At 35.5% G+C, this 71238-nt stretch overlaps 3 protein-coding genes and 1 long non-coding RNA gene across 11 annotated transcripts; 2 read left to right on the top strand and 2 right to left on the bottom strand.

The window, feature by feature from the left end:
• Positions 1 to 15549: 15549 nt before the first annotated feature.
• On the top strand, positions 15550 to 42580 carry LOC141395139 (uncharacterized). 4 transcript variants are annotated; one of them, XM_073970614.1, is made up of 8 exons: positions 15591 to 15610; positions 15693 to 15860; positions 16558 to 16837; positions 19645 to 20127; positions 20203 to 20324; positions 20384 to 20672; positions 35173 to 35888; positions 41657 to 42580. In XM_073970614.1, the coding sequence occupies exons 3-8, from the start codon at positions 16666 to 16668 to the stop codon at positions 42062 to 42064; spliced, it is 2190 nt and encodes a 729-aa protein (XP_073826715.1). In that variant the 5' UTR covers positions 15591 to 15610; positions 15693 to 15860; positions 16558 to 16665; the 3' UTR covers positions 42065 to 42580. The 4 variants fall into 4 exon arrangements, with proteins under 4 accessions (XP_073826716.1, XP_073826715.1, XP_073826718.1 ...); XM_073970615.1 differs by having other exon boundaries at positions 15550 to 15797; XM_073970617.1 differs by lacking the exon at positions 15591 to 15610 and having other exon boundaries at positions 15822 to 15916.
• A 5524-nt stretch (positions 42581 to 48104) lies between these two features.
• On the bottom strand, positions 48105 to 62120 carry Ubc2 (ubiquitin conjugating enzyme 2). 5 transcript variants are annotated; one of them, XM_073970606.1, is made up of 4 exons: positions 61686 to 62120; positions 56210 to 56970; positions 56047 to 56131; positions 48105 to 48645 (listed from the first exon to the last, which is right to left on the bottom strand). In XM_073970606.1, the coding sequence occupies exons 2-4, from the start codon at positions 56901 to 56903 to the stop codon at positions 48633 to 48635; spliced, it is 792 nt and encodes a 263-aa protein (XP_073826707.1). In that variant the 5' UTR covers positions 56904 to 56970; positions 61686 to 62120; the 3' UTR covers positions 48105 to 48632. The 5 variants fall into 5 exon arrangements, with proteins under 5 accessions (XP_073826707.1, XP_073826706.1, XP_073826705.1 ...); XM_073970605.1 differs by lacking the exon at positions 61686 to 62120 and adding an exon at positions 59785 to 60013 and having other exon boundaries at positions 56210 to 56985; XM_073970604.1 differs by lacking the exon at positions 61686 to 62120 and adding an exon at positions 59785 to 59999.
• Positions 48751 to 50240, top strand: LOC141395136 (uncharacterized). The gene is made up of 4 exons (XR_012410543.1): positions 48751 to 49314; positions 49366 to 49802; positions 49857 to 49992; positions 50052 to 50240. It is a non-coding gene; the product is annotated as an uncharacterized lncRNA (long non-coding RNA).
• A 5051-nt stretch (positions 62121 to 67171) lies between the features above and the next one.
• On the bottom strand, positions 67172 to 68630 carry LOC141393289 (splicing factor C9orf78). The gene is made up of 3 exons (XM_073966277.1): positions 68455 to 68630; positions 67429 to 68048; positions 67172 to 67367 (listed from the first exon to the last, which is right to left on the bottom strand). Exons 1-3 carry the CDS (start codon positions 68565 to 68567, stop codon positions 67201 to 67203), a joined length of 900 nt encoding a protein of 299 aa, XP_073822378.1. The 5' UTR covers positions 68568 to 68630; the 3' UTR covers positions 67172 to 67200.
• Between the last annotated feature and the right edge of the window lie 2608 nt (positions 68631 to 71238).

Raw genomic sequence — 71238 nt, 5'->3', positions numbered from 1 at the left:
GAGAGAGAGTAAATATGTACATATGTATGTATATATTTATGTAGTTATATTTACACTAACTTCTGCATAGTTTTGTCGCAGCTTCCAACTTTCATCCAACCACTTCCCTTGGGTTTTATTTTAGTTCATTTTCTTATTTCCTCTTGACAAACAGTCAGTCGGTACAGAACTGAAAATGAGTGGAACAAGTCGTGCATGATTGCCAAAGTTACTTCATTTTCAGTTTTTACAAGTTCTTCATTTAATTTATTGTTGTTGCTCTCGTAAACTTTATTTAATGACGCGAATGCATACACAGAGGAAAGTATTCACCCTATGTGAAGTTTTTCATAGGAAAAGTCATAAACGGTTACTGGGTGATTATAGCTACAAAGGCCACAATTGGATGAGCATTCTATACGAAGACCTGTTGGCTTTCAATAATAAGACCTTTTTGCCATCAATAAGAATGCCAATCGTTCTTCCACATGAAAACGTATTGGCCTTCTATAAAAAATATTGGTATTCTACAAGAAGATTTATTGAACTTTCATAAGAAGACCTTTTGGTCCTTATAAGATATTGGGTGGTCTTCTATAGGAAGACCTATGGTTTTTATCAGAAGGCCTGTGCTCTAATATAGATAACCTGTGGTCTTATATAGATGAACTGTTGTCTTATAAAGATGACCGGTGGCCTTCTATGGAAAAACCTGTCGTATTCTATAGGAAGACCTGCTTATGAAGATTTGTGAGTCTTTTATTAAATGATCTATTGGTCTTCATGAGGGACATATTGGTATCTATTAGAAAACCTGTTGGTCTACTATAAGAAGACTTGTTTTTCTTATATACCTTTACCTTCTAAAAAAGAGCTGGTGTTCTATATACAACCTGTTTGTCTTCTTTAAGAAGAGCTGTTGGTCTTCTCTAAGATGATCTGTTGGTCTTCTTTAAGAGGACCTGTTGGTCTTCTCTAAGAAGCTCTGTTTGTCTTCTATCGGAAGACGTGTGGTCTTCTTTAAAAAGACCTGTGGTCGTCTATCGGAAGACCTGTGGTCTTCTATAAGAAGACCTATGGTTTTTATCAGAAAACCTGTGATGTATATAGATGACCGGTGGCCTTCTATGGAAGGACCTATCATATTCTATAGGAAGACCTGTGGTCTTCTTTAGGAAGATATGTGTTATTCTATAGAAATACTTGTAGTCTTCTATTATAAGACCTGTGGTCATCTATAAAAAAGACTTCCGGTCTTTGGTCTTCTGCAAGAAATCTTGTATAGGAATACTTGTGATTTCTTAAAAAGATGTATGGATTTCTATAAGAAGGTCTGTGGTCTACCTTAAGACATGCGGTCTTCTATATAAAGAGCTGTGGAGAAGACCTGTGGTCTTCCAAAAGAAGACTTGCGGTCTTTTTCTAAAAATGCCGTTGGTCTTCTATAAAAAGACTTTTGATCCTATATAGGAAGAACTATGGTCCTTTATGGAAAGTCCTGGGGTCTTCTATACAAAGACTAGTGATCTTCTATAGGAAGATCTGCTATCTTCTATAGAAAGATCTATGGTCTTCGATAGGAAGATCTTTGATCATCTATAGGAAGACCTGTGGTCTTCTATAGGAATACCAGTGGTGTTCGATAAGAAAACATGTGGTCATCGATAGGAAGACTTGTGATCTTCTATAGGACGATCTGTGACCTTCTATAGGAAGACCTATAGTCTTCTTTGATAGGAAGACCTGTGGTCTTCGATAGGAAGAGCTGTGGTCTTCGTTAGGTAGACCTAAGGGAAGACCTGTGGTCTTCTATAGGATGACCGGTGATCTTCGATAGGATGGCCTATGATCTTCGATAGGAAGATCTGTGGTCTTCGATAGGAAGAGCTGTGGTCTTCGTTAGGTAGACCTAAAGGAAGACCTGTGGTCTTCGATAGGAAGACCTGTGGTCTTCTATAGGAAGAGCTGTGGTGTTCGATAGGAAAACCTGTGGTCATCGATAGGAAGACTTGTGATCTTCTATAGGACGATCTGTGACCTTCTATAGGAAGACCTGTAGTCCTGTGATTTTCGATAGGAAGACCTGTGGTCTTCGATAGGAAGAGCTGTGGTCTTCGTTAGGTATACCTAAAGGAAGACATGTGGTCTTCTAAAGGAAGTCCTGTGGTCTTCTATAGGATGACCGGTGATCTTCGATAGGATGGGCTATGATATTCGATAGGAAGAGCTGTGGTCTTCGATAGGAAGAGCTGTGGTCTTCGTTAGGTAGACCTAAAGGAAGACCTGTGGTATTCTATAGGAAGGCATGTGGTCTTCTATAGGAAGAACTGTGATCTTCTATAGGAAGATCTGTGGTCTTGTATAGGACGACCTGTGGTCTTCTATAGGAAGACCTGTGGTCTTCTATAGGCAGACCTGTGGTCTTCTATAGGAAGACCTGTGGTTTTCTATAAGAGGACCTGTGGTCAGGAAGGCCTGTGGCCCTCTATGGGAAGACCTGTGGTGTTCTATAGGAAGACCTGTGGTCTTCAATAGCAAGACCTGTGGTCTTCTATATGAAGATTTGTGGTCTTCTGTAGGAAGACCTGTGGTCTTCTATAGGAAGACCTGTGGTCTTCTATAGCAAGATCTGTGGTCTTCTATAGCAAGACCTGTGGTATTCTATAACCAGACCTGTGGTCTTCTATAGGAAGATTTATAGTCTTCTACAGGAAGACCTGTGGTCTTCTATAGGAAGACCTGTGTTCTACTACAGGAAGACCTGTGGCCTTCTATAGGAAGACCTGTGGTCTTCTATAGGCAGTCCTGTGGTCTTCTATAGGAAGACCTGTGGTTTTCTATAAGAGGACCTGTGGTCTTCTATAGGAAGACCTGTGGTCTTCTATAGGAAGACCTGTGGTCTTCTATAGGAAGACCTGTGTTCTACTACAGGAAGGCATGTGGCCTTCTATGGGAAGACCTGTGGTCTTCTATAGAAAGACCTGTTGTCTTCTATAGGAAGACCTGTTGTCTTCTATATGAAGATTTGTGGTCTTCTGCAGGAAGACCTGTGATCTTCTATAGGAAGACCTGTGGTCTTCTATAGCAAGATCTGTGGTATTCTATAGCAAGACCTGTGGTATTCTATAACAAGACCTGTGGTCTTCTATAGGTAGATTTATAGTCTTCTACAGGAAGACCTGTGGTCTTCTATAGGAAGACCTGTGGTCTTCTATAGGAAGACCTGTGTTCTACTACAGGAAGACCTGTGGCCTTCTGCAGGAAGACCTGTGGTCTTCTATAGGAAGACCTGTGGTCTTCTATAGCAAGATCTGTGGTCTTCTATAGCAAGATATGTGGTCTTCTATAGCAAGACCTGTGGTATTCTATAACAAGACCTGTGGTCTTCTATTGGAAGACCTGTGGTCTTCTGTGGTCTTCTACAGGAAGACCTGTGGTCTTCTATAGGAAGACCTGTGGTCTTGTATAGAAAGACCTGTGGTCTTCTATAGCAAAACCTGTGGTCTTCTATAGCAAGACCTGTGGCATTCTATAGGAAGATTTGTGGTCTTCTACAGGAAGATTTGTGGTCTTCTACAGGAAGACCTGTGGTCTTCTATATGAAGACCTGTGATATTCTATAGGAAGACCTGTGGTCTTCTATAGGAAGACCTGTGGTCTTCTATAGCAAGACCTGTGGTATTCTATAACAAGACCTGTGGTCTTCTATAGCAAGACCTGTGGTATTCTATAACAAGACCTGTGGTCTTCTATAGGAAGACTTGTGGTCTTCTATAGGAAGACCTGTGGTCTTCTATAGGAAGACCTGTGGTCTTCTATAGGAAGACCTGTGGTCTTCTATAGGACGACCTGTGGTCTTCTATAGGAAGACATGTGGTCTTCTGCAGGAAGACCTGTGGTCTTCTAAAGGAAGACGTGTGGTCTCCTATAGGATGACATGTGGTCTTCTATAGGAGGACCTGTTCTCTTCTGTAGGAAGACCTGTGGTCTTCTAAAGGAAGACCTGTGGTCTTCTAAAGGAAGACATGTGGTCTTCTATAGGAAGACATGTGGTCTTCTATAGGAAGACATGTGGTCTTCTATAGGAAGACCTGTGGTCTTCTATAGGAATACCTGTGGTCTTCTATAGGAATACCTGTGGTCTTCTATAGGAATACCTGTGGTCTTCTATAGGAATACCTGTGGTCTTCTATAGGAAGACCTGTGGTATTCTATAGCAAGACCTGTGGTATTCTATAACAAGACCTGTGGTCTTCTATAGGTAGATTTATAGTCTTCTACAGGAAGACCTGTGGTCTTCTATAGGAAGACCTGTGGTCTTCTATAGGAAGACCTGTGGTCTTCTATAGGAAGACCTGTGGCCTTCTGCAGGAAGACCTGTGGTCTTCTATAGGAAGACCTGTGGTCTTCTATAGCAAGATCTATGATCTTCTATAGCAAGATCTGTGGTCTTCTATAGCAAGACCTGTGGTATTCTATAACAAGACCTGTGGTCTTCTATAGGAAGACCTGTGGTATTCTATAGCAAGACCTGTGGTATTCTATAGCAAGACCTGTGGTATTCTATAACAAGACCTGTGGTCTTCTATAGGTAGATTTATAGTCTTCTACAGGAAGACCTGTGGTCTTCTATAGGAAGACCTGTGGTCTTCTATAGGAAGACCTGTGTTCTACTACAGGAAGACCTGTGGCCTTCTGCAGGAAGACCTGTGGCCTTCTGCAGGAAGACCTGTGGTCTTCTTTAGGAAGACCTGTGGTCTTCTATAGCAAGATCTGTGGTCTTCTATAGCAAGATCTGTGGTCTTCTATAGCAAGACCTGTGGTATTCTATAACAAGACCTGTGGTCTTCTATAGCAAGATCTGTGGTCTTCTATAGCAAGATCTGTGGTCTTCTATAGCAAGATCTGTGGTCTTCTATAGCAAGACCTGTGGTATTCTATAACAAGACCTGTGGTCTTCTATACGAAGACTTGTGGTCTTCTATAGGAAGACCTGTGGTCTTCTATAGGAAGACTTGTGGTCTTCTATAGGAAGACCTGTGGTCTTCTATAGGAAGACCTGTGGTCTTCTATAGGACGACCTGTGGTCTTCTATAGGAAGACATGTGGTCTTCTGCAGGAAGACCTGTGGTCTTCTAAAGGAAGACGTGTGGTCTCCTATAGGAGGACCTGTTCTCTTCTGTAGGAAGACCTGTGGTCTTCTAAAGGAAGACTTGTGGTCTTCTAAAGGAAGACCTGTGGTCTTCTACAGGAAGATTTGTGGTCTTCTACAGGAAGACCTGTGGTCTTCTATATGAAGACCTGTGGTATTCTATAGGAAGACCTGTGGTCTTCTATAGGAAGACCTGTGGTCTTCTATAGCAAGACCTGTGGTCTTCTATAACAAGACCTGTGGTCTTCTATAGGAAGACTTGTGGTCTTCTATAGGAAGACCTGTGGTCTTCTATAGGAAGACTTGTGGTCTTCTATAGGAAGACCTGTGGTCTTCTATAGGAAGACCTGTGGTCTTCTAAAGGACGACGTGTGGTCTTCTATAGGAAGGCATGTGGTCTTCTGAAGGAAGACCTGTGGTCTTCTAAAGGAAGACGTGTGGTCTCCTATAGGATGACATGTGGTCTTCTATAGGAAGACCTGTGGTCTTCTATAGGAGGACCTGTTCTCTTCTGTAGGAAGACCTGTGGTCTTCTAAAGGAAGACTTGTGGTCTTCTAAAGGAAGACCTGTGGTCTTCTAAAGGAAGACCTGTGGTCTTCTAAAGGAAGACCTGTGGTCTTCTATAGGAAGACATGTGGTCTTCTATAGGAAGACCTGTGGTCTTCTATAGGAATACCTGTGGTCTTCTATAGGAATACCTGTGGTCTTCTATAGGAAGACCTGTGGTCTTCTATAGGAAGACCTGTGGTCATCTATAGGAAGACCTGTGGTCTTCTATAGGAAGACCTGTGGTCTTCTATAGGAGGACCTGTTCTCTTCTGTAGGAAGACCTGCGGTCTTCTATAGGAAGACATGTGGTCTTCTATAGGAAGACATGTGGTCTTCTATAGGTAGACCTGTAGAGCTCTAGGGGAAGATGTGTGATCTTTTATAGGAAGACCTATGGTATTCTATAGAAAGACCTGTCATATTCTGTAAGAGACCTGTGTTCTGCTAAAAAACAGCTGTGGTTTACTACAGGAAGGCATGTTGCCCTCTATACGAAGACATGTGGTCTTCTATAGGAAGATTTGTGGTCTTCTACAGGAAGACCTATGGTCTTCTATAGGAAGACCTGTAGTGTTCTATAGGAAGACGTCTGGTCTTGTATAGGAAGACATGTGCTCGTCTATAGGAAGACCTGTGGTCTTCTATAGGAAGACCTGTGGTATTCTATAGGAAGACCGGTGGTCTTCTATAGGAAGACCTGTGGTCTTCTATAGGAAGACCTGTGGTCTTCTATAGAAAGACCTGTGGTCTTCTATAGGAAGACCTGTGGTCTTCTATAGGAAGATTTGTGGTCTTTTATAGGAAGACCTGTGGTCTTCTATAGGAAGACCGTGGTCTTCTATAGGAAGACCTTTGGTCTTCTATAGGAAGAATTGTAGTCTTCGTTATGTAGACCTGTGATCTTCGATAGGAAGACCTGTGGTCTTCTATAGAAAGACTTGCGGTCTTCTCTAGGATGATCTGTGGTCTACTACAGGAAGACCTGTGGTCTACTATAGGAAGACCTTTGGTCTTCTATAGGAAGAATTGTAGTCTTCGTTATGTAGACCTGTGGTCTTCGATAGGAAGACCTGTGGTCTTTGATAGGAAGACCTGTGGTCTTCGATAGGAAGACCTGTGGCCTTCGATAGGAAGACCTGTGGCCTTCGATAGGAAGACCTGTGGTCTTCGATAGGAAGACCTGTGGTCTTCGATAGGAAGACCTGTGGTCTTTGATAGGAAGACCTGTGGTCTTCAATAGGAAGACATATGATCTTCGATTGGAAGGCCTGTGGTCTTCGATAGGAAGACCTGTGGTCTTCTATAGGAAGACCTGTGGTCTTCTATAGGAAGACCTGTGGTCCTCTATAGGAAGACCTGTGGTCCTCTATAGGAAGACCTGTGGTCTTCTATAGGAAGACCTGTAGTCTTCTATAGGAAGACCTGTGGTCTTCTATAGGAAGACCAGTGGTCTTCTATAGGAAGACCTTTGGTCTTCTATAGGAAGAATTGTAGTCTTCGTTATGTAGACCTGTAGTCTTCGATAGGAAGAACTGTGGTCTTTGATAGGAAGACCTGTGGTCTTCTATAGAAAGACTTGCGGTCTTCTCTAGGATGATCTGTGGTCTACTACAGGAAGACGTGTGGTCTACTATAGGAAGACCTTCTCTAAGAATACATCTGGTAGTATACAACAAAACCTGTGGTCTACTATAAAAAGACCTGTGTTGGCGTGTGGATTTATATTAGAGGACATGTTGTCCTATACAAGAAGACCTGTGACCGCTTGCAAGGAGACCCGTGGTCTTCTATAAAAACACCTTGGTCTTTTTATGTGGGCTTGTGGTCCTCTTCAGGAATACTTGTGGTCGTTTATAAGATGGAGCGCGGTTTTCTGTACGAAAAACTTTTGGTCTTTTATAAAAAGTCCTTTGGCATTCTATAAGAAGACATTTAGTCTTCTATAGGAAGACATACGGTCTTCCATAAGAAGACATACGTTCTTTCGCACGCAGACCTGTGATTTTCTATAAGAAGACCTCTGGTCTTCTGTAAATAGCTCTTTGATCTTCTTATGTGGGTCCTCTATAGGAGGACCTGTGAACTTCTTTAGGAAGATATGTGGTCTCCCTTAAGAGGCGGTGTGCATTTCTATAAGAAACCCATTGGTGTTCCATAAGAAAACCTGTGGTGTTCCATAAGAAGACCTGCGGTCTTCTTTAAAAAACTGCAGTCTTCTATAACAAATACATATTTTATAAGAAGACCTTTGCCCTTCTCTAAGAAGACATATGGTCTTCAATAGGAAAACATGGGGTCTTTTTTAAGAAGACCTCTGGTCTTCTCTACGAAAACCCGTGGTCGCATCTAAGAAGACCTATGGGCTTCCCTAAGAAGACCAATATTCTTCTCTTAAAAGACCTATGGTCTTCTCTAAGAAAACCTATGGTCTTCTCTAAGAAAACCTCTGGACTTCTCTAAGAAAACTTCTGGACTTCTCTAAGGAAACCTGTTGTCTAAGGTCCTTTTAGTCTTCTATATGTAGATTTATTGGTCCTCTAAAAGAATATATTTTAGTCCAAATACCTTTGATCTTCTATAGGATCACCTCTTAGTGTTTTCTAAGAAGACTAATTGATTTTCCGTAAGAAGGCCTTTTATAAGAAGAAGTTTTGGTCTTCCATAAGAAGAAGTGTTGTTCTTCCATAAAAAGACCTATTGGTCTTCTTCAACGTTTATATGACCTTTATTTGTCAACATGTTGCATTTTTTTCAAACCAATGCTCTTGTTATTTTTTTTTACCATTAGGTTTATCTTTCGCCCGTCTATGTTACCGCGTACTTTGTAATTCCGCTGCTATCACCGTAGTTGGTTTTACTCATTTCGCATCGTTAGTAGTTACCAATGTTTTACAAATTGTTGGATACACTTGAAATTGCAATTTCCACCTCAAACATTATTTCGCACACGCTCACACATTAATCTAAACGCTTTCTCACATAAATTTTATGCAACACACTTGTGTCTCTTTAAAAAAAAGTTTTAAATATGCATGAGTTAAATTTGTATATCTATGTATATCCTTTCCTTCTCGTTCATGCATCCGCAGCAGTTTAGAACTGATGCTGGCTTAGTGTACTGCATGAATGTGTGTGTTTACAAACTATGCAATTGAAATGCTTAAGGGTAAGTCGCTATCCTCTTTGGGCCATAACTTTTACTCATTTGGCTTCTCTATTTTGTTTAAGGAGATAACAATACCAACAAAAGAGGAACTAATGATGAACATGCTGCGTTTTCATCATTTATCTCTTTTAAAGCGGTTAGCACGAGTGGCGTTGTTATATGCATTTTAAACTGTTAACCTTACTTATGACAGGCCTTTATCCTTGTTTATGTCTGCCACAAGAAGAAAATATTTTTATTAACATTTTGTGTGACTTGCGTAGATGAACATAGAAGGGGAGTAGGATGTGAGGAAAGGGTTAATATAAATGCAGAAGAGAGGAACATTCAATTTAACAGAAAAGTTCTATAGTCCTTTTACATTGTTATGTTGATAACGTCATTAGAGTTATGTTGTTATAATATGTCATGTTTAAATTACACTAAAAGAGAGTAAATGTTGAAACTCGCCAATTTCTAGAGTCTAGAAGTCTAAAAGCAGTCCACACAGCTTGAAACAAAACCATGTTATCTAAAGGTTTGATTGGATCACATTGTATTGGATCTTTAAAAAATCCATGTTGTGTTGATGCATAAAAATATTCTTTAAAAAATCTACGTTGTGTTGATGCATAAAAAATCTTTAAAAAATTCACGTTGTGTTGGTGTATAAAAAAATATTCTTTAAAAAATCCACGTTGTGTTGGTGTATAAAAAAATATTCTTTAAAAAATCCACGTTGTGTTGGTGTATAAAAAAATATTCTTTAAAAAATTCACGTTGTGTTGGTGTATAAAAAAATATTCTTTAAAAAATCCACGTTGTGTTGGTGTATAAAAAAATATTCTTTAAAAATCCACGTTGTGTTGGTGTATAAAAAAATATTCTTTAAAAAATCCACGTTGTGTTGGTGTATAAAAAATATTCTTTAAAAAATCCACGTTTTGTTGGAGATTAAAAAATCCACGTTGTGTTGGTGTATAAAAAATATTCTTTAAAAAATCCACGTTTTGTTGGAGATTAAAAAATCCACGTTGTGTTGGAGATTAAAAAATATTTTTTAAAAAATCCACGTTGTGTTGGTGTATAAAAAATATTTTTTAAAAAATCCACGTTGTGTTGGTGTATAAAAAATATTTTTTAAAAATTCCACGTTGTGTTGGTGTATAAAAAATATTCTTTAAAAAAGCCACGTTGTGTTGGCGTATAAAAAAATATTCTTTAAAAAATCCACGTTGTGTTGGTGTATAAAAAAATATTCTTTAAAAAATCCACGTTGTGTTGGTGTATAAAAAATATTCTTTAAAAAATCCATGTTGTGTTGGGGTATAAACAAATATTCTTTAAAAAATCCACGTTGTGTTGGTGTATAAAAAAATATTCTTTAAAAAATCCACGTTGTGTTGGTGTATAAAAAAATATTCTTTAAAATATCCACGTTGGTTGGTGTATAAAAAAATATTCTTTGAAAAATCCACGTTGTGTTGGTTTATAAAAAATTTTCTTTAAAAAATCCACGTTGTGTTGGTGTATAAAAAAATATTCTTTGAAAAATCCACGTTGTGTTGGTGTATAAATTAAAAAATCCACGTTGTGTTGTGGTGTAAAAAAATATTCTTTAAAAAATCCACGTTGTGTTGGTGTATAAAAAAATGTTCTTTAAAAAATCCACGTTGTGTTGGTGTATAAAAAAAATATTTTTTAAAAAATCCACGTTGTGTTGGTGTATAAAAAAGAATATTCTTTAAAAAATCCACGTTGTGTTGGTGTATAAAAAAATATTCTTTAAAAAATCCACGTTGTGTTGGTGTATAAAAAAATATTCTTTAAAAAATCCACGTTGTGTTGGTGTATAAAAAATATTCTTTAAAAAATCCACGTTGTGTTGGTGTATAAAAAAATATTCTTAACAAAATCCACGTTGTGTTGGTGAATAAAAAAATATTCTTTAAAAAGTCCACGTTGTGTTGGTGTATAAAAAATATTCTTTAAAAAATCCACGTTGTGTTGGTGTATAAAAAAATATTCTTTAAAAAATCCACGTTGTGTTGGTGTATAAAAAAAATATTCTTTAAAAAATCCACGTTGTGTTGGTGTATAAAAAAATATTCTTTAAAAAATCTACGTTGTGTTGGTGTATAAAAAAATATTCTTTAAAAAATCCACGTTGTGTTGGTGTTTAAAAAAATATTCTTTAAAAAATCCACGTTGTGTTGGTGTTTAAAAAAATATTCTTTAAAAATCCACGTTGTGTTGGTGAATAATAAAATATTCTTTAAAAAATCCACGTTGTGTTGGTGTATAAAAAAATATTCTTTAAAAAATCCACGTTGTGTTGGTGTATAAAAAAATATTCTTTAAAAAATCCACGTTGTGTTGGTGTATAAAAAAAATATTCTTTAAAAAATCCACGTTGTGTTGGTGTATAAATTAAAAAATCCACGTTGTGTTGTGGTGTAAAAAAATATTCTTTAAAAAATCCACGTTGTGTTGGTGTATAAAAAAAATATTTTTTAAAAAATCCACGTTGTGTTGGTGTATAAATTAAAAAATCCACGTTGTGTTGGTGTATAAATTAAAAAATCCACGTTGTGTTGTGGTGTAAAAAAATGTTCTTTAAAAAATCCACGTTGTGTTGGTGTATAAAAAAAATATTTTTTAAAAAATCCACGTTGTGTTGGTGTATAAAAAAGAATATTCTTTAAAAAATCCACGTTGTGTTGGTGTATAAATTAAAAAATCCACGTTGTGTTGTGGTGTAAAAAAATGTTCTTTAAAAAATCCACGTTGTGTTGGTGTATAAAAAAAATATTTTTTAAAAAATCCACGTTGTGTTGGTGTATAAAAAAAAATATTCTTTAAAAAATCCACGTTGTGTTGGTGTATAAATTAAAAAATCCACGTTGTGTTGTGGTGTAAAAAAATGTTCTTTAAAAAATCCACGTTGTGTTGGTGTATAAAAAAAATATTTTTTAAAAAATCCACGTTGTGTTGGTGTATAAAAAAGAATATTCTTTAAAAAATCCACGTTGTGTTGGTGTATAAAAAAATATTCTTTAAAAAATCCACGTTGTGTTGGTGTATAAAAAAATATTCTTTAAAAAATCCACGTTGTGTTGGTGTATAAAAAATATTCTTTAAAAAATCCACGTTGTGTTGGTGTATAAAAAAATATTCTTAACAAAATCCACGTTGTGTTGGTGAATAAAAAAATATTCTTTAAAAAGTCCACGTTGTGTTGGTGTATAAAAAATATTCTTTAAAAAATCCACGTTGTGTTGGTGTATAAAAAAATATTCTTTAAAAAATCCACGTTGTGTTGGTGTATAAAAAAAATATTCTTTAAAAAATCCACGTTGTGTTGGTGTATAAAAAAATATTCTTTAAAAAATCTACGTTGTGTTGATGTATAAAAAAATATTCTTTAAAAAATCCACGTTGTGTTGGTGTTTAAAAAAATATTCTTTAAAAAATCCACGTTGTGTTGGTGTTTAAAAAAATATTCTTTAAAAATCCACGTTGTGTTGGTGAATAATAAAATATTCTTTAAAAAATCCACGTTGTGTTGGTGTATAAAAAAATATTCTTTAAAAAATCCACGTTGTGTTGGTGTATAAAAAAATATTCTTTAAAAAATCCACGTTGTGTTGGTGAATAAAAAAATATTCTTTAAAAAATCCACGTTGTGTTGGTGTTTAAAAAAATATTCTTTAAAAAATCCACGTTGTGTTGGTGTATAAAAAATATTCTTTAAAAAATCCACGTTGTGTTGGTGTATAAAAAAATATTTTTTAAAAAATCCACGTTGTGTTGGTGTATAAAAAATATTCTTTAAAAAATCCACGTTGTGTTGGTGAATAAAAAAATATTCTTTAAAAAATCCACGTTGTGTTGGTGTATAAAAAAATATTCTTTAAAAAATCCACGTAGTGTTGGTGTATAAAACATATTCTTTAAAAAATCCACGTTGTGTCGGTGTATAAAAAATATATTTTTAAAAATCCATGTTGTGTTGCTGTATAAAAAATATTCTTTAAAAATCCACGTTGTGTTGGTGTATAAAAAAATATTTTTTAAAAAATCCACGTTGTGTTGGTGTATAAAAAATATTCTTTAAAAAATCCACGTTGTGTTGGTGAATAAAAAAATATTCTTTAAAAAATCCACGTTGTGTTGGTGTATAAAAAATATTCTTTAAAAAATCCACGTTGTGTTGGTGTATAAAAAAATATTCTTTAAAAAATCCACGTTGTGTTGGTGTTTAAAAAAATATTCTTTAAAAAATCCACGTTGTGTTGGTGAATAAAAAAATATTCTTTAAAAAATCCACGTTGTGTTGGTGTATAAAAAAATATTCTTTAAAAAATCCACGTTGTGTTGGTGTATAAAAAAATATTCTTTAAAAAATCCACGTTGTGTTGGTGTATAAATTAAAAAATCCACGTTGTGTTGTGGTGTAAAAAAATATTCTTTAAAAAATCCACGTTGTGTTGGTGTATAAAAAAAATATTTTTTAAAAAATCCACGTTGTGTTGGTGTATAAATTAAAAAATCCACGTTGTGTTGTGGTGTAAAAAAATGTTCTTTAAAAAATCCACGTTGTGTTGGTGTATAAAAAAAATATTTTTTAAAAAATCCACGTTGTGTTGGTGTATAAAAAAGAATATTCTTTAAAAAATCCACGTTGTGTTGGTGTATAAATTAAAAAATCCACGTTGTGTTGTGGTGTAAAAAAATGTTCTTTAAAAAATCCACGTTGTGTTGGTGTATAAAAAAAATATTTTTTAAAAAATCCACTTTGTGTTGGTGTATAAAAAAAAATATTCTTTAAAAAATCCACGTTGTGTTGGTGTATAAATTAAAAAATCCACGTTGTGTTGTGGTGTAAAAAAATGTTCTTTAAAAAATCCACGTTGTGTTGGTGTATAAAAAAAATATTTTTTAAAAAATCCACGTTGTGTTGGTGTATAAAAAAGAATATTCTTTAAAAAATCCACGTTGTGTTGGTGTATAAAAAAATATTCTTTAAAAAATCCACGTTGTGTTGGTGTATAAAAAAATATTCTTTAAAAAATCCACGTTGTGTTGGTGTATAAAAAATATTCTTTAAAAAATCCACGTTGTGTTGGTGTATAAAAAATATTCTTAACAAAATCCACGTTGTGTTGGTGAATAAAAAAATATTCTTTAAAAAGTCCACGTTGTGTTGGTGTATAAAAAATATTCTTTAAAAAATCCACGTTGTGTTGGTGTATAAAAAAATATTCTTTAAAAAATCCACGTTGTGTTGGTGTATAAAAAAAATATTCTTTAAAAAATCCACGTTGTGTTGGTGTATAAAAAAATATTCTTTAAAAAATCTACGTTGTGTTGGTGTATAAAAAAATATTCTTTAAAAAATCCACGTTGTGTTGGTGTTTAAAAAAATATTCTTTAAAAAATCCACGTTGTGTTGGTGTTTAAAAAAATATTCTTTAAAAATCCACGTTGTGTTGGTGAATAATAAAATATTCTTTAAAAAATCCACGTTGTGTTGGTGTATAAAAAAATATTCTTTAAAAAATCCACGTTGTGTTGGTGTATAAAAAAATATTCTTTAAAAAATCCACGTTGTGTTGGTGAATAAAAAAATATTCTTTAAAAAATCCACGTTGTGTTGGTGTTTAAAAAAATATTCTTTAAAAAATCCACGTTGTGTTGGTGTATAAAAAATATTCTTTAAAAAATCCACGTTGTGTTGGTGTATAAAAAAATATTTTTTAAAAAATCCACGTTGTGTTGGTGTATAAAAAATATTTTTTAAAAAATCCATGTTGTGTTGCTGTATAAAAAATATTCTTTAAAAAATCCACGTTGTGTTGGTGTATAAAAAAAATATTCTTTAAAAAATCCACGTAGTGTTGGTGTATAAAACATATTCTTTAAAAAATCCACGTTGTGTCGGTGTATAAAAAATATATTTTTAAAAATCCATGTTGTGTTGCTGTATAAAAAATATTCTTTAAAAATCCACGTTGTGTTGGTGTATAAAAAAATATTCTTTAAAAAATCCACGTTGTGTTGGTATATTAAAAAATATTCTTTAAAAAATCCACGTTGTGTTGGTGTATAAAAAAAATATTCTTTAAAAAATCCACGTTGTGTTGGTGCATAAAAAAATATTCTTTAAAAAATCCACGTTGTGTTGGTGTATAAAAAAATATTCTTTAAAAAATCCACGTTGTGTTGGTGTATAAAAAATATTCTTTAAAAAATCCACGTTGTGTTGATGTTTAAAAAAATAGTCTTTAAAAAATCCACGTTGTGTTGGTGTATAAAAAAATATTCTTTAAAAAATCCACGTTGTGTTGATGTATAAAAAAAAATATTCTTTAAAACATCCACGTTGTGTTGTCGTATAAAAATATTCTTTAAAAAAATCCTTCGAAAACATTTCGTGTTATTTGTTTGTCATTAAAATATTTAAATACAAAAAAACCGTTATGTCAATATAGTGACCATTCACAATAGTAGAAACTTTGCAACCCTGTGTTGTTGTAATACAACTCTGATTCCAAAAAAACCACCCCTAAACTTCCTCTACTTGAATGGGGTGGATGGATGTTTATCTCAACTTGACACAGTGTCCATATCAGGTGGTTGTTTTTCCCTTTTGTTTTCGTTCTTGTTCTACTCTGTCCCTGTTTCTCTTTCAGGCTGTCAATAGAACCTTTTGTTGTGAATGTTTTGATTATAGTTTTTGCACTGCATGTCATCTTCAGGCCACACCATCAACATCTGTGGGGTGGGTGGTGGTGGTGCAATTACACGAAACACTCACTCTCCCCTCTCGCACATCACACATTTTTCCAATTTGACAATTCTAGTTTGTCCTTCCCTCAACAAATAACAAAGTCAATTGAAAATTGACAGAACCGTTAGTAGAAGCAAAAACAACAGAAGCAGCAGCAGAGTGGCAAGACATTGAAAAAGTAATGAAAAACAAACATCCATCCATACTGGGAAAATCTGTGTAATGACCTTAAAGTGAAATGGTAAAAAAAGAAACCAATTTTTGTATTAAAAAGTGAATAGAAATAGAAGAGAAATGGTAACAATTGTGGAAATACACATTTTAAATGTTGCAAAAGTGCAAAGAAAATTTATCACAATATAGTTATACACAAATGAAAATGGAATGGTGAAAATATATCTAAGACATGGACAAAGTTGTTCGACACAAATTGTGAAAATAGGAAAAAAATAAAAAAATTAGAGCTGTTGAAATGTTTCAAAATCATGGAAAACACTAAAAACACCAATTAATATTTCAAAGATTTATTATTATTATTATTATTTCTTTTTTGTTAGTCTTCAAAAGTCCTTTTGGTTGGAAGTATGTGTGTGTATATGTTTGTATGTTGGTGTTCGTAAAAATTGCGTATTCGTGCGTTTAATTGCCTTGTGCTCCTGCCATGCTGTTGGTGGCATGTACATGTGCGGTGTGTTTGTGTATCTCTGGCCATTTTGTAATAACAATTATTCGCCAATGCGGGGGGTATGGAGTAGAGATTGATAACAAATTGCTCGATTAAAGACGTTCTTTAATAGTTTTCCTTTTACGCTTAACAGTATATTCTGAATTTAGTACATACATATAAATTGGCCCATGTGCCAATTATAGAGCAAAAAACATCTTAATATTTTTGTATAAAACAAAAATAATGAACTTAGCTGTTTTTAATTTTTTAGGTGGTCACCAATGTCAACTTACGCTTAAAACACTAAAGTATACAACAAAAGAAACCAAAAATACATATAACGAAACAGAAACGATAATAAATCATTGATACAAGCAAAATGATAAAATCAACAACAACATCCTTCACTGTTACAATCATATTCCTGAGTCTTATGAGCAATGTTCAACATTGGAGTACCTATGCCACCAAAGAGGTGCTCAATCCTAATACGCTATACGATGATAAAATCCATCATTTGACCAAGAGAATGGATCTGCAAGTTTGTTTGGGTAAGTGAAAAAAAGTATCAGTAGTATTTCATTCGTCTAAGCTGACGAGTGGATAGACCTTAATAGACGACCCGAAGCAAGAGCTGAAGAGATTCTCTATAGAAGAGCTGAAGAGAGTCTCTATAGACTAGCTGAAGGAAGTCTCTATGGACGAGCCGAAGGGAGTCTCTATAGACGAGCTGAAGGAGTCTCTTTAGACGAGCTGAAGGGAGTCTTTATCGACGAGTAGAAAGGTGTCTCTATAGATGAGCTGAAGGAAGTCACTATGGATGAGCTGAAGGGAGCCTCCATAGGCCAGCTGAAGAGAGTCTCTATAGACGAGTTGAAGGGCGTCTATATAGACGAGCTGAAGGGAGTCTCTATAGACGAGCAAAAGGTCGTCTTTATAGACGAGCTGAAGGGAGTCTTTATAGACGAGCTGAAGGGAGTCTTTATAGACGAGCTGAAGGGAGTCTTTATAGACGAGCTGAAGGGAGTCTTTATAGACGAGCTGAAGGGAGCCTTTATAGACAAGCTGAAAGGAGTCTTTATAGACGAGCTGAAGGTAGTCTCTATAGACGAGCTGAAAAGAGTCTTTATAGACGAGCTGAAGGGAGTCTCCATAGACGAGCTGAAGGGAGTCTCTATAGACGAGCTGAAGGGAGTCTTTACACGCAAGCTGGAAGGAGTCTTTATAGACGAGCTGAAGGGAGTCTATAGTCTTTATAGACGAGCTGAAGGTCGTCTTTATAGACGAGCTGAAGGTCGTCTTTATAGACGAGCTGAAGGTCGTCTTTATAGACGAGCTGAAGGTCGTCTTTATAGACGAGCTGATGGTCGACTTTATAGACGAGCTGATATGGTCGTCTCTATAGACGGTCTGATATGGTCGTCTCTACAGACGGGCTGATACGGTCGTCTTTATCGACGAACTGAAGGGAGTCTTTATAGACGAGCTGAAGGGAGTCTTTATAGACGAGCTGAAGGGAGTCTTTATAGACGAGCTGAAGGGAGTCTTTATAGACGAACTGAAGGGAGTCTTTATAGACGAGGTGAAGGGAGTCTTTATAGACGAACTGAAGGGAGTCTTTATAGACGAGTTGAAGGGAGTCTTTATAGACGAACTGAAGGGGGTCTTTATAGACGAGCTGAAGGGAGTCTTTATAGACGAACTGAACTGAATGGAGTCTCTATAGACGAGCTGAAGGGAGTCTCTATAGACGAGCTGAATGGAGTCTCTATAGACGATATGAACGGAGTCTCTATAGACGAGCTGAATGGAGTCTTTATAGACGAGCTGAAGGGAGTCTTTATAGACGAGCTGAATGGAGTCTTTATAGACGAGCTGAAGGGAGTCTTTATAGACGAGCTGAAGGGAGTCTTTATAGACGAGCTGAAGGGAGTCTTTATAGACGAGCTGAAGGGAGTCTTTATAGACGAGCTGAAGGGAGTCTTTATAGACGAGCTGAAGGGAGTCTTTATAGACGAGCAGAAGTTCGTCTTTATAGACGAGCTGAAGCGAGTCTTTATAGACGTGCTGAAGGGAGTCTTTATAGACGTGCTGAAGGGAGTCTCTATAGACGAGCTGAAGGGAGTCTTTATAGACGAGCTGAAGGTCGTCTTCATAGACGAGCTGAAGGTCGTCTTCATAAACGAGCTGAAGGTCGTCTTCATAGACGAGCTGAAGGTCGTCTTCATAGACGAGCTGAAGGTCGTCTTCATAGACGAGCTGAAGGTCGTCTTCATAGACGAGCTGAAGGTCGTTTTCATAGACGAGCTGAAGGTCGTCTTCATAGACGAGCAGAAGGGAGTCTCTATAGACGAGCAGAAGGGAGTCTCTATAGACGAGCGGAAGGTCGTCTCTATAGACGAGCGGAAGGTCGTCTTTATCGACGAGCTAAAGGTCGTCTTCATAGACGAGCTGATGGTCGTCTTTATAGACGAGCTGATGGTCGTCTTTATAGACGAGCTGATGGTCGTCTTTATAGACGAGCTGATGGTCGTCTTTATAGACGAGCTGATGGTCGTCTTTATAGACGAGCTGATGGTCGTCTTTATAGACGAGCTGATGGTCGTCTTAATAGACGAGCTGATGGTCGTCTTAATAGACGAGCTGATGGTCGTCTTTATAGACGAGCTGATGGTCGTCTTTATAGACGAGCTGATGGTCGTCTTTATAGACGAGCTGAAGGTCGTCTTTATAGGCGAGCTGAAGGTAGTCTTTATGCAAGAGCTGATGGTCGTCTTTATAGACGAGCTGAAGGTCGTCTTTATAGGCGAGCTGAAGGTAGTCTTTATGCAAGAGCTGATGGTCGTCTTTATAGACGAGAAATCTATATAGACAAGCTGCAGAAATAAATCTATATATACAAGCTGCAGAGAGTATTTATAGCTGAATGCTTATAGACGAGCTGAAGAGAGTCTTCATCGACGAGCAAAAGGGAGTATTTATCAACGAGCTGAAGGCAGTCTTTGTAGAGGAGCAGAAGGGAGTCTCTATAGACGAACTGAAGGGAGTATTTATATACGAGCTGAAAGGAGTTCCAATAGGCGAGCTAAAGGGAGTCTTTATGGACGAGCTTCAGGGAGTCTTTTTAGACGACACGAAGGTAGGCTATATAGACGACGTGAAAGAGGTTTTTATAGACGACTCGAACTATGTACCTGTAGACGAACCAAAGAAAGTCTCCCTAAAGGGAGTCGTAGTTAAAGCCAAGAAAATAATCTTTATGGACTATCCGAAGCGAGTCGTTACAGTTTTCCGAAATTAAGGATTTACCGACAACCTACAACTAATCCTTCTTCTCCTCAAATTATTTTCTATCCAGGACAATTTGATGTTCACAAAAATACCATTATACGCACCGGTGAGTCGCAGGCCATAGGCGGCAAGTATCTACAAGGTCTTGAATTGGATACCATGGAAGAATGTCAGCGGCTGTGCTGTGAAACCGAATCCTGCGATGTTTATATTTTCGAAAGTAAAAAGGATGGCTATTGTTATCTTTTCGAGTGTGGTACCCCGGAAAATTTCCATTGTAAATTTACACGACACGCAAATTATACAAGTGCTGTGCTAACACCGGTCATACGTTCGAATATTGAAGTAACCACTCAACATCCCATGGTGGCACATAAAACCTCCTCGGCTATATCTCAACAAGAATGGGAGCTATCGAATTTAAAAATAAAACCAGAGGTGAGGACTGGCAAGACAGGTGAAGTAGGCTTGGCAGGCATGAATAACCTGCCGGCCAATACAAATGCCAAGAAATCTTTGGCATCTTCAGATGTGGAATCGAATACAAAAGGTGAGCCCGATCGGAGCATTTTCCTTCGCTCCTTTTACTGGTAATTTATAAATCGTTGATTTTTTCTCCCGCCAGTCAATTCTACGGTCCAATGTGGTCGTTTTCAATTTGCCTGTCATTCTGGAGAATGCATAGCTGTCTACAATGCCTGTGATGGCATACCCCAATGTGAAGATGGTAGTGATGAGGGACCTGAGGTATTTCGAAACAACTTTAACAATTTACTTTCGTTTATTTATGTTTTCATTTGTTGCAGTGTTCCGGTGCAAACAACAATAACAACGTAGCTACAAATACAAAATCATCATCGGATGGAAATTCCAATAAGATCTCCTCCTCACCTCAAATGACTCAATACCAACAATCGCAGTCATTTATGCAGCAATCAGCCCAACAACAATTACAAAATATGCAACAAATCCAGCCATCACATCAAACACAAAATGCCGGAGTTATACCTTCTATACCGGTGGTCAATAATCGTGAAGATCCCACAGTTTGGGAAACAAGGAAGATTGTTTCGGGAACACCAATTAATGTGAATGGTAAGTGAGATATTGAAGTTGAAATAATTATATAAGGCAATCTCAGTAGACGACACGAACAGAAATTTGATTAATGTCTCCTAACCAGACTTAAAAGGGATCTGGAGGCAGTCTTAATAGATGAAATGAAGAAATTCTGAAGAAAGTCTTTTGAGGAGAAATGAATTAAGAATTTTATTTGGAAAGATTGTTTATAGACGACAAGAAAATAGGAAAAAAGGAAAGGAGAAAAGAAGTGATTATAGAAGAGTTGAGAGGAGACTTTATAGAGGAGCTCATGGGTGTATTTATAGAGAACTAGTGGCATCTTTATAGACGAGTTGGAATACGTCTTTATAGACGAGCTGAAAGAAGTGTTTATAGACGAGCTGAAGGAAGTCTTTTTCGACGAGTTGAGGTGAGCCTTTATAGACGAGCTGATGGGAGCCCTTTTTCGACGAGTTGACAAAGTCAGGGGAGTGTTACTAAACGAAATGAAGGGAGTATTTTTAGAATATTATAGATAACCTGAAGAAAGTCTTTATAGCCTGTATAGTCGAGCTAAAGGAAGACTTTATAGACGAGCTAAAAGGGGTCTTTCTAACGACAATCCGCATACATTACGGTCTCGATGCCGTCTGCCGGGTGTAGAATTTCGGAATGATATATGTTAAACCGTTCGGAGATATCACCTAGCCTTGGGGAACCCCCGGTTTCACTCTACGGGTTTTGAGATCTATTCTCGAGCAGCTCGACATGATTGACGGTATTGAAAGCCTTCGATAGGTCAAAAGCCATCATGATTGTTCGGTTGCACGGCCTGCTCTGGTTCAGTCCTCGAGTGATATGTGTGGATATAGCGTGTAATGCAGTACATTTTTGTATGTCCATGTTGATGTAGGGAAACTGGAAAATAGCTTCTCATCATGGGGAGGAATAGTGCCTCTAGAATCTTTGATACTGGTGACAAGATGGAGATCGGCCTACACGATTCAACTCTGCTAGCATGCTTGTCTGGCTTCCGTAGCGGGACCAACCTGCCAACTTTCCAGGCATCTGCTATAATATGGGTGGCTAGCGATAGGTTGAGGACACTTCTTAAATATTCCACTTGGGTTTCCTCCAGTTGTTTAAGCTTTACCATTGATATTCCGTGTGGGCCAAAAGCTTTGCGTTTCAGATGGCATCGCTCATGTAAATTGTGGTGTTACCTCCTCGGCTGGGAGGGCTCTTCTTAAACGCCCTATCACTCTTGGGTGCACTATAAATTGCCGGTTAAAATAACACACGCACCTCTTTGAATCAGTTATTGTCACGCCGTTTAAAGTAACAACCGTTCTGTCATCCTTCTTTCCCAGGTTCGAGAGTGATTTAACCGTTACCCCCAATTTACTTAAAGCAGTACCAATATTGCATTGCTTCAGGTGATCTAGCCACTTTTTCCGATTATGTTCGCCAAACTTGACTTCAAGAGTAAGTTCTATCTCTTGAGTCTTCAGAGTTCGTAGAACGAAATTCATAACGCTCATTTGCTAGCCCCGCCTCTGATGTGGAAATTTGGTCTGATTTCGGGTATTCGACCCGGAAAATTATCATAGCTACACGGTGATGAAACCGTGGTGCAATAGTATGCATTGCACGCTGAATGTCCGGGTTCGATTCCCAACGTTGGCAAAATACCCTTCAGTAATGTTGGCGACATTTCAAGTTTCCCTTGTCCCTTATGGTATGTTTGGGGAATATTGATTATTACCCGGGGATATGAGGGAATTGGCAGCTCGCTAAAGCGGTCATTGGTAAGTTCTCCGAATCCTTTCCAATCAGCTTTTCCATGGTTCAGAAAAGTACGGCGGCCAGTTGTTATGCAGTCGAGTGGTCTGTTTACGGAGATGATGATCGGAAGAGGGTCTGTCACAATGGTGAAGTCTGGTGAGCTGTGGCAATCTTATCCTATCATTGTAGGAACGTCTTTATTCGCCGTGCAAACGGCTGAATGCCCAAACTCGTTATGAGAATTGGGCGTACAGAAATAAGGCCCCATGAAATAACACCCCAAACGGAAATGAAAATGGACCCCAATTTTTGGGATGTTTTTTCAATTTGAAAAATGGCCCCAATACAAAAAGGCCCCAACTAGGAAATTTGGCCCAAAAAAAAAAATATTACATTTATGCCCCAAAATGTCATTGAGGCCAAAATGCATTTTTGAAATTGAGGTACATTTGGCAAATGCAATATCACCCCAAAGAACGAAAATACAATTAGGCCCCAAACTATCCATTTACACCCCAAAAAAATTATTCACTTAAATTTGGGGTGTAAATGAAGCCCTAAATTTTGGGGTATTTTCAAAAACGATTTTTAAAGATATTCATTCAATAGTTTGTAATATGTAACTAATTGATGGTTATACTTTTTTATAATTTTAACATATTGAAACTTCTACTCTCCATTTTTTCTAGTACTGTTTCAATTGATTTTTTTCAAAAATATTTTCACAATTTAAGGAAGTACAAAGTTTTTGTAAACATATGCAAATATTTTTTAAAAACGAAAAGCGCCGCTGGCGAAAATATTAAAAAATCGCGCGATTCTTTACAAAAAATATTGTTACAGTTTTAGAAAATACAATTTTTTTCTAAACAATTGCAAATATCTTTATAAAACCGCAAAGCGCCGCAGACGAAAATATTTTTAAAAAAAAATCGCGAGATTTTTTAAAGAATATTTTCACTATTTTAGAAAAAAAAAAACAAATTGCTAATACTTTTGTAGAAACGAAAAGCGTCGCAACCAAAATATTTTTGAAAAAATCGCGCGGACAAAAGATATGGCGCTTTTATTTCGCTTTTTAAGAAAGAAAATATTATAAAAACGCTAATTATTTTAATGAGCACAATTGTTACAAAAAAGTTCTCTCAAAGTGACTTAAGCGAGTAGATTGCATAATACCTGCAAAATGTTACACAGAATTCGCGGAATGTACATAAAATTGATAAATTATTGAATATAAGTCAATTTTTTTCAAAATTAAGACCCATTTAGTGGTCATAAAATTACATAAACATTTGTTGTGGATCAAAACTTCACGGCGAATCAAATGAGACTACAATCATACAGATTGGTGTTATAGTTCGATGTTACAGCCAAAATAAGCACATATTTTGGTCAAAAAAATAATTTTTTGTTTGAAAAAATATTTTTTCACATGCATTATGTAGTAAAAAATATTGTAAAAATCTATAGGAATACTTCCTTAATTTTGCTTAAATCTCCCAATAAAATAGACGGATTTTGCTTTATTGACATTCATATTAAAGCTTTCCCATTAGGGAAGGTAATTGGGTTGATGAAGATAAATGTCAAAGATTCTGAAATGGAAACAGAGGTCAAATAACCCATTTTAGTTTATATGCATTTTAAAATACGTGTAAATCGCGTAAATATCAAAATCATTTTGTCCGCTTGTGATTTTCATGTAAAGCAAGACTATATCTTTAATTTATATATATTTTTCGAAATTTACGTTGAAGGCTAAGATGTAGCATCGGCTGCATCCTAGCATTAAAAAACCTATAAAATATCGCTAATTTGCGCAAAGTGCATACAATTTTTGTCCGCATCCGATTTCAGTGTTCACCATGAAAATATATACCGATATATATCTATTTCAAGGCGATCAATCAAGAACCGTGGATGTATCATCGCACACTATTTTTTGGGATAAAATAAATCTAGCTCCCTTATCAGTGAAGTTTTCAAATATCTGTTTCCGCTAAAACGAAGATGCTGTACTAGCTGTTTCATTGCAGTGGAAATGAACCGCAGAAAACGCGATAAAATACGCCATATTTCCAAAAACAATTTTAGATGATTTCCTACTTTGGAATTTCTTGTAACTCGAGTTTTAGTAGATGGATGCAGATTTCTATGAAGCTGTGCAGACTACATTCACAATATACGTATCAAATAACTCAGAATCACAAGTACTACAATCCTATATATGGTTTTTATAAAAACCTGTTTGCGGAATGAAATTAGAAGAAAATTTCAAAAAACACTGTAAATCTGGCTTCAAAATGTCAGCATCATTTAATGGTAGAAGCAGACGAAATTTTGAAAAGTAGTACATTAGTGAGATGATCCTTATTTAGTTTGCTTCTGCTTTGTCTTTGACAGGAAACTCGAGAAAAGTGTGGTTTACTCACAAATAGAGAGATAACAAAAAAAGACATGGTGGCTTCAACCCATTTTCACCAATTTTGTAACATAAATATAGCCACAGCTTCCACGCAAATTATCTTTTAAGGCAAATATTTTTTGCCATGTCCAAAAACATTTCATTTTATCCAAAAGTATTTAATTTGTATAATATACAATCACGAGTCGCATGTTCTAAAAGGGTAAACCTTGGCTTCAGCTATGTTAAATTTTCAAAAATATTGGTGATATACACTTTCATATGGGCAAAATGTGTCTCATCAAAATAATGGTTTTAGACCCCAAGTATGTTTGGACGAAATGTGTTTCAGACAATTTGGAGTCGATTGAGCAATGTCCGTCCGTCTGTCTGTCTGTCTGGCTGGCTGGAGCGCACGATAACTCTCGAACGGATCAACAGATTCGGTCCAAAATTTGGCTTTCGTAATATTTCGTCCAAACTTAGTTTAAGTTCGAAGATGGGTTATATCGGTCCACTCGTTCCGGTACCTCCCCCACAAACGTTCGAAAATGTTCGGAAAATTTGTGCGCACGATGACTCTTGAAGGGGTAACCGATTTGGTCCATACTTTGCCCATCGTGAAATGTGTACCAGACATAGATAATGTTTCAGGTCAATCGGCCCACTCTTTCGGGTACCTCACACACAAAATTTTGGAAAAGTTCAGTTTAGGGCCATCTCTCGAATCACTCTGATTTTTGTTTTAGCAACTTGTATTCACTACCCTCCATACGACGGTACAAGTTTCATTAGGGGCAAGTCCATACTTCCTGAGAATATAGCATGAAAGTTGCAAAAAACCCTATGAAACCGTGTGAGGTGGTCGGAGCGCTATATAACTCTAGAACGGATCTGCCGATTCGGTCCACAATATGGCCTTAGTAATATTTTGCCCAAACATAGTTTAAATTTGAAGATAAGCCATATCGGTCCACTCCTTCAGGTACCTCCCCCACAAAAGTTCAAAAATGTTCGGAAAATTTGTTCTTACGGTAACTGTTGAAGAGAGTGGTCCATATTTTACACATCCTAATATATCTACTAGATATAGATAGATCAGGTTCAAATATGGACTATATTTGTTCACTCCATCCGGTACATCCCACACAAAATTTCGAATAAGTTCACTTTAAGACCTGCTATCGAATCACTTTGATTTTTTTGAAGCAACTTGCATTCGCTGCCTCAATTACGATAGTAAACGTTTTTTCAGGGGCAAATCCATACTTCTTGAGCAAACATCACGAAAGGGTGTAAAAACCCCCTATGGTACCATATGTAGTGGCTGGAGATCCACTTCCATAATGGTCAATGTAGATCCATTCCTTTTAGTATCTCCTCCGCAAAACTTTTGATCTCTAATCCTAATGAACATTTTTGTCGGTTCAAATTCCCAAAATTTTTAAAAACCCCTAAATACATACGTTTTTTGGGAACAATTGTTTTAATATATACAGACTGAGGGTATATCTCTGTCGGCAAAGCCGACTGATAGTTTTTTACTTGTTTTTTTTTTTTTTTTTTTTGCAAAGTAAATTTTTCAACACTCTGTAAACAATTCAATCGTCATACGTCTAACTGTTCTGAATACGTTTATGCTAAAAAATCAAATCGGAAAATTTGTTCATACGGTAACTCATGAAGGGAGTGGCCGAATTGGTCTATACTTTACACATCCTAATATATCTACTAGATATAAATCAGGTTCAAATATGGACTACATTTGTCCACTCAATCCGGTACCTCCCACACAAAATTTCGGATAAGTTCACTTTAAGACCTGCTATCGAATCACTTTGATTTTTCTTGAAGCCTCAATTACGATGGTAAACGTTTTTTCAGGGGTAATTTCATATTTCTTGAGCAAATATATACAGGCTGAGGGTATATCTCTGTCGGCAAAGCCGACTCATACTTTTTTACTTGTTAAAGAATATTTCTCAATCAATCATCACAATGCCGTAAACCACTAAATATGTTCATAACATACCGTTTAGCAATAATTGTATCTCTTTAAAAGAAAACAAAGCTTTACCATAGCTTATCATATAATTATTCATTTATGATTCTTAGATGAAAATTTTCCCAAACCATGAATTAATCAGCAACTATAATGAAAGTTTATAAACCTAACGTAAGCAAAGAGCACCACGTATATTGTTTGTAAATGAATTCAATATCAGAGTGTGGGAATTGAGGGAGGCTATCAAATAAATTATGATAATCACGACATATCATGAACATTGTTATGACTTATTAACAAATTATTCCATCACTTGCAATTAAAATTGAAGTTGATGGGCTCAAAACTGTAGCTAATGTGAAAACAAGATAATGTTTAACGTTGCAGGTCGCTATGTTTTGTTCTCCAAATCCCAATAAGAAATTGTTTCTAGAGTTTATTTGGACTTTAAAAAAGAGACTACAAATTCACATTTATGGCGCTAATTGGGACTACAAATAGTCAGAACCTCATTGGACAAAGAAGTCTCTTAAAAATTCACACATGTGGTGATTGTTGTCTCTACTAATCATGCTTTTAATAATCGCTCAATGTAGCCTTTTTCCTTATAACCTATCACCTTCAACGTTTTTAGTTTACTTGTCACCAAAATATTTCTACCCGAAGCCGAACTGTTTGAAGTATTGACAGATCTTCTAAGTACCTTAAGTGTGGTAACGCCTATCTCAAATGCCCATTTTTAATATCCCACAATTATTTCCACTAGATTAAGGTTATCTATGACCGTTATTTCTTTTATTCAAATTAGTCTCGCTCGCAGAACAACAACGACGCCAATATATTTAAATGTCATTGTGGAAGAATGGTGTCACTTGGGCTGAAGATGATGACGATGCTCAGATAAACAAAAAACAAAAACACCGCTTAAATTAAACTAGTTTTAAATGCACCCGTGTGGAAAATGTAAATGTTATGCTTAGGCTTCGTATATGGAAGCACACAACAACAACTAAGAGAAATTCCAACAAAACAAAGAATGGTAATTAGTGAAAACATTTGTAAAGAAAAACGTTTGTGAAAAATGAAAACATTAAAGGGAATGTTGCCGTTATAATTCTTGTAGAAAGAAAGTGATCTTGAGACAAGATTAAAAAACACACAGAAATACAGAGAGAGAGAGAAAGGTGCTCCATTGGTAGAACTTTCCATCTATAGAAGAAATTTTCGGGGTTTCTAAAAGATTTCCCATGAAAATATATTTCTTAAAATCCCTGACGGCTGCTGAGAAGATATTCTTTAAAAATCCTCGCCAATGGCCCACATTTGTGAGACAGATGATATTTAAAAATCCACGTTCTAAGGTTGATGGTCCATGAAAAAAATATTCTTAAAAAATCCACGTTTCTGAGCCTGAAGGAATATTCTTTTAAAATCCACGTTTCTGAGGCTGTGGTCAATGAAAAAAATATTCTTTAAAAATCCGTGTCTGAGGTTGATGGTCCCTGAAAAAAATATTCTTTAAAAATCTACGTTCTGAGGTTGATGGTCCATGAAAAAAATATTCTTTAAAAATCCAAGTTCTGAGGTTGATGGTCCATGAAAAAATATTTTTTTTTAAAATTCACGTTTCTTAGGCTGATGGTACACGAAAAAATATTCTTCAAAAATCTACGTTTCTGAGGCTGATGGTCCATGAAAAAATATTCTTTAAAAATCCACGTTTTTAAGGCTGATGTTCCATGAAAAATATTCTTCAAAAATCCACGTTTCTGAGGCTGATGGTACACGAAAAAATATTCTTTAAAAATCCACGTTTCTGAGGCTGATGGTACACGAAAAAATATTCTTTAAAAATCCACGTTTCTGAGGCTGATGGTACACGAAAAAATATTCTTTAAAAATCCACGTTTCTGAGGCTGATGGTACACGAAAAAATATTCTTTAAAAATCCACGTTTCTGAGGCTGATGGTACACGAAAAAATATTCTTTAAAAATCCACGTTTCTGAGGCTGATGGTACACGAAAAAATATTCTTTAAAAATCCACGTTTCTGAGGCTGATGGTACACGAAAAAATATTCTTTAAAAATCCACGTTTCTGAGGCTGATGGTACACGAAAAAATATTCTTTAAAAATCCACGTTTCTGAGGCTGATGGTACACGAAAAAATATTCTTTAAAAATCCACGTTTCTGAGGCTGATGGTCCGTGAAAAAATTTACCTTAAAAATCCAAGTTTCTGAGGCTGATGGTCCATGAAAAAATATCCTTTAAAAATCCACGTTTCTGAGGCTGATGGTACACGAAAAAATATTCTTTAAAAATCCACGTTTCTGAGGTTGATGGTACACGAAAAAATATTCTTTAAAAATCCACGTTTCTGAGGCTGATGGTACACGAAAAAATATTCTTTAAAAATCCACGTTTCTGAGGCTGATGGTACACGAAAAAATATTCTTTAAAAATCCACGTTTCTGAGGCTGATGGTACACGAAAAAATATTCTTTAAAAATCCACGTTTCTGAGGCTGATGGTCCATAAAAATATATATTTTAAAAATCCACGTTTCTGAGGCTGTGGTCCATGAAAAAAAATCTTTTAAAATCCACGTTTCTGAGGTTGATGGTCCATGAACAAATATTCTTTTAAAATCCACGTTTCTGAGGCTGATGGTCCATGTAAAAATATTCTTTAAAAATCTACGTTTCTGAGGCTGATAGTCCATGCAAAAATATTCTTTAAAAATCCACGTTTCTGAGGCTGATGGTCCATGAAAAATATTCTTTAAAAATTCACGTTTCTGAGGCTGAGGTCCATGAAAAAAAAATCTTTAAAAATCTACGTTTCTGAGGCTGATGGTACACGACAAATATTCTTTAAAAATCTACGTTTCTGAGGCTGATAGTCCATGCAAAAATATTCTTTAAAAATTCACGTTTCTGAGGCTGATGGTCCATGAAAAAATTTACTTTAAAAATCCACGTTTCTGAGGCTGATGGTCCATGAAAAAATTTACTTTAAAAATCCACGTTTCTGAGGCTGATGGTCCATGAAAAAATTTACTTAAAAAATCCACGTTTCTGAGGCTGATGGTCCATGAAAAAATTTACTTAAAAAATCCACGTTTCTGAGGCTGATGGTCCATGAAAAAATTTACTTAAAAAATCCACGTTTCTGAGGCTGATGGTCCATGAAAAAATTTACTTAAAAAATCCACGTTTCTGAGGCTGATGGTCCATGAAAAAATTTACTTTTAAAAATCCACGTTTCTGAGGCTGATGGTCCATGAAAAAATTTACTTTAAAAATCCACGTTTCTGAGGCTGATGGTCCATGAAAAAATTTACTTTAAAAATCCACGTTTCTGAGGCTGATGGTCCATGAAAAAATTTACTTTAAAAATCCACGTTTCTGAGGCTGATGGTCCATGAAAAAATTTACTTTAAAAATCCACGTTTCTGAGGCTGATGGTCCATGAAAAAATTTACTTTAAAAATCCACGTTTCTGAGGCTGATGGTCCATGAAAAAATTTACTTTAAAATCCACGTTTCTGAGGCTGATGGTCCATGAAAAAATTTACTTTAAAAATCCACGTTTCTGAGGCTGATGGTCCATGAAAAAATTTACTTTAAAAATCCACGTTTCTGAGGCTGATGGTCCATGAAAAAATTTACTTTAAAAATCCACGTTTCTGAGGCTGATGGTCCATGAAAAAATTTACTTTAAAAATCCACGTTTCTGAGGCTGATGGTCCATGAAAAAATTTACTTTAAAAATCCACGTTTCTGAGGCTGATGGTCCATGAAAAAATTTACTTTAAAAATCCACGTTTCTGAGGCTGATGGTCCATGAAAAAATTTACTTTAAAAATCCACGTTTCTGAGGCTGATGGTCCATGAAAAAATTTACTTTAAAAATCCACGTTTCTGAGGCTGATGGTCCATGAAAAAATTTACTTTAAAAATCCACGTTTCTGAGGCTGATGGTCCATGAAAAAATTTACTTTAAAAATCCACGTTTCTGAGGCTGATGGTCCATGAAAAAATTTACTTTAAAAATCCACGTTTCTGAGGCTGATGGTCCATGAAAAAATTTACTTTAAAAATCCACGTTTCTGAGGCTGATGGTCCATGAAAAAATTTACTTTAAAAATCCACGTTTCTGAGGCTGATGGTCCATGAAAAAATTTACTTTAAAAATCCACGTTTCTGAGGCTGATGGTCCATGAAAAAATTTACTTTAAAAATCCACGTTTCTGAGGCTGATGGTCCATGAAAAAATTTACTTTAAAAATCCACGTTTCTGAGGCTGATGGTCCATGAAAAAATTTACTTTAAAAATCCACGTTTCTGAGGCTGATGGTCCATGAAAAAATTTACTTTAAAAATCCACGTTTCTGAGGCTGATGGTCCATGAAAAAATTTACTTTAAAAATCCACGTTTCTGAGGCTGATGGTCCATGAAAAAATTTACTTTAAAAATCCACGTTTCTGAGGCTGATGGTCCATGAAAAAATTTACTTTAAAAATCCACGTTTCTGAGGCTGATGGTCCATGAAAAAATTTACTTTAAAAATCCACGTTTCTGAGGCTGATGGTCCATGAAAAAATTTACTTTAAAAATCCACGTTTCTGAGGCTGATGGTCCATGAAAAAATTTACTTTAAAAATCCACGTTTCTGAGGCTGATGGTCCATGAAAAAATTTACTTTAAAAATCCACGTTTCTGAGGCTGATGGTCCATGAAAAAATTTACTTTAAAAATCCACGTTTCTGAGGCTGATGGTCCATGAAAAAATTTTCTTTAAAAATCCACGTTTCTGAGGCTGATGGTCCATGAAAAAATTTACTTTAAAAATCCAAGTTTCTGAGGCTGATGGTCCATGAAAAAATTTACTTTAAAAATCCACGTTTCTGAGGCTGATGGTCCATGAAAAAATTTACTTTAAAAATCCACGTTTCTGAGGCTGATGGTCCATGAAAAAATTTACTTTAAAAATCCACGTTTCTGAGGCTGATGGTCCATGAAAAAATTTACTTTAAAAATCCACGTTTCTGAGGCTGATGGTCCATGAAAAAATTTACTTTAAAAATCCACGTTTCTGAGGCTGATGGTCCATGAAAAAATTTACTTTAAAAATCCACGTTTCTGAGGCTGATGGTCCATGAAAAAATTTACTTTAAAAATCCACGTTTCTGAGGCTGATGGTCGATGAAAAAATATTCTTTAAAAACCCACGTTTCTGAGGCTGATGGTCCATGAAAAAATATTCTTTAAAAAAACCACGTTTCTGAGGCTGATGGTCCATGAAAAAATATTCTTTAAAAAACCACGTTTCTGAGGCTGATGGTCCATGAAAAAATTTACTTTAAAAATCCACGTTTCTGAGGCTGATGGTCCATGAAAAAATTTACTTTAAAAATCCACGTCTCTGAGGCTGATGGTCCATGAAAAAATTTACTTTAAAAATCCACGTTTCTGAGGCTGATGGTCGATGAAAAAATTTACTTTAAAAATCCACGTTTCTGAGGCTGATGGTCGATGAAAAAATATTCTTTAAAAATCCACGTTTCTGAGGCTGATGGTCCATGAAAAAATATTCTTTAAAAATCCACGTTTCTGAGGCTGATGGTCCATGAAAAAATTTACTTTAAAAATCCACGTTTCTGAGGCTGATGGTCCATGAAAAAATTTACTTTAAAAATCCACGTTTCTGAGGCTGATGGTCCATGAAAAAATTTACTTTAAAAATCCACGTTTCTGAGGCTGATGGTCCATGAAAAAATTTACTTTAAAAATCCACGTTTCTCAGGCTAATAGTCCATGAAAAAATATTCTTTAAAAATCCACGTTTCTGAGGCTGATGGTTCATGAAAAAATATTCTTTAAAAATCCACGTTTCTGAGGCTGATGGTCCATGAAAAAATATTCTTTAAAACTCCACGTTTCTGAGGCTAATAGTCCATGAAAAAATATTCTTTAAAAATCCACGTTTCTGAGGCTAATAGTCCATGAAAAAATATTCTTTATAAATCCACGTTTCTGAGGCTGATGGTCGATGAAAAAATATTCTTTAAAAATCCACGTTTCTGAGGCTGATGGTCGATGAAAAAATATTCTTTAAAAATCCACGTTTCTGAGGCTTATAGTCCATGAAAAAATATTCTTTAAAAATCAACATTTCTGAGCCTAATAGTCCATGAAAAAATATTCTTTAAAAATCCACGTTTCTGAGGCTAATAGTCCATGAAAAAATATTCTTTAAAAATCCACGTTTCTCAGGCTAATAGTCAATGAAAAAATATTCTTTAAAAAATCCACGTTTCTGAGGCTAATAGTCCATGAAGAAATATTCTTTAAAAATCCACGTTTCTGAGGCTAATCGTCCATGAAAAAATATTCTTTAAAACTCCACGTTTCTGAGGCTGATGGTCCATGAAAAAATATTCTTTAAAACTCCACGTTTCTGAGGCTGATGGTCGATGAAAAAATATTCTTTAAAAATCCACGTTTCTGAGGCTGATGGTCGATGAAAAAATATTCTTTAAAAATCCACGTTTCTGAGGCTTATAGTCCATGAAAAAATATTCTTTAAAAATCAACGTTTCTGAGCCTAATAGTCCATGAAAAAATATTCTTTAAAAATCCACGTTTCTGAGGCTAATAGTCCATGAAAAAATATTCTTTAAAAATCCACGTTTCTCAGGCTAATAGTCAATGAAAAAATATTCTTTAAAAAATCCACGTTTCTGAGGCTAATAGTCCATGAACAAATATTCTTTAAAAATCCACGTTTCTGAGGCTGATGGTCCATGAAAAAATATTCTTTAAAAATCCACGTTTCTCAGGCTAATAGTCAATGAAAAAATATTCTTTAAAAAATCCACGTTTCTGAGGCTGATGGTCCATGAAAAAATATTCTTTAAAACTCCACGTTTCTGAGGCTAATAGTCCATGAAAAAATATTCTTTAAAAATCCACGTTTCTGAGGCTAATAGTCCATGAAAAAATATTCTTTATAAATCCACGTTTCTGAGGCTGATGGTCGATGAAAAAATATTCTTTAAAAATCCACGTTTCTGAGGCTAATGGTCCATGAAAAAATATTCTTTAAAAATCAACGTTTCTGAGGCTAATGGTCCATGAAAAAATATTCTTTAAAAATCAACGTTTCTGAGCCTAATAGTCCATGAAAAAATATTCTTTAAAAATCCACGTTTCTGAGCCTAATAGTCCATGAAAAAATATTCTTTAAAAATCCACGTTTCTGAGCCTAATAGTCAATGAAAAAATATTCTTTAAAAAATCCACGTTTCTGAGGCTAATCGTCCATGAAAAAATATTCTTTAAAACTCCACGTTTCTGAGGCTGATGGTCCATGAAAAAATTTACTTTAAAAATCCACGTTTCTGAGGCTGATGGTCCATGAAAAAATTGACTTAAAAAATCCACGTTTCTGAGGCTGATGGTCCATGAACAAATATTCTTTAAAAATCCACGTTTCTGAGGCTGATGGTCCATGAAAAATATTCTTTAAAAATCCACGTTTCTGAGGCTGATGGTCCATGAAAAATATTCTTTAAAAATCCACGTTTCTGAGGCTGATGGTCCATGAAAAATATTCTTTAAAAATCCACGTTTCTGAGGCTAATGGTCCATGAAAAATATTCTTTAAAAATCCACGTTTCTGAGGCTAATGGTCCATGAAAAATATTCTTTAAAAATCCACGTTTCTGAGGCTAATGGTCCATGAAAAATATTCTTTAAAAATCCACGTTTCTGAGGCTAACGGTACAGGAAAAAATATTGTTTAAAAATCCACGTTTCTGAGGCTGACGGTACACGAAAAAATATTCTTTAAAAATCTACGTTTCTGAGGCTGACGGTACACGAAAAAATATTCTTTAAAAATCAACGTTTCTGAGTCTGATGGTCCATGAAAAACTATTCTTTAAAAATCCACGTTGCTGAGGCTGATAGTCCATGAAAAACTATTCTTTAAAAATCCACGTTTCTGAGGCTGATGATCCATGAAAAAATATTCTTTAAAAATCCACGTTTCTGAGGCTATTAGTCCATGAACAAATATTCTTTAAAAATCCACGTTTCTGAGGCTGATGATCCATGAAAAAATATTCTTTAAAAATCCACGTTTCTGAGGCTGATTGTCCATGAAAATATATTCTTTAAAAATCCAGGTTTTTGTGTTTGATGGTCCAAAAAAAATTATTCTTTAAAAATCCACGATTACGAAACGGATTTCCCACGAAAAAATATTCTCTAGAAATGTCCCAAATTCACGCTTATAAAATCAAAATCCTCCTTTCCCATTTCAGTTAATGCCGATTTACAAAACATGAGTCCAGTGTCCTCATCGGGTAGTGGTGTGGCTGCAGCTGATGGTTTTACAGCCTACATGAATAGCCGTCAATCTGCTACGCATGGAATTTATGCACCAGCCGCAACATCGGATGTTAACATACCCCTTGGTGGTGGCAACAGTGGGAGTTCTACCATCGAACAAAGTGGTCTTTATGTTCAACAACATGGTTTGACTGGTGGTGTCCAGGATCCCAATGGTTTATATATTCAACAACAGCAGCAACAACAACAACACATCATGTTACCACCTCCTCCACCCCCACCACCAGCACCATTAAATTCTAATTGGCAACAGCAGGCGATATTAAATCAACAAAAGCAACAACAGCAGAATTTAGCAATATCGCAACAACAACAACAAGTTCCACTGCCTCAAGGTTCTCAATATGCAATGCAAAATGATGGAACTGTTGCCCAACAGCAGCAGTCACAACCTGTCGCCAGTATTATGATGAAGCAACCAACCCAGCAGCAGCAACCACAACAACAATCTGCCCAATTATCGGTGCCTTCTTTATCCCAACAACAACTACAACAACTTGCTGAAACAAAATCGTCTGCTGCAGGAAGTCACTCTCCTTCTTCATCACTCACACAAACTGTGGTCAAATCTGATGATTCCGATGAATACGAAGACTCCGAGGAGAAGTCGACCGAGCCCCCAAAGAAGGTAAGAGTAGAATAAGTCAAAAAGATATGGTTCCTTTATAGACGCTTTCCGAAAGAAATGTTGCTTCTATAGACCCTTTCTGAAAGAAAGACTGCATCTTAGACCCTTTCTGAAAGAAAAGCTGCTTATATAGACCCTTTCTTAAAGAAAGGGTGCTTCCATAGACCCTTTCTTAAAGAAAGGGTGCTTCTATAGACCCTTTCTTAAAGAAAGGGTGCTTCTATAGACCCTTTCTTAAAGAAAGGGTGCTTCTATAGACCCTTTCTTAAAGAAAGGGTGCTTCTATAGACCCTTTCTTAAAGAAAGGGTGCTTCTATAGACCCTTTCTTAAAGAAAGGGTGCTTCTATAGACCCTTTCTTAAAGAAAGAGTGCTTCTATAGACCCTTTCTTAAAGAAAGGGCGCTTCTATAGACCCTTTCTTAAAGAAAGTGTGCTTCTATAGACCCTTTCCTAAAAAAAACTGATTCTGTAGACCCTTTCTTAAAGAAAGGGTGCTTCTATAGACCCTTTCCTAAAAAAAAACTGATTCTGTAGACCCTTTCTTAAAGAAAGGGTGCTTCTATATACCCTTTCTTAAAGAAAGGGTGCTTCTATAGACCCTTTCTTAAAGAAAGGGTGCTTCTATAGACCCTTTCTTAAAGAAAGGGTGCTTCTATAGACCCTTTCTTAAAGAAATGGTGCTTCTATAGACCCTTTCTTAAAGAAAGGGTGCTTCTATAGACCCTTTCTTAAAGAAAGGGCGCTTCTATAGACCCTTTCTTAAAGAAAGGGTGCTTCTATAGACCCTTTCTTAAAGAAAGGGTGCTTCTATAGACCCTTTCTTAAAGAAAGGGTGCTTCTATAGACCCTTTCTTAAAGAAAGGGTGCTTCTATAGACCCTTTCTTAAAGAAAGGGTGCTTCTATAGACCCTTTCTTAAAGAAAGGGTGCTTCTATAGACCCTTTCTTAAAGAAAGGGTGCTTCTATAGACCCTTTCTTAAAGAAAGGGTGCTTCTATAGACCCTTTCTTAAAGAAAGGGTGCTTCTATAGACCCTTTCTTAAAGAAAGGGTGCTTCTATAGACCCTTTCTTAAAGAAAGGGTGCTTCTATAGACCCTTTCTTAAAGAAAGGGTGCTTCTATAGACCCTTTCTTAAAGAAAGGGTGCTTCTATAGACCCTTTCTTAAAGAAAGGGTGCTTCTATAGACCCTTTCTTAAAGAAAGGGTGCTTCTATAGACCCTTTCTTAAAGAAAGGGTGCTTCTATAGACCCTTTCTTAAAGAAAGGGTGCTTCTATAGACCCTTTCTTAAAGAAAGGGTGCTTCTATAGACCCTTTCTTAAAGAAAGGGTGCTTCTATAGACCCTTTCTTAAAGAAAGGGTGCTTCTATAGACCCTTTCTTAAAGAAAGGGTGCTTCTATAGACCCTTTCTTAAAGAAAGGGTGCTTCTATAGACCCTTTCTTAAAGAAAGGGTGCTTCTATAGACCCTTTCTTAAAGAAAGGGTGCTTCTATAGACCCTTTCTTAAAGAAAGGGTGCTTCTATAGACCCTTTCTTAAAGAAAGGGTGCTTCTATAGACCCTTTCTTAAAGAAAGGGTGCTTCTATAGACCCTTTCTTAAAAAAAGGGTGCTTCTATAAACCCTTTCTTAAAGAAAGGGTGCTTCTATAGACCCTTTCTTAAAGAAAGGGTGCTTCTATAGACCCTTTCTTAAAGAAAGGGTGCTTCTATAGACCCTTTCTTAAAGAAAGGGTGCTTCTATAGACCCTTTCTTAAAGAAAGGGTGCTTCTATAGACCCTTTCTTAAAGAAAGGGTGCTTCTATAGACCCTTTCTTAAAGAAAGGGTGCTTCTATAGACCCTAGACCCTTTCTTAAAGAAAGGGTGCTTCTATAGACCCTAGACCCTTTCTTAAAGAAAGGGTGCTTCTATAGACCCTTTCTTAAAGAAAGGGTGCTTCTATAGACCCTTTCTTAAAGAAAGGGTGCTTCTATAGACCCTTTCTTAAAGAAAGGGTGCTTCTATAGACCCTTTCTTAAAGAAAGGGTGCTTCTATAGACCCTTTCTTAAAGAAAGGGTGCTTCTATAGACCCTTTCTTAAAGAAAGGGTGCTTCTATAGACCCTTTCTTAAAGAAAGGGTGCTTCTATAGACCCTTTCTTAAAGAAAGGGTGCTTCTATAGACCCTTTCTTAAAGAAAGGGTGCTTCTATAGACCCTTTCTTAAAGAAAGGGTGCTTCTATAGACCCTTTCTTAAAGAAAGGGTGCTTCTATAGACCCTTTCTTAAAGAAAGGGTGCTTCTATAGACCCTTTCTTAAAGAAAGGGTGCTTCTATAGACCCTTTCTTAAAGAAAGGGTGCTTCTATAGACCCTTTCTTAAAGAAAGGGTGCTTCTATAGACCCTTTCTTAAAGAAAGGGTGCTTCTATAGACCCTTTCTTAAAGAAAGGGTGCTTCTATAGACCCTTTCTTAAAGAAAGGGTGCTTCTATAGACCCTTTCTTAAAAAAAGGGTGCTTCTATAAACCCTTTCTTAAAGAAAGGGTGCTTCTATAGACCCTTTCTTAAAGAAAGGGTGCTTCTATAGACCCTTTCTTAAAGAAAGGGTGCTTCTATAGACCCTTTCTTAAAGAAAGGGTGCTTCTATAGACCCTTTCTTAAAGAAAGGGTGCTTCTATAAACCCTTTCTTAAAGAAAGGGTGCTTCTATAGACCCTTTCTTAAAAAAAAGGGTGCTTCTATAAACCCTTTCTTAAAGAAAGGGTGCTTCTATAGACCCTTTCTTAAAAAAAAGGGTGCTTCTATAAACCCTTTCTTAAAGAAAGGGTGCTTCTATAGACCCTTTCTTAAAGAAAGGGTGCTTCTATAGACCCTTTCTTAAAGAAAGGGTGCTTCTATAGACCCTTTCTTAAAGAAAGGGTGCTTCTATAGACCCTTTCTTAAAGAAAGGGTGCTTCTATAGACCCTTTCTTAAAGAAAGGGTGCTTCTATAGACCCTTTCTTAAAGAAAGGGTGCTTCTATAGACCCTTTCTTAAAGAAAGGGTGCTTCTATAGACCCTTTCTTAAAAAAAAGGGTGCTTCTATAAACCCTTTCTTAAAGAAAGGGTGCTTCTATAGACCCTTTCTTAAAGAAAGGGTGCTTCTATAGACCCTTTCTTAAAAAAAGGGTGCTTCTATAGACCCTTTCTTAAAAAAAGGGTGCTTCTATAAACCCTTTCTTAAAGAAAGGGTGCTTCTATAGACCCTTTCTTAAAGAAAGGGTGCTTCTATAGACCCTTTCTTAAAGAAAGGGTGCTTCTATAGACCCTTTCTGAAAGAAAAGTTGATTCTACAGACCCTTTCTTAAAGAAAGGGTGCTTCTATAGACCCTTTCTTAAAGAAAGGGTGCTTCTATAGACCCTTTCTTAAAGAAAGGGTGCTTCTATAGACCCTTTCTTAAAGAAAGGGTGCTTCTATAGACCCTTTCTTAAAGAAAGGGTGCTTCTATAGACCCTTTCTTAAAGAAAGGGTGCTTCTATAGACCCTTTCTTAAAGAAAGGGTGCTTCTATAGACCCTTTCTTAAAGAAAGGGTGCTTCTATAGACCCTTTCTTAAAGAAAGGGTGCTTCTATAGACCCTTTCTTAAAAAAAGGGTGCTTCTATAAACCCTTTCTTAAAGAAAGGGTGCTTCTATAGACCCTTTCTTAAAGAAAGGGTGCTTCTATAGCCCTTTCTTAAAGAAAGGGTGCTTCTATAGACCCTTTCTTAAAGAAAGGGTGCTTCTATAGACCCTTTCTTAAAGAAAGGGTGCTTCTATAGACCCTTTCTTAAAGAAAGGGTGCTTCTATAGACCCTTTCTTAAAGAAAGGGTGCTTCTATAGACCCTTTCTTAAAGAAAGGGTGCTTCTATAGACCCTTTCTTAAAGAAAGGGTGCTTCTATAGACCCTTTCTTAAAGAAAGGGTGCTTCTATAGACCCTTTCTTAAAGAAAGGGTGCTTCTATAGACCCTTTCTTAAAGAAAGGGTGCTTCTATAGACCCTTTCTTAAAGAAAGGGTGCTTCTATAGACCCTTTCTTAAAGAAAGGGTGCTTCTATAGACCCTTTCTTAAAGAAAGGGTGCTTCTATAGACCCTTTCTTAAAGAAAGGGTGCTTCTATAGACCCTTTCTTAAAGAAAGGGTGCTTCTATAGACCCTTTCTTAAAGAAAGGGTGCTTCTATAAACCCTTTCTTAAAGAAAGGGTGCTTCTATAGACCCTTTCTTAAAGAAAGGGTGCTTCTATAGACCCTTTCTTAAAGAAAGGGTGCTTCTATAGACCCTTTCTTAAAGAAAGGGTGCTTTTATAGACCCTTTCTTAAAGAAAGGGTGCTTCTATAGACCCTTTCTTAAAGAAAGGGTGCTTCTATAGACCCTTTCTTAAAGAAAGGGTGCTTCTATAGACCCTTTCTTAAAGAAAGGGTGCTTCTATAGACCCTTTCTTAAAGAAAGGGTGCTTCTATAGACCCTTTCTTAAAGAAAGGGTGCTTCTATAGACCCTTTCTTAAAGAAAGGGTGCTTCTATAGACCCTTTCTTAAAGAAAGGGTGCTTCTATAGACCCTTTCTTAAAGAAAGGGTGCTTCTATAGACCCTTTCTTAAAGAAAGGGTGCTTCTATAGACCCTTTCTTAAAGAAAGGGTGCTTCTATAGACCCTTTCTTAAAGAAAGGGTGCTTCTATAGACCCTTTCTTAAAGAAAGGGTGCTTCTATAGACCCTTTCTTAAAGAAAGGGTGCTTCTATAGACCCTTTCTTAAAGAAAGGGTGCTTCTATAGACCCTTTCTTAAAGAAAGGGTGCTTCTATAGACCCTTTCTTAAAGAAAGGGTGCTTCTATAGACCCTTTCTTAAAGAAAGGGTGCTTCTATAGACCCTTTCTTAAAGAAAGGGTGCTTCTATAGACCCTTTCTTAAAGAAAGGGTGCTTCTATAGACCCTTTCTTAAAGAAAGGGTGCTTCTATAGACCCTTTCTTAAAGAAAGGGTGCTTCTATAGACCCTTTCTTAAAGAAAGGGTGCTTCTATAGACCCTTTCTTAAAGAAAGGGTGCTTCTATAGACCCTTTCTTAAAGAAAGGGTGCTTCTATAGACCCTTTCTTAAAGAAAGGGTGCTTCTATAGACCCTTTCTTAAAGAAAGGGTGCTTCTATAGACCCTTTCTTAAAGAAAGGGTGCTTCTATAGACCCTTTCTTAAAGAAAGGGTGCTTCTATAGACCCTTTCTTAAAGAAAGGGTGCTTCTATAGACCCTTTCTTAAAGAAAGGGTGCTTCTATAGACCCTTTCTTAAAGAAAGGGTGCTTCTATAGACCCTTTCTTAAAGAAAGGGTGCTTCTATAGACCCTTTCTTAAAGAAAGGGTGCTTCTATAGACCCTTTCTTAAAGAAAGGGTGCTTCTATAGACCCTTTCTTAAAGAAAGGGTGCTTCTATAGACCCTTTCTTAAAGAAAGGGTGCTTCTATAGACCCTTTCTTAAAGAAAGGGTGCTTCTATAGACCCTTTCTTAAAGAAAGGGTGCTTCTATAGACCCTTTCTTAAAGAAAGGGTGCTTCTATAGACCCTTTCTTAAAGAAAGGGTGCTTCTATAGACCCTTTCTTAAAGAAAGGGTGCTTCTATAGACCCTTTCTTAAAGAATACATAGAATGACTCCTAAATGTCTATTCTAGATAGGCCTCCTACTGAGCTTCTTTAAATATCGACTTCCGATTTTCATGTCCAAACTCTAATTACCAAATTCTCTCTCCCCTTCTCTCTTTCTCTCTCTCTCTCTCTCTATTTACAGCACAAGCACAGGAAGGGCAAAAGCAAATCCAAAGATTTAGATAAGATGCCAGAACCAAATGAAGACCCCTCAGCTGCTGCTACTGGACAACAACAACAATCACAAACGAGCGCAGCCAAAGCAGCAACGAATTCTCTAAAAACAATAAAAACGGCCGTCTCACCCGTTCACGAACAATACGAAATAATTCATCAAAATATGGCATTGGAATTTCGAGATCATGATGGTCAATCTGAAAGGCCGGGTGGAGCAGTGTTATCCCTGACATTAGGTCTACTCATAACGGCAGCATTGGCCATACTCATTGGCTGTCGTATGCGTACAGTGGGCCGAAGAGCACGACGCATGGGTGGTAAAACACCATATTCACATGAGGCGGATTTCTTGGTTAATGGCATGTATTTGTAAAGGACAGGAATAATGTCCGTTTCAGATTTTGTTTTAAGATTTTTTGTTTTTGTTTTTTATAATGGCTTCAATTATATTTGGAAAAACAAACATACCAACAACAATAACTAATTGGGAGTAATTGAGAAAGTGAAATCTAACAACAAAAAGAGATACTATATTCTAAACTAATTTTTAATGTGAAAATCGTGGGATGATAGAATCATTGTCTTTGTCTTTGTACTTCTAGTTTCTTCTGCGTGTGTTTTATTACCCAAGAAATGACAACAACCACAACAAAAAATGAAACAATTTGAAAAAAATAATATTTTTAAGATTTTGATTTTATTCTAGTCACGAGGGTCGAAGAAATTAAAAATGACAAAAATAATAAAAACCTACAAATAAATAAATAATCGTGTAATCTTTTTAGTGATTAGTTTTTAAACGTCAATATATAAACTTATACATACTTACATAAATACTTTTTGTAAATTATAAACAAATTATATATAAAATATAATTAATTTGTGTTAATAATTTTCATTTGGTGTTTTAATTAAATAACGTTTTTGGAATAACTGGGGATGGTGGAACGGACCATCGGAGTAGCCAGAAATACATGTTGATGCCATTTTGAGATGGACGAAATTTAAACACTTGCGAAAAAAATACTCAAAATTATTAAAAAAATAAAAAAAGTAAAGTAAAAGTAAAAAAAGTGCATATAGAACAATTTTGAAATTTTGTGTGGGTTTTATGCGAAGGAGTGGGGGAGATACCTTAAGAAGTGACCAATATGTTCCATCTTCGAACTTGATCTATGTTTGGACAAAATATTATGGGTGGAAAGTTTGGACCAAATCGGTTGATCCATTCCAACATGCGCAACAGCCAGACTGCTTCTTCTGTGTCCAAATTCAAAAATTCTTAACCTGGATTGGTTGCGTCCATAAACAATCGGAAGACAGATGAGTGGGTTTAGTTGGGTTACCAGGACATATGAAGAGATGTCACGTGATGTATGGTGTATGTCCACATTTAGGGCATACATCTGAGTTGTTAGGATTTAAGAGTGATACCACATCATACAATGGAGTTGTGATAGTACCGATCTGGCATGTCTGGGTAATGTCTTTTCAGTTCACTCAGTTCACCTAAATTTTTCAATAGAAAAGTCTATTTCTGCTGAAAAAGCCAATTTATCCAATTGTATCTATATAAAAAGCCAATTCAGCGAACTTTTTCTTTCAACAATGTCAATTCAACTACTGATATCTACAGAAAAAGACAATTCATCGAAGTTTTTCCATAGAAAAAATAAATTCGCTAACTTTTTTTAAAAAAAGACAATTCAGCTAAGTTTTTCTTAAGAAAAAGTATATTCAGCTATTCTTTTCTACTGAAAAATCCAATTCAGCAAACATTTTCTATAAAACAGACAATTCAGCGAACTTTTTCTATACAAAATCGATTCAGCAAACATTTTCTACTGAAAAATCGAATTTTGCTGACTTTTCTATATAAAAATCGAATTCAGCTAACTTTTCTAAAAAAAAAAAAAAACAAATTCAGTTAACTTTTTCCATACAAAAAGATCATTCGGCAAGCTTTTTATATAGAAAAATTCGATTCAGCAAGATTTTTCAAAAAAAAATCTATTCAACAAACTTTTTCTTTGACAAAATCAATTCAGCTAAGTATCTCTTTAGAAAATTTCTATTCAGCTAACCTTTTCTACTGGAAAAGCCAACACAGCAAACTCTTCTATAGAAAAAATAAATTCAGTAAGCTTTTTCTATTTAAGAAGTCAATTCAGCAAATTTTTCTATAAAAAACCAATTCAGTAAAATTTTTCCATAAAAAAAGACTATGCAATGCAGCAAAGTTTTTCTATAGAAAATGTCAATTCAACTGATTTTTCCTTAAAAAAGTCAATTCAGCAAACTTTTTCCATAGATAAAGGCATTTCAGCTGACTTTTTCTTTAGAAAAATACAATTCAGCAAACTTTTTCTATACAAAAATGCAATTTAGCAAAATTTTTTCTGTTGAAAAATTGAATTCAGCAAACTTTTTTGTATAGAGAAGTCAATTTTCCACTGAAAAATTGAATTCAGCTGACTTTTCTATATAAAAATCGAATTCAGCTAACTTGTCCATATAAAAAGCCAATCTGTAGAACTTTTTCCGTCCAAAAGGCAATTCAGCAAGCTTTTTCCTATAGAAAAATTCAATTCAACAAACATTTTCTACAGAAGAATCAGTTAAATTTTCTTTAGAAAAAGTCTATTCAGCTAACCTCTTCTACTGGAAAAAGCCAATACAGCTAACTTTCCGTACAAAAAGTCAATTCAGCAAGCTTTTTCTATAGAAATCTTCAATTTTGCAAACTTTTTTTTATAGAAAAATTCAATTCAACAAACATTTTCTACAGAAGAATTCAATTCAGTTAAATTTTCTTTAGAAAAATTCTATTCAGCTAACCTTTTATACTGGAAAAGCCAATACAGCTAACTTTTCTATAGAAAAAATTAATTCAGCGAGCTTTTTCTATTCAAGAAGTCAATTCAGCAAAGTTTTCTATTGAAAATGTCATTTCAACTAATTTTTCCTTAAAAAAGTCAATTCAGCATTTTTTTCCATATATAAAGACAACTCAGCTGACATTTTCTTTAGAAAACTGCAATTCAGCAAACTTTTCCTATAGAAAAGTGCAACTCAGAAGTGTTTTCTATACATAAATGCAATTCAGCAAACTTTTTTTTATAGAAAACTGCTACTCAGAATTTTGTTTTATACATAAATGCAATTTAGCAAACTTTTTTCCTTAGGAAAATTTAATTCAGCAAACTTTTTTTATAGAAAAGTCAATTCAGCAAACTTCTTCTATAGAAAAAGCCAATTCAGCTAATATTTTCTACTAAAAAATCAAATTCAGCTGACTTTTCTATATAAAAATCGAATTCAGCTAACTTTTCTATACAAAAAGCTTATTCGTCGAACTTTTTCTGTACTAAAAGTCAATTCAGCAAGCTTTTCTATAGAAACATTCAATTTTCTACTGAAAAATCGAATTTAGCTGACTTTTCTATATAAAAATCAAATTCAGTTAACTTTTTTTATAAAAAGCCACTTCAGTAAACTTTTTCCATGCAAAAAGACAATTCCGCAAGCTTTTCCTATAGAAAAAATCGATAAAACAAGCTTTTTGTAAAGAAAAAATTCAATTCAGCAAACTTTTTCCATAGAAAAATTAATTCAGCTAAATTTTTCTTTAAAAAAAGTCTATTCAGTTAACTTTTCTACTGGAAAAGCCAATACAATTAACTTTTTCTATAGAAAAAATAAAATCAGCAAGCTTCTTCTATTCGATTCAGCAAAGTTTTTCTATAGAAATTGTCAATTCAACTAATTTTTCCTTAAAAAAAGTAAATTCAGCAAACTTTTTCCATAGATAAAGGCATTTCAGCTGACTTTTTCTTTAGAAAAATACAACTTTTCCTATAGAAAGGTGCAACTCAGAAGTTTTTTTCTATACATAAATGCAATTCAGCAAACTTTTTCTATAGAAAAGTGCTACTCAGAAATTTTTTCTATACATAAATGCAATTCAGCAAACTTTTTTCCCTAGGAAAATTCAATTCAGCAAACTTTTTTATAGAAAAGTCAATTTAGCAAACTTTTTCTATAGAAAAAATCTATTCAGCTAATATTTTCTACTAAAAAATCAAATTCAGCTGACTTTTCTATATAAAAATCGAATTTAGCAAACTTTCCTATAAGAAGTCAATTCAGTAAACTTTGTCCATGCAAAAAGACATTTCCGACAGCTTTTTCTATAGAAAAAATCGATTCAACAAGCTTTTTGTGAAGAAATAATTCAATTCAGCAAATATTTTCTACAGAAAAAAATTAATTCAGCTAAATTTTTCTTTAGAAAAAGTCTATTCAGCTAACCTTTTCTACTGGAAAAGCCAATACAGTTAACTTTTTCTATAGAAAAAATAAATTCAGCAAGCTTCTTCTGTTTAAGAAGTCAATTCAGCAAAGTTTTTCTATAGAAATTGTCAATTCAACTAATTTTTCCTTAAAAAAGTCAATTCAGCTAGCTTTTTCTATAGAAACCTTCAATTTTGCAAGCATTTTCCTACAGAAAAAATCAATTCAGCAATCTTTTTCTACAGAAGAATTCAATTCAATTAAATTTTCTTTACAAAAGGTGTATTCAGCTAATCTTTTCTACTGGAAAAGGCCAATAGAGCTAACTTTTTCTATCAAATTGAATTTCTATTGAATTGACTTCAATTCAGCAAGCTTTTTCAGTTCAAAAAAATTTGTTGCTTAGTCAATTCAGCTAACTTTTTCCATTCCAAAAAGTCGATTCAGCAAGACAAAGAAAGGGTGGCTTCTTTGCTGACTCTTTATCACGTGCAGCCTCGTGAGTAAGGTGTAGTGCTCTGTTAAAAAGTATAAAAGTATAGTCATCCCTCCCTTAAGTTACTTAATTTAAAATTTACTTGTTATCATGGCATTATATTGTAGTGTACAGCCTTAAGGTCGAAAGACTGGGCATATGTGAATTGACACAAATAAATAAAAAAAAAATAACAAGGGAGCAAAGGCTATAGTCGGGACGGGGCCGACTATGTGATACCCTATACCACTACCCCTGTGCATAAGCTTTTCAATCGTAAACATTTCTTTTTGGGAGATAATAAAGTTTTCACCTATCTGGCTTTTATACCAAATGACTTAAGGCGAACTGAACCAAGTAAGTAGCGAGGCGTTACAAACTTTTTGGCCAAAACCAACTTATAATACCCTCCCCACATAGTGGTGTAGGGTATAACAAAGTATATACTTAAATTGCTTCTAAAAATCTTAAAGCAATCCACGTTTTGTACCCACCACATTAGTGGCATCTTTGGTTGCTCCTAGAAGCTGTCAAAAAACCCTATAAATCATAATCCATCTAACAAATAAAAAATTCAGTTAAGTTATTTTTTACATTTTTTATTTAAATTTTTAAAAATTTTATCAGTTTGTTTTACTTGTTGTTGGGAAATTTGTTTCTTTTTAAAGTTTTTATATGAGTGTTTCTTGTTTTTTTTTTATTTATTAAATATTTTAAATTGTTGTCCTTTCTTTTTATGTAACCACAGGAAAAAAGAGGAATAAAGCGAGCAAGAAAATTTTGTTTCGGCAAAACATTAATAAAAAATACAACTACAAAATATAATTAAATTAATTTAAAACATTAAATAATTATACATATATAAAAAAAATAATGTGTCATTTACCAAGTTAGTCTTCGATGATGTACATGTATGTATACAAAAAATATGTGTAAAAAAGGAAGATAAGAAGAGATGCATGAAAGATAAAACAAGTTTTAATTTATGTTATTATTTTTTGGAATTTTAAAGTTTTTTTCTTGTTTAATAAATTATGGAAAGATGAATTATTTAGTTTTAAGTAAAAAGATTCCATTTTTAAAAATTAATATTTTTGGGGGGAAAGATCCCAGAGAGTGTGGTTTAAATTTAATTATAATTGCCTCACTTTTTTATACACGAACTAAAACTATTCAATTTGTTGTGTAAGTAGTAATTGGGGTTCTTTGATTTATGAAAGCTGGGATTTGTTGGAACAAAATATTTGAACGGAAAAATAAGAAAACTGAAAGGAAATTAATTTTGGAAACAAATGCAGCTATTCTATAAAAACTATGTAAAATGAGATTTATTTTAGCAATGACAAAACAGCAAAACATTTCGATTGAAATTTCAATGAATAATTTTATGTATATCCAGGATGTTCTCTTCAATCAAAGGTGAGAAAATTCTAAAAAAACGTTGAAGTGGCAAACTTTGCTCATAAATCCCTAATGGTTCCCATTTGAAATAAAATAGCGGATGTGATAAGTTTGCAAAATCTTAATGGAAATTCTTTTAAACAAAAAATGGTTTAGTTTTTACCCCATTAAAGAATCCTTTTGTCATAGTATTTTATAGTTTTTTTTTTTTTCTTGTTTCCATTGATTTCAAAATACATAAATATCTGTAGGTTTTGTAGGATAGTTTCCTCTTTTTTTATTTTGTTGTTGTTTTTTAATTAATAATAATTTTTATTTTTTCTTATAGGTTTTTTATTATTATTTTAATAATTTGTTGTTAGGTTTTTATGTTTTAGTTATATTATATAGTTTTTTGCAGCTTTATTTGCATACATTCAATTTTTAAATTATGTTTTTTTATTTGCAATACAATAATTCGTTTTCTTATTCATTCAAATTTTGTTTGTTTTAAAGGTATAGATTTTTATATGCAATTGGTATTTTGTTTATTTTGTTTTTTTTTTCTTGTGGATCTTTTTTGCTTCCAATTTATTGTATCATTAATTTTATTGTTGTAGTACATACTTATTTAGAGAGGGCAATTATATTTGTTGTATTTTGTTTGTTTTTGTTTGTGTATGATTTATGCATATTTATAAAGTTTAATAAATTTATGTTTGTTATAATATTTGAGGTTCTCCTTACGACTACAACATAAGTTGGTTGATTTATATGATGATGATTGGGGAAATCATGTTGCATATCTGAAAAGGGAAAGAAAAACAGGTAATGTTTAAGATTTACTGAAAATAATTTCACGCAAATAATGATGCAAAATATGGTTTAAAGTATTTCTTTTCTCATATATCTATACAAAGATTGACTTGGGTAAATTACGTTTATCTTAAAAGATATTTTTTTTTTTCAAATAAAGACACTAAGGGGTCTATTATGGATAGCAACCCAACTCCAGTTGCTTTGCCGACCACAAATTTATGGGTCTATCTTGCATTGCCACTTAACTTGAGTTGAGTTGTCAGTTGTCTGCGCGACTGAGATGAAATGTTGTACCATTAATGTCAACTCAACTGGGTGGTCGATAAACATGTTATCGATCAGTGTTTTTTCAAACTTGTGACCTCTATTCGCCAAAAAAAAAAAACTATTTAAAATAATTTGCGCTTTGGATAACTCTTTTGTGTATTCTGGACAATATTTTAATATTTTGGCTGAGTTTTCTAGCAAATTTGGAAAACAACCCAAGATTGGAATATAACCTGGCCATTGAATCTTCGGATCGTCAAGTTTTATTTGCAAAAAATTATAAGTTCGGTGGAATTATTTTTTGATGATGAAGAAAATGTACAGGACATTGCATCTATTAGAAGAAATTTGAGGGACAAGTCGAATCCATTGGAATTGCCATCTGCACTGTAAGTTGATGTTCATGTGGAAAGATCTGTATAATCACTAAATGATTTCAGGTTTAAGGCGTATTTTCGATTGCCAAAGGATGCCGTAGTTTACATTGTGGAAACGTTAAAGGATGACTTCAAAGTAAGTTACAGATCAACAGCAATACCCCACTTTTAAAAGTGTGATCAGCGTTGAGATTCTTTGCGGGCGGAAGTTTCCAAAAGTCCCATGGCAATGATTTCAACAATTGCATGGGCCAATCTACATTGTCGAGCGTATTGAAGGAAGTTGATCACTTGATAGAGGACAAATTGTGCCAAAATTGGTTCATTTCGAAGTTGACGGAGGAGGAAAAAAGACATAATAAATACCATTTTTATTCAAAAACGAAATTCCCCGGTGTAGTTGGCTGTATAGATGGAACACATGTGCACATTATGGAAAGGAGGATGTTCGTCATTTGTACTTAAACAGGAATGGTTATTTTAGCTTAAATGTTTTGCTGGTGAGTAATAATTAATGTGTAACGTTTTTTTAACATCAGTAACCTGTTTTGAAGGTATGTGATTATAAAATGCGGATCAGATTTGTGGACGCCAGGCATCCTGGCTCGACACATGATGCCTTTATTTGGAATAATAGCTCATTAAAGCGAATGATCTCTAATGATTTTGGGCCAAATACGTGGCTACTAGGTACATAGTAATATACATTTAATTATCCTTCCTATTTATATAATTTTACATATTTGTAGGTGACGCAGGATTTCCATTGGAACCGTATTTATTAACACCTTACCGATCAGCTGAACCACATTCGCCTGAGTGTAAATACAATACAATTCATTGTAAAGCTCGGAATATAATAGAGCGTACAAATGGGGTTTTAAAGTCTGTGTTCAGATGTCTTTCTGCTGAACGAGGTCTACACTATACGCCCCAGAAATGTGTCTCTATTATTAATGTTTGTTGTGCCTTATATAATATTGGTAGGCATTATAATGCTAATTGGGAAGAAGTACCTGCAGAATTACAAGAACAACCAATTTCCAACCAAAATGATGGAGACAATGTAATTGCTTCAGATATAAGACGAGCAGTAATGCAAGCATTAAACGAATAAATTTTGTTATGTTAATTCATTTTTATTAAAAAGTAAAAAATCACATTTTCGTGTTGTTTTCATACCCTCAAAGGGTCAAACTTAAGGGCTAGCTTATTATATTTTAAAATAGAAGGTCACCATTCATGTAGCTTTCAAAGTAAGAAATAAAAATTCATAAAAGAAAATGAAAGGAAAATAAAAAACGGAACACAAGGATAATAAATAAAAAAACGTAAAAAATTATAAACGTTCTAACTCTTTTTGCAGAACCTGGAGCTTTGTCTTCTTAATTTGCATATTAATCTTATGCTCCTCTGAATGTCTTTCATATTTTTTTTAGCTTCATTTCTTTCAGGTCTTTCATTAAATTGTACTTTTTCCTCTTTAAATCTTTAACGTCCTTTAAAATTTCATTTTGCTTCTTTTGCAGCTCTTTGGTTTCTCGCAGCAAATTGTTATTCTCCTTTAAAATCGTATTATGTTCTTCCATTTTCTTTTAGAGATTAGATATAGTCCTCAAAAGCTCATTTTGTGTTGCCGTTTGCTCCTTGAGGAGATTTGTTTTGATGTCCTCTTTTCTGCAACTTCTCCGCGGAGTGGGACGAACACTGTCCATTTCTGGTTGGGGAGAAGAAACAACGGCTTGCTCCGCTTCAACAGTTGACATTATTTCTATTTCATCTTCATCCCATGATTCCACAATACCATAAACTGAACCTACTGGATTTGTCACCAAATTCATTTGCAAAAGATTTGCTGCTGTCTGCTCCAAAGGCGATAAATTCACTTCTTGTGATGGACCACCACCAGTGGCGTTGAAGTTTCTTTTATTTTGAGCCGTTTTCTTTTTCAACTTTGCTTTAAAGTGAATCCAGACTCTCTGCCACTCTTGAGGTGTTCGTGTTGGAGGTCCATGGCTGTTTAAACTGTCCGAAATGGACCTCCACGCTTCATCCGCTGTAGCTTTGGTTTCACCAAAAACCCGAACTTCTCGGGCTAAGTTTGGATTTTCACTCAGCTTATCAATTAATATTTCGAACTGTTGCTTTGTCGTTATTTTTACCATATTGATACACAAAATTAATTAATGATGCAAAGAATCAATAATTGTTAACAAAATGTTTATTTTTCCTTCTATTTTACTTCTTGTTTCTTCGAAAATGTTCACTGCAACTGAAAATTGGTGGTTGCTGAAAAACAGCCGCTTCGTCAACTGAGATTCGCAACTTCAGTTGAGAGTTGCCATACGTGCATCATTGGATAATGGATAATTGTTATCGATGATCGACCCCTTAATAAGAGAAATTTCCATCTCCGCATTGGAATTCATAATTTTTTACAATTAAATTAATAGCCAAAGGATAAAAAACACTGGTATTGAATAAATTTGACAAAATTTTTCGTCGTTTCACTTATTTTAATTGTATGATTTTCTCTTCTGGCAACGCAACTACAGTTGAGTTGCTATCCATAATCGACCCCTAAGTAATCAAAATGCAAATATTTTTCATCTAAGATGGTTTTATAGCTTTTCAAAGTATTCTTCAGCTTGTTTTATACACGTTTGCATCCACTCAAACCAGTAGCGGAAGCACTTTTTTCTCTCCGTTTGAGACAATTCCAAAACATGGTTCTGGAGACGTAAATCATTAGCCAAGCTTTTATTTTCTTGATGGACGAGAATAAGAAGAAGTCATTTGGTGCCAAGACAGGGCTGTACGGCGAATTTCCCATCAATTCCACGATTTGGCCGGCCAAAAAAGTTCTGGTTCGCATTGTCATGTAGCACAACGAATCGTCTTACTTTGTTCGTTTTTTGAATTTTGCCGAAGACTAGGCAAACAAATTTTGGTGTACCACCTCAGAATTGACCGTTCTACGTTGCTCAAGCGGAACAGTCGCCACATGACCAGTTTTGCCGAAGAAGCAGACGGCTATTTGCTTCGAAGTGCTACTTCTACGAAACAACTTGCATTTGGATTTGGTTCGTCTTCGAAGACTCACTCGGTTCAACGAGAACAAACCTTTATTACTGTCAGGTGTTCATGTAATATCGAATGTATGCGGGTGGAAAAAATTCCCGAGGATGCCTCTATCTGACGGTGACGATCATCAATGTTCCCTGGCACAACGCCTGTTTTTTGACGACCTTAATCTTTGAGCGAGCTTTGACAACGAGGTCAGCGAAATTGTATATTTTATGAGCCGCCACCTGTAGCTTGCTTAGTGATGGTTACAACGTTTTGCGGAAGGATTGCACAAGAAGCGGAGGAAGAGGACTTGACTTCCTGATACACCAGTCTGTCCAGTACAGACCTGTCTCGTTTGAGCTTGTCTCTAGTGACCCATACATGGAATGTATGGGGGTAGCAGTAAAGTGCGGTACTGCCGAGGTAGAGCTGCTTAATGTGTACATACCGCCGATGAATAGCTGTGCCCGGGGTTATATGCCCAATATTAGTTTGCTTTTACAAGGCAATAACCCTCTGGTGCTAGGGGACTTCAATGCTCATCTGAGCTTTAGCATTCCGTCCTAGGTAACGACCACAGGGGTACAGCGCTGGCTGAGCAAATTGATAGCTCTACGTTTTGCACGTGAATGAAGACGCTCCTACGAGGATTAGAGGAGACTGCCGCAGCTCGTCAGATATAACCATTGTGTCACCAGGTCTGATAAATGACGTATCCTGACAATCCGTCATTTCCCTTAGCTCGGACCACCTCCCTATCATCGTCTCCGTAAATACACCAGCCAATTTCATAACCTCTGAACGCCGTACTTTCCTGAACCATGGGAAAGCTGATTGGCAAGGGTTCAAAGAATTTACCAATCACCGCTTTAGAGAATTGGCCACTCCCTCAGATCCTCGGGTAACTGAGAAAACTTTCCGGGACATCATCACTGCAGCAGCAGCTCGATACATACCTGCTGGTCGAATACCCAAAATAAGACCAAATTTCCGAGCAGAAGCGACGGGACTAGCAAATGAGCGTGATGAGCTTCGTCGTACGAACCCAAGAGTTTGAGAGCTTACTCTTGAAGTCAACAGGCTAGTAGGCGTACATAAGCGGAAAAGTGGTTAGACCACCTGAAGCGAGGGTATAGAGAAGACTAATCTCCAGTCATGTTTAAAACGTTGGGTAATCCACTGGGTGCCACCGTGGTGCAATGGTATGCACACCCGCCTTGCACGCTAAAGGTCGTGGGTTCGATTCCCCGGCCAGTCAACATCAAACATTTTTCGACGGTGGCAAAATACCCCTCAGTAATGTTGGCGACATTTCCTGAGTATTTCAGCCTTGAAAAACTTCTCTGCAAGTGGTGTCTTAAGACACGCCGTTCGGACTCGGCAATAAACAGTAGGTCCCTTATCATTGAGCTAATATGAATCGGGGTGCACTCATTGATATGAGAGAAGTCTCTCTTGTCCCGTGTGGGATGTTTGTGGAACAATTGATGATTGATGAATCAACTATGTGTGCGGACGCCAGTCGTTTGTGGAATTCAGAAACAAGAAGTCCAAACCCCGTAGAGTGAAACAGGGAGTTCCCCAAGGAGGGGTGATATTGCCGGCAGAACTCGGGGAGCCCACAAAGAAACCTTGTTGGCCACCTACAATACAATAGGCCGGACTGTGGTAAGCTATGCGGCGCCAGCGTGGCCTGCAAAGGTAGCACTACGCAGTGTGGAAGAAGATTTAAACCTGCCAGAATGCTGCCCTGTGGACTGCAACAGGGTGCCTCCTCTTGACACCAGTGGACCATCTTCATGAGGAGACGAAGATTTTACCGGTGCGTCAAAACAATAAGATGTTGTCGATGGGGGTTATCGCAGTGAGCATCCCTGCCACTATTTAATGGTTAGACTTCCTCCACCCAGGCACGTCAGGAGAGATCTTCATGATCTAGAGAGAGAGGTCCAAAGGTATAAAAGAGAACCTCTGGACCAACGAGCTTATCAGGCAGGCTTGGATAGCATTCACACTGACATGGTTGCGCAGGCAGTACAGAGATACAGTGTGAATGCTGTACTTGGAGACCACCCTCCATCGCAACAGAAGAACGGCAGCTGCCAAGGCAAACACGAGTGGTTTTAGCCCAGTTAAGATCCGGACGATGCAGCCGTATTGGACCCGAATTGACGCCACGATACCCAACACATTGCCAGCGTGTGGATTGGGACCACACGATACACTGCATTTGTTTAGCTGCCCAGCTAACCCCACTCACCTGTCTCCTGATTCCTTATGGACGCAACCAGTCCAGGTTGCAGAATTCTTGAATCTGGATACAGAGGAATCTGATAACTGAAATAATACACGAACGAACACATTTGCGTTGCTACAGCAACAACGATTGAATTCGTTAAACCAGTTTTACTCAGTGCTATAGGAAGGTGCTTCACCGCCATACAAAGATTTAAGTGCATCGATGTACTATTGTCGTGATAATCCACGTCGATAGTTGTGTAAAACTTATTATTTGATTATAATTATTGTTATTATGATTTCAAGAGTAAAACCAAAGAACAAGTGATATCTCTAGCACGTCGTTAGGACTCCAAAATAAAATTAGATCATACATAATTGGACAAAATATAGAATGTGGCTGATATGTGAGAAGACTTCCCTGTCGCTTCTAGGATGTTTGTGAGAATTAGTTTTTTAGACAACACCCCGCCTTTGGATATTACATGATTTACCCTGTGTTGGTTTCTTGTGTGTGGATTATGTATGTGGAGGTGTTTACATTTGGTGCTGTAACTGCATTGGTTTTTGGCTGCGCAAAGTCTAGCAACCTCATTCCGTTGTCGGACAGTTTAATCATGTTTCTTAACATGAAAAGAAAGTCACACTCTGCAAATGTTGGCATTACCTACGTTTAAACATGGACAGATTTAAATAAGGGCATATCTTTTCTAGCTGCACATTGCGGAAGAAAACCAAATTTTTACCATACGCTGCCCTTTTATTATTTGAAAGCTGTGCCCTTTATAGCTCGAAAACGGATGATCCGATCTTCATATGTTTTCGTGGGATTATTATAACCTGAAACGACCTGAAATTTTCCATAAGCTCACAAAATTATATGGCAATCGGTTCATTAGTTTTTGAGCTATAGTTGGCACCGTTTTCAAAATGTCATTTCGAGAAAAACATGTTTTAAGTTTCTATGCTACATACAAATCACAATGAATTTTTCCCGTCCAGCACTCATATCTCAGTCAATTTTGTTCCGATCGACTTATGCTTTAAAATAGGCCAATAAATTTTTTTTCGATTTTCTAAAATTTATATAAAGAAATCACCCCTTATAATTATCCCACTGAAACGTATGCTGATCGGTTCATTCGTTTTCGATCTACAGTTGGCACCGCATACTGCTGTGGTAAATACAGAGTTTCGTAGGCGGACATTTGTCAGAGTAGTGTGCAATATTTTTCTACAAAAATTCCGAAAGTAGCTCAAGGCGTAATATTTCAAACAATATTTCCTTAAAAATTTTGGTAGATTTCTTGTAAAAAACGTTGCTTAATATCCTTAATCCTTTAAGGACATTTTTTTCTAAATAAAAGAGCCAGCCAAGCTTTCCAAATTGGTTCTGCAATTTCTTATATACAAATAATTATTACTATTGTTATTTACCTCTTTGTCCACAGTCTAGCGATTCTATCATGTTCTTCTCGATTTTGTAAGTATTGAGTAGCGATACTGCCTACCAGGGGATCGGCTGGAAAAAATACATCAAACAAAAATGAATGTTAAGTAAAAAAGTTAAAGTAACAACAAAATATTTTTAACAACTTACCAGGATTACAATCAGTCAGCAGGGAACAAATTGACAGCAATACCTTTGATATGGTCAATGCTGGAGACCAATTATCCTTTAGTATATCTAAGCATATAACACCCTGACTATTAATGTTACAGTGATAGATACGTGTACGGAACGTAACTTTAGGAGGTTTGAATGGATATTCGGGTGAAAAGTGAATATCCAAAAAGAATACACCACCCTCATATACTGAACCGGGTGGTCCTAGGATGGTTGATACCCATTCATATAAATTATCACCCTTTGGGCCAGCACTACAATTAGGCGGTGGATCTAAAGTAATTTCGGCAAGTTCCTTTTGTATACGTTTAGCTGAGGTACCCAAAGCTTTTGATATTTTCGGATTAGGTTTGGGATCTTTGCGTGTCTCTTCGCTTGTTGTGGCGGCAGCTGTTGCAGCATTAGCTGAAGAGCCACCACCACCACCTGCAGCATTTGCTGCACCACCAGCTCCGCCACCTGATGCGGAAGGGGGTATTGAACCTGGCTGTAATGTATTTCCATTGCGGCCACGAGCAGCTGCTGCCGCTGCAGTTGCATTCGCTGCTGTAGCATTATTAGTTGCAGACATATTATTGGCAGTGCCTGATGATGGTGTTCCGGAGGAATTGGCAACAAGACCAACCGCTGGTACTGTATCACCACTAGTCGTTGTCGATGATGACATAGTGGTCAATCGTATCAAACAAGGACGAAAGCCTGTTGTGGATCACGTTTAGAACAGTGATGAGGTGCTGAAAGAAAAAAATCTGTTTAATATAAGCATATTTTTATGTTAAGAATAGTTGTTTGATAGATAGAGAAAGGTAAATAGTGAAACAGCTGTTTTACGGCTCTCCTCGAGGATCATCCTATGTTTACAGTGGTAAACCTATGTTTACAGTGGTAAAACTATGTTTACAGTGGTAAACCTATGTTTACAGTGGTAAAAGAGGACCTGATTACAAAGACATATCTTATTTACGGACCTTCAAAGCTCAATATGACCTCTTTATAGGAAGTCTTTTTGTGGAAGCAGAAGTTTTATTGCACAAAATTCCTAATTCGTCACCGAAGATCAGAAAAAGACTTAACATTTTTAAAGCGGTAGTTAACAGTGTAGGTGGCATTGGCCTCTATCTTAGTTGAAACACTTAAATTGTCCGCCTAACGAAGGTCTTCCGTAAAAACTCCGCCTTTTCAAAATGTAATAACTGGTTATTACCAAACTAGGAAAGGCCATTTCTCTGAAATATTTTTTTGTGTTAAACCTGTCTAAAATATTGTCGAGGGTGACCTTAAGACAAACTTGGTCTTTATTTATTTGGGTGCACCTCTCGGATCGTGTTGATTTGATTACCACTGGTAGTCCTTGTTACACTGATTACGGTTAGGCACAGAAAAGTCGACTCCATAAGCTTTAAAATCATACCATATTATAAGTATGGATCGTTGTGATGAGGATAACAAGGACCACTTATGATAAAAATTGCATTTCCAAAAGAGTATGGACCCATATCACGGGGAATATGGATTTACCCAGCAAATTATAGGCGTTATTCTGAACAAAAAATTCCCCTGAGTCTTGTCTTCCAACCATTTCAACTTAAGGGAGAAAGTGAAAAACTCGAGGGGAATTTTCGTTCAGAATATCCCACTATATATCGTTGGAATCAGGATAACAAAGACTACCTATGATAAAAAAATTCAACTCGACTTGAGAGAAACTTAAGTCTCATTTAGGTGCACCTCTCGGATCGGGCTGAAAATTGAAACGACATATAGATTTCCCGGGGAAGTCCATACTTCCCGAGATATGGGTCTTGACATCTTACATAGGCAATATGGGGTACCGTTTTAAAGCTTATGGAGTGTACTTTTGTTCGCGTAGCCCACCGTTGTCCAAAAATGAAAGTCTTAAATCCCCGGCCGATGGCCGGCTACTTAAGAGAACTTACAATTTTGAAGAACGTTTTGTTTGTGTAGCCAGCCCACTTTTGCACCATAGAAGATAACGACGTTAAAGTAAATGGCAAGACCCATATCTCGGGAAGTATGGACTTACTCCGGGAAATCTATTTATCGTTGTGATCAGGATCCTAAGGACTACCTATGACACAAATTTCAGCCAGATTCGAGAGGTGCACATAAACAAGACAACGGTGTTAAACCAAGACATTACCGAAATGTCAAGACCCATATCTCGGGAAGTATGGACTTCCCACGCAAAACAATATATTGTTGTGATCAGGGTACCAAGGACCACCTATAATAAAAAGTTGAACTTGATCCGAGAGGTGCCCCTATACGACACATTGTTCCTTTTTTTAATTGTTACGCCGATCTAATCAAGGGTAAAGTATCGACGCCGCAGCATCAAATTCAATTAAAATTTCATCTTCCCCTAATTAATAACATTTTAATGAGCAAACTGCAAAATTTACAATGTATTGCCTGTTTTTAGGCGCAGTAACGTAAATATTTCCAAGAAATAATCCTACAGCAAAGAAATACAACAAATCAATGAATCGGATATTAAAGCAAAAATATCAAAAATACCTTTCATAACAGTGCCATGTTTGCAATGCCATGAACAAAATTCTCACACATTTTTTTTTTGCATCTATCGATTGGGACTACTCCAATAAAAACCATAACAAAGGGTTAATTAAATGATTTCAACGATGATGATGAAATCCCTTAACAGAACAAACAGAAAAGATCTGTGAACACGGCTTTTTTCTTTAGCGGCCATTTTGGGTATTAAAAACACTGCAAAAACATCAGCCAGCAAACACAACGACAGTGAAACAACACACAGAGTAGAGTGGCAAAAAACATCAAACCCAGAAGTAGCGACAACAACAAAAGCACACTATAAAATCTCATCAAACACTCGGCAAAAATAGGCAGTCAAAAATCACAATAAAATCAAGATACGACAGGAAAAGTTACAACCAAGATGTTATAAATCACACACATGCCAAATAATTGTACGAAATAGAGAAATGAGAAAAAACAATTTTTTGCACAATTTTCCAACGCAGAAGATAGTAATGGCATTGAGAATAAATATGGCCAATGCAATTTGCTAGGAATGGTCTCGTCGCTAGGTCATCCAACCATTCCACAACTCCAAATTCCCAACAAACTCTGCGCTTCTGCTTTGGTTGGCGTAGTCACCATAAGCAATAGCAGCAACAACAACAATTTTTCACATGAAGTTCTTTGTGCTGGCGTTGTTTGTGGCCTGACTGGCCTAGCTTGCGTTTTTTTATTTGCTCACTCACATTTCGGCAAAAATTTCAGTATAACAGAATTGATATTTTCAAAGAATTACTCAGGCACTTGAAATAATTTTCACTTTTATCGAACCGTTGTGTTTTTGCTGTCAATTTAGCTATTTTCACAATCAATGACAAGGAAAATTTAAATTCCTTGGGAAAATCAGTTTTTCTATTATATTTTCTTTTCCTCTGCCCGCAGTAGCCGTCGTAACTACGCTTTTCTTTTTATTTTACTCTATTTGCTTCTATTCTTTGTTCTTTTACTTATACATTTATGCTTACTTTTTACGAAACGTGAAATGTTTCTATATCACAAAATTATTAGTTGTTCACTTGTTTATTTTTTTATTGTATTTTTCTGTATTTTATTTTAAGATAAATTTTATATTTCTTCGGTCAAGAAACGCTTTGATTTTTTCGCAAAAACAGTAGTCGTCGTAGCAGAGAATGTAGCCGAACAGTATTATGTGGTAACGGCGTCGAGTTTTCGTGCTATCATTTCCGGCTGAATGGCAGGCCTTGCCGGCAAATCGCATTATTGCAACGGAGTGTATCGTAAAGCAATAACGTCACGTAAAAGTACGTTTAGGAAATCCGTGGATTTATGTTCACATTTTCATATAAATGGTCTGTTCCTTTACTTTTAAAAGTGGTAAAACCGGCAAAAGTAGCAAAAGTTGCAATCTGCTTTCATATGAATTGTATGGTGTCTGAAGTAAAGGAACGCTTTTCGAGTAAAAAGTTGTAAAACTTGAAGATTCTTGCACGTAAAGGAACAGAGCTAATATATCGCTCATTTACTCAAGGAGTGACACATCTCAAAAAATCGAGTTTCGAGAAAAACGCGTTTTAAGATTGCGATTGAAATTTGACTTCCCAACTTAAAAAGACTACTACACAAAAAGCAAAATAACTACTTGGACCATATTTTGCAAACAGCTAGCCAGATATCAATGCTAAATTTCTGTGCAAGATCAAGCATGATTTGAATTGTTTTAGTGCTTCATAAACCCAAAAAAACTTTTTTGTTGAATTATGTCAAACTCGTAGTAAATGTGCTGTAACTCGTTGATAAAACAAGATAAAGTACATAGTATAAGTAAAGAGGTAGATTTAAATGAAAACAATCTCTAGAAACCTTGTTTTTCCTGAATTCCAAAAACTTCAAAATTAGTAAACACAAAAGCAACAAGTGGTTTTGTTTACAATACCTTTTTTGAGCATTTTATAAAAAACGCGAAAAATGAATGAAGTGTCAAAGTTTCTCCACATAATCGAATTGTGGATATCATAAAATGATTGTTTCAATGTAAAGCTGACAAATTTCTTCCCTACAAATGTTCTAAACACAATTTTAAAAATCATTGAATTCGATTGTTTTTTTAAATTGTTTGGCATATTATTCAAACAGCACACACACATACACAGATGGTGTATATTGTTTTGACGTTTTATGTCCAATTTACATTAGCAGCTTTTTCGTCATTTAGAGCTGTTTCGTCATTTATTTGCTAAAACAGGCAACATTTTGCGTCATTTACCATACAAAAATAAATGACGATAGCTACGTAATTTATTCTAAACAACGCACGAAAACATTATACTTTTATACGCAACCCTGCTTTTTCGTCATAAACTACCAAAAAATACAACTGTTTTATGATGTCTTTGTTTGTTTGTGTGTGTTGTAGAAAAACAAAAATACTCAAACGATGACAAAAGTGAAAATAAATGGTTAAAAAACTTGCAAAAATTATGTTTTTTTTTTTTTGTTTTTGGAATTAATTTAAGATATTTGATACACATTTGTGTTGTGAAATTCCTATTTTTCTGAATAAATATATTGTGTGCGTGTGTTTGTGTTATTGTATAAGTGTGTATGTGCGATTGTGTGCGTAAGCAAATGACGCAAAAAAAAAACAGATGTAAATACACTTCATTTGATTCTAGGATTTCGTAAAACGAAATCATTTAATATGCATATGTAAATTGGACTTTAGGTACACTCGAAAGAAAAAAATTAAACTCACAGAAAGCTTTAGCTAACCTTTCTTATTAAACCATGATAAAGTAGAAGTCGTAGAAAAAATAAAAATTGCTAACTCAGAATACGAATTTTTTGAATTATGCCACTCTTTGAGTAAATGAGCGATACGTCAAATAAATAGAGATAATGCACTTACCCCCAGTTTTTGTAACTTATTTTTGTTCGTTCGTCTATTTTCGTAATAATTTAGGCATCCATAGCTCAGCCCACAGATGACATACAGATTTTATTTTTCGTAGATGAGTTCCATATATAGTTAAGAATTCCTCATTTAAAAATCAGCACTCTACATTTGCGCTAAAGGCCTGCGTACATAAGCTGCTTTGCCTGATTGCCTTGCTTACCTGCTTCATTTCTGACGTAATAAAAATAATAGAATAAAGACGAAATTTCGAACTGGGTTGCCATCAGTTGGAAATTGGGTCGGCCTTCTTTGTTCTTTTATTTTTTTATTGAAGCAGCAAAGCAAGGCAATCAGGCAAAGCAGCTTATGTACGCAGGCCTTAAGGCGAATAAATCGATCAACAAAATTTGACAATTCGTGTGAGAAGAATAAAAATTTTTACAAAAACTGGGGGTTAATCCATTACAGTCAACAAATAAAGACTACATACACCCTATAAATCTCGCGGTTTACATTTACGAAATCCACTCGATTTCAACTGTCAATACCTTTGCGTATACTTCAAATGAAAACCAATATGAAATCCATTGGATTTCATTTGACGTTTATAGTACGGTTATACTATGTTTACATTTGCGAAATCCACTCGATTTCAACTGTCAATTCCATTGCTCAAACGTCAAATGAAATCCAATCGACTTCAGATGAGTTTTCATTTGACGTATACACAAAGGAATTGACAGATGAAATCGAGTGGATTTCGTAAATGTAAACGTAGTATTACACTAGAGTTTTTTTGCCAGGTTAACCCACTTCGAGAGGATTTATTTGACGTTTGCGCTATGGAATTGAAATCCAAATCCACTGGGTTAATCCGGTTAAGTGTAAACGGGGTATAAGCAATGGAATAGACAGTTGAAAGCGAGTGGATTTCTATAATATATGTCAAATAAATTGAGATAATGCACTTAATCATCGTACAGTCAACAAATAAAGTCTACATACACCCTATACATCTCGAGTTTTAAGGGTAAAGGCTGGTTTAAGTCAACACGGAGTTATGGAAAATGCACTCCGTTCGATACATTTTAGAAGCACTCGCTTAAAGATCCCTACTAGCACAAAACAATTTGTTGATCCCTACAAAAGATGTCGCAGTCTTTTTTATCCAAATATAAAAAAGAGTGTCTATAATTCAAAGAATTAGTTTAAAAAATAAAGAAATACAAATTATATTTGCGAATATTCCGGTAATTAACGAGGCGGAAATTAAGGCCTGCGTACATAAACTGCTTCGCCTTGTTGCCTTGTTTTCCTACTTCATTTCACACACGTGGTGAAAAAAGTAGAACACATGTATTCTTATAAGAACTATCGAAATACGTCGAGCGTATACTTTTTGTAAGTTGAAAAAGTTTAACTTTGACAGAACGTTATTGTTTGTGTGTGTGTGTGTTTTGTATTTTAAAAACAAAAGCCCAACAAAACATGAAATACAATTCATTGCAAAGGAAAATTATTTGTTTTACGAATGAAAACATTTAAGTAAATTTCGGTAGCGGATTTTGTGTTTTAAATGTAATTTGGGACTCAGCGTATTTGGGTAATACGGACGCTCAGAGAGCGTTGTTTTGGTAGGTTGGTGAAATATTTGTGTAAGTCCCGTCGTTATTTAGGTTTAGCAGTTACACATATTAACCGAAAACCCGTTCCCGTACACAAAAAAGTTGTAAAATGTTCACTTCTCTTTAAACAAAAATGGCGCTCTCTTTAAAAACTTTTTACTCGACAAATTTGAGCGTGTAAAAAATTGTAAAATGGATGCCGGCGTTTGACATGACATTTATGCCACTTTTTTGACGTTTTTTACATTTTTGCGTTCCCGAACTTTTTGAAAAAATATTTGTGTGACAACAATTTTTCTCTCTTTCTCTCTTTTACGAGTTTTACTACTAAAAAGTACGGGAACAAAGCTAAACATATAACAGCAAGCATGGTACAAATACACAGGTAGCCGCATCGGCAATTGTTGGTAACATAAGATGTCAAAATTTGACATCAATTCAATGCAATTGACACATTATGTTACCATCAGCTGGCTTGATAATGCTACCTGTATTATTGTACCATGACAGCAAGAGAGAGAGAGAGAGAGAGAGAGAGAGAGACAAGCGAGTAATTGAGCTTTGACAAACAGCTTATGGGTACTTTACACGATATGTTTTTTACATATGAGTTGTCACTTCTCCCATGCAAAATGTATATGCAAAGTGACAACTCATATGTAAAAAACATATCATGTAAAGTACCCATTAGTTTTCGCGGTAATTTTTCTGAAGTTGTTCAACGATTTTTGATTAGTTTAAACTTAGTAGTGCAAAAAATGTTTTAATCTATTAAAAACAACTGGGGAGAGAAAATATGTGCTTCTTGCCTTCGAGTAAGAAAATAAGCGAAAATGTACAACTACGTGTTAACGTCATTCTGTTTGTAAAGTGTTCTAAAGCAAATGTGAAAGATCGGTAAAAATGGAAAGTCGTCGCATATTACAAAATTAGTTAGATTACCAAAAGATAAAATATAAATTAACGTTGTAATGCTGTGACCAAGAAACTAGAGTGGGGTAGCTCAGGAACTACCCAGTTCTTCTACCAAAAAAAAAAACGAGATTTTTATATATCAACTCCGAAGATCGGAACTATGAAAACGCGTGAAAACAGAAAAGTGAGGTGCAATGAAACAGTGAAAGATGCAGTTACTTATATCGGTGTGTGAAGTATTTAGAAGGACAGAAAAACGAACACTGTATCGGTGTCGGAACTATTTGTAACTAGATTTGCCCAACCCTAAAGGATCAATCCCACGGCAGGTGTATCGGCCAGCGGCTTCCAACCCAGCATCAAACCTAAGCTACTACGTAGGTTTCATGCTGCTACAACAACAACCCTAAAGGAAACCTTTGGGAACAACGAAACCTTTAAGTATAAAAATTTTAGATACACCATATATAAAATGGTTGTAGCCATAACTTACATTACAGATACTTTGAGAAGGTAAGTTGTGTATATGCAAATATACATACAGTTTGTCAAGTAATTGTTTTCGAACCAAGAAAACTAACATTTTTCTGTATTAGTTTATGAAAAATGACTGATACTTGTGATAAAAACGTCGGGTTTTTTGCAAAAAATAGTTGGTCGACTTATTTAGGACAAGATAGGATGAATAAATAAAAATTAACCCACGTAGTCCAACAAAAAGGAACGAAAACCAATAACTACATGTAATGCAAGTTGTCAAATAAATGTTTTCGAAATGTAGTGAAGTTCCGAAATATCCCATATTTTTCGTAAATTCTTGAAAACCAGGACATTTATGAATGTTATTCTTAAAAAGGGTTAACTACTAACAAGTATAAACAATATTAGGCATAGAATATCCCTACTAGGAGGGTTACTATATGGACCTAGGGAGTACCAGGTCATATTACATGTAAACAGGGTCCTATAGGTCTTAAACCGGGAATATCTGAAAACTAAGACGTTTTATGAGTTTTTTAGTTCACGAGGATGGACTGCCATCAAATACAACAAATATTACCTACAGAATAATTGGATCAGAAGGGTTGCCAGATCGACTAAAAATTTACCAGGTTATATAAACAGTGAACGAGGCCATCTGGGCCCCAAAACAGGGCACCGAAGTTTGTTTTTTTACTTAAAATTAATTAAGAGATCATGACATTTCACTAAACAATCGGAAATATCGCAGTAGGAGACCAAAATTGCTTAGAAATGTATGGGGTAAAGGTGTCGAAAATTTTCAGAAATGCATACTTCGACCTATTGGACACATTTCGCGTACTCTGCAGTACTACTGTAGTACAGTTTTAAAGGGAAAATTATGTTGATGGGTAAATAATGCTTCAGTGTTAGCATGGAAGCAAAAAAAAACTTAGAGAATTCCTCTGAACTGGGTATAAACAATTAAAATCGGAGGTCTATTAAAAATCAGCATAGACTGACAATATCTTATATACGCATTTCTAAGCGATTTTTGTACTTTTATGTCATATTTTGGTTTATGTTGGAGAATTCCCTTATCCCTTAATTCAATTTGAGTTAAATAAACAAATTTTGAGCCCTGGTTATGGATCCAGGAGGCTTCGTTTAATGTTTATATAACCTGGCACCTTTTAGTAGATCTGGCAACCCCACTGATCTAATTATTCTGTAGGTAATGTTTATTGTAATTGATGGCAGGCCATCCTGGTGAACTAAAAAATCATAAAACGCCTTAGTGTTCAGATATTCCCGGTATTAGACCTATAGGACCCTGTTTACATGTAATATGACCTGGTACTCCCATGGTCCATATGGTAACCCTCACAGTAGGGATATTCTATGCCAATATTGTTGGTACTTGTTAGTAGTTAACCCTTTTTAAGAATAACATTCATAAAATGTCATGATTTTCAAAAATTTACCAAAAATATTGGTTATTTTTGAACCTCCATTAAATTTCGAAAACATTTATTTGACAGCTTGAATTATATGTAATTATGGGTTTTCGTTATTTTTTTTGGCCTACGTGGGTCAATTTTTTATTTATACATCCTATCTTGTCTTTGATAAGTCTACCAAAAATTTTTTGCAAAAAACCCGATATTTTTATCCCAATTATCGGTCATTTTTCATAAATTAATACAGAAAAATGTTACTTTTCTTGGTTCGAAAACAATTACTTGACAAACTGTATTTATTTTATTTAGGTAACCATTAGAAACATCTTTCCCTATCCAATTTTGCCCCCATCGTGTCCATTTTTTGTTACAGTAAGGATGGAGGTTACAGTCTTTGGTAAAGAGTGTCTTGAGAATCAACGAAATAACGGCTGAATTGCCGACCGATGGATAATATTATAATACTACTCTGAACTATGAAAAATCTGTAGTTAGTGTGCTAAAGCTGACATTTTCATCAAAACAGGAAAATCAGTGCATTCTTTTTTAAATATGTATGTAACTCAAAAACAAAACAAAATCGACATATTTTGTATTGGTTATCCCATGTTTTGGTTACTGATATTTGGTCTGCTCCAGGACTACAAAGATCTACTAATTTTTACTATTTTTTTCGATAACATAAAGGAAAAATGTCGTAATAAGAAGTGGTAGTAGCATCTTGCAGGTTCTGGAACAGAGCAATAATGTAAAGAGTTCTTCAAATTGTCATAAATTGAAGTAAGTTACTTATTCGAGTAGACATTTCGATATGTGTCCAAAAACAATCAGCCATGCCATTTTGTCATTGCGAAAAACTGCTTCCTTACTTCACGCTTCCATCATAACACAACCAAACTTTTTTACCCGATAATGTTTACTGAACTGCTCAGGACACTAAAGAGCAAACTATATACGTAGAGAATAAAATCCTAGTTTTTAATCAAAACTGACCAAAAAGCCCATCAACAAAAACACGACATATATGTATACGTGATTCTTCTTAAAAATAAATGCAAAATTTATTTAGTAACGTTTAAATTGTTTCTTAAATTTATCATAATGATAATCGTCTGTGGCTCGTTTAACTCCATTGGGACCAACTTGATTATTGGGATTAACATGTCCCTCTTCGGTCGCCTTTCGTTGATGGAAACGTCTCTTTTGGGCATCATTATTCTCCTCAATATTAACTGAAACGAATCGAAATCTTTACTTTTTGAAATCGAAACAAATCGAGCTCAAAAAACTTACATCTATTGTGTTGCATAAAATTAACAGCCATATTGGTGGGTACAAATTGGGATGGTCCATCTTTTTTATTCTTTTGATCTTGCAGTAGCTTTTGCTTTGCTTCTTCGGTGGCTTCGATGTTTTTAATTTTCGCCTCGATACCCAAATCTACCTCTGGAATGCCGTTTAGCATTTGATTTGATAACATTTCCTCCGAACGATGTGATGATGATTGCCGCAAATGATCGGGTAATGCATACAGGGCGGCCTCTTCTGGTGTTAAATATTTTTGGACATCTGTTGCAGATTCATTTTCTGACGATGATGCTTGAGCCAGGCCTTTACGTTTTTGCAACTCTTGTTCAATGTATTTCATCATTTCTTCGTCTTCATCACGTTTATTTGTTTCGGCAGAGAATTTTGTACCAATACCAACATCGTAGGCATCATCTTCATCTTTGAGACTGCTAGATTTGAGGGTATGCATATTCACGAGACCACCTGTTTTAACATTGAACGGATCTTTGATGGTGATTTCTTCTTCGGGTGCCAACTTTTTGCCCAAAGCGAGACCTATAACACTGACTCCGTGGGGACGTTCACGCAGCTTTTGTCGTTCCTTGATGTCGGCAAGGGGAACTCTAGGAAAGGACAGTTTATGTATTATACTAAAGTATTTGAAATATTTGGAGCAGGTTGAATGTAGTGGCTGGATTTGAAACTTTTTTCACAAAAAGTTTTCAAAAATTAATTTTTTGTCGAAAATTGCCGGCCTTCGGCCGGGATTTAAGACTTTCTCCTATGGACAGATGCTAAACAGGGCTAACGCGATCATATTTTTTTCAAAATTATTTTTTTTGTCAAAAATCATATGGTTTTTCGGAACTTTCGAAGCCTATATCTCGGGAAATACGAATTTCCCATGAATGATATAAATATTGGCGTAATCAGCATTCCAAGACCTACCAGTGGACAAAATTTCAAAACTTTCTGAGTCCAGCCACTACATTCATCTTATGCCAAATATTTTATTGTCAGATGCCTTACGGCTCCTCCTCCGGTTCATCGTCAGAATTTCTTCTCTGCCTCAGATTTTTACGTGGTTTCTTTTTAAAAACAACCTTTTCCTCTTTTTCTTCGGTTTTTGTTTCGTTTTCCATAATTTTCCTTAGATGTTGACGGTCTTTTGTTTTGTAAACAACTAAGTTCAATGGGAAAATCAGCTGTCACGTAGTGTGTGTTCAGTGTAGAAGTAAAAAGTTACCAGATTAAAGAGAAGAAGTGTTGCCAACATCATGTTGCACCGTAACGTTATTTATATGACAAAATATCACAGTTGGCAATTCGTTGTTAGTGAGATAAGAGTGAAAATATCAGTTTCGCCGCTTAATTTCGTAAATTCATGTTGGACGATCGGTGTGAATCTGATATTTTCGGGTAAAAATTAATAATTTATATCGATTTTCGAAATAATTTTAGTAAAAGTGTTGTTCTATGTTTGGTGCATATGTTAGCTGAGGTGAAGGACTAATATTTATGTTATTCCCGAGTGTCGTCGTGTTGTAACGTGTTTCGTGGTAGTTGCTTGCGTTTTCTTGCTGAGTTGCGTGATTTGTCTTTGCAAATAGTAACAATAAAATGTATTTGGATAAAGGGTAAGTCTACTAATATATACATACATAATTCACCATCTAATATAACCATATTTTCTCAAATAATTCCGATCGTAAAGTACGTATAAACCTAGGCAAAATACTAAAATCAGAGGAGGTCCCCCGAAAAAATCTGTCGTTATGTGGGTTAACTTTGACGTGTTCTAACTGGTAGGAAAGAACTCTGAGGGTTGTAATCAGTATTTCGTTATGTTTCGAGGCACTGCTGAGGATTTTTCAAGTCATGGCCCAAAATTCACTGTAGGACGATCACAGTTTTTTCGCAATTGTAGACACTGACCTGCCTGTGGTATCACCTGAGTACTGCAAACGAATATTTCTCAATAACCTCAGTGGATCATTTCCGGAGGATACGCAAATTCTTCCCATATGTCAGCATAATAATATTATTTTCTGTTACCGAGGAAGTTATCCTAACTTATACTGTAATTACATAAAGAGGGAGGAGAGAGATTCAAGGTTGCAGGAAGCATGGCTTATTCTGGTTTAACTGTAACGGTAGTATTAATCAGAAATTTTGACCATAGATAGATCTCGATGCCCTGATTACGAAAATGTAAAATTTTACCGGCGCACACTGGTCGAAACCACTGATCTAGCGGCGCAAAAGTAAAAAAATCGAACTATAAAATTGCAAAATATTTTCCATTGTATCGATTACAGACACTTCGCAGACAAAGATTTTGTTTTTTAATTTTTGTTGTTGTAAATATTCACTCAGTTATTCACTAGAGTTTTTGTTGCATCAGATTTTAAAAAATTGTTGCAAAAAAATTAACTTCATATTTGTTTAAATGTTAAATGCATTCGTAATGAAACTGGACAAGATTTATATTCAATTAATAGCAGAGGGTGAGATTTAAATTATAAAAATTAGTTTGGGGTCTGGAGGTACTTAGTTATATAGCAATAAATTTTCAAAAAATTCATTTTTTTGTGTTTTTATGGGTTGTACGCGCTTGTTCCATAGAGTGCATATTGTAAACTTAGCCGAACTTAGGTTCGATTATTTTTTGGGGAAAGAAATTGGACTCTCTGGATACGGAATAACCACATTTGGGCTGCAAATATTTGCAAATCTTTTGATGACTGCACTTTTAAAAGAAAGGGATTTTGCATGAAATTCATACAAATTTAGCTGTGCATTTGTATGGGAGCTAAATCAAAATATCGGGGGTACCATAAAAGGGGCTACATCGAAACATAAATCCGTGTTGAAAATGTTTTGTAAGAAGATTTTATACGCAGTGAGAACACGGAATGCAAAATTACAGCCAAGTTGTTTTAAAAATGTTGTCATGATATTCAAAATACCTTAAAGTGGGAGGTACGGCTACATGGGGGCTATATCAAAACGTGCACCTACATATGTCCATAATTTTTGGTGAAATTTTTTTTGACCACTAGGAACCTTAAGTACCAAATTACAGGTAATTTGCTACGAAATTGTGGCTTAAATCCTCAAAATACCGAAAATCTTAAGGTACCGTTATATGGGGGCTATACCAAAACATCAGCCGATATTGTTCATATTTGGCCCACAGGTACAAGCTGAGTTTGTGCCAAATTTCAGTGACGTATCTCAATACGTTTGCAAGTTATTAATTTCGCGCCGCTAGATCAGTGCTTTCGACCACCGTGCGGCGGTCACAACCGCTTATCCGGTTATTTTAACCGACAGTTCGCGTAAAAAACCGAATACATAACAGGTTTTTCTGAAAAAATGAAATGAAAGCTTAAAACACTTTTTATTGTATAATTTTTGTTAAGATGAGTTACACTGTTTTTTTACTCTATTTTTGGCTTAAAAATTCTGATTAACCAAAAACCTACAATTTTAAGGAAAATTTTGATCGCGTACCCGAAATTTGCACCTGTCCATAGGAAAAAGTCATAAATCCCCGGCAGAAGGCCGGCTACTTAAGAAAATTTACTATTTTAAGGAAAATTTTGTCCTTGTAGCCGAAATTTGCTCCAGAGTCGTAACCAGTTTAGGAGCAAGTTGAGTTTAACCATTAAGCTCGGATAAAATTATAATTTTTCCTATATAGCTGGCTTCTGTCGGGGATTTAAGACTTTCTGCTATGGACAGGTGCAAATCTAGGGTACGGGAACAAAATATCTTTCAAAATGAAAAATTTTCTCTAAGTAGCCGACA

This window comes from Musca autumnalis, unplaced genomic scaffold (assembly GCF_047663935.1).
Source record: "Musca autumnalis isolate F117 unplaced genomic scaffold, ASM4766393v1 scaffold_2, whole genome shotgun sequence".
NCBI lineage: Eukaryota > Metazoa > Arthropoda > Insecta > Diptera > Muscidae > Musca > Musca autumnalis.
Note: the sequence above shows the minus strand (reverse complement) of the source record. Positions and strands in the feature narration are given on the sequence as shown.

What these genes read in the sequence shown, in the direction of transcription:
- Ubc2 (XM_073970606.1), bottom strand. Translation starts at nt 56,903, where the DNA reads ATGTCATCATCGACAACGACTAGTGGTGATACAGTACCAGCGGTTGGT. An exon ending in GCTGACTGATTGTAATCCTG is followed by an intron (nt 56,132 to 56,209) that starts GTAAGTTGTTAA and finishes TATTTTTTCCAG; the next exon opens with CCGATCCCCTGGTAGGCAGT.
- LOC141395139 (XM_073970615.1), top strand. Translation starts at nt 16,666, where the DNA reads ATGATAAAATCAACAACAACATCCTTCACTGTTACAATCATATTCCTG. An exon ending in GTAGTGATGAGGGACCTGAG is followed by an intron (nt 20,325 to 20,383) that starts GTATTTCGAAAC and finishes CATTTGTTGCAG; the next exon opens with TGTTCCGGTGCAAACAACAA. An exon ending in AACACCAATTAATGTGAATG is followed by an intron (nt 20,673 to 35,172) that starts GTAAGTGAGATA and finishes TTCCCATTTCAG; the next exon opens with TTAATGCCGATTTACAAAAC.
- LOC141393289 (XM_073966277.1), bottom strand. Translation starts at nt 68,567, where the DNA reads ATGGAAAACGAAACAAAAACCGAAGAAAAAGAGGAAAAGGTTGTTTTT. An exon ending in GATGAACCGGAGGAGGAGCC is followed by an intron (nt 68,049 to 68,454) that starts GTAAGGCATCTG and finishes GTCCTTTCCTAG; the next exon opens with AGTTCCCCTTGCCGACATCA. An exon ending in TTTTATGCAACACAATAGAT is followed by an intron (nt 67,368 to 67,428) that starts GTAAGTTTTTTG and finishes GATTCGTTTCAG; the next exon opens with TTAATATTGAGGAGAATAAT.